This window comes from Prionailurus bengalensis, chromosome E4, assembly GCF_016509475.1.
Source record: "Prionailurus bengalensis isolate Pbe53 chromosome E4, Fcat_Pben_1.1_paternal_pri, whole genome shotgun sequence".
NCBI classification, from domain to species: domain Eukaryota; kingdom Metazoa; phylum Chordata; class Mammalia; order Carnivora; family Felidae; genus Prionailurus; species Prionailurus bengalensis.
In genome coordinates this window covers 48,063,713-48,135,801 of record NC_057360.1, presented here as the reverse complement: position 1 = coordinate 48,135,801, position 72,089 = coordinate 48,063,713, and the positions used below count along the sequence as shown (strand labels likewise).

At 37.9% G+C, this 72,089-nt stretch overlaps 1 protein-coding gene across 2 annotated transcripts; it reads left to right on the top strand.

The window, feature by feature from the left end:
* The first annotated feature begins 18,651 nt into the window (after positions 1-18,651).
* On the top strand, positions 18,652-46,039 carry RGS13 (regulator of G protein signaling 13). 2 transcript variants are annotated; one of them, XM_043569412.1, is made up of 6 exons: positions 18,652-18,862; positions 20,156-20,226; positions 25,895-25,963; positions 29,909-29,970; positions 43,763-43,929; positions 45,077-46,039. In XM_043569412.1, exons 3-6 carry the CDS (start codon positions 25,899-25,901, stop codon positions 45,257-45,259), a joined length of 477 nt encoding a protein of 158 aa, XP_043425347.1. In that variant the 5' UTR covers positions 18,652-18,862; positions 20,156-20,226; positions 25,895-25,898; the 3' UTR covers positions 45,260-46,039. The 2 variants fall into 2 exon arrangements, with proteins under 2 accessions (XP_043425347.1, XP_043425346.1); XM_043569411.1 differs by lacking the exons at positions 18,652-18,862; positions 20,156-20,226 and adding an exon at positions 23,489-23,630.
* Positions 46,040-72,089: the final 26,050 nt, after the last annotated feature.

Sequence of the window (72,089 nt, the reverse complement as noted above, 5' to 3'; positions counted from 1 at the left end):
TGAGTGGAAGCAGGACACTTAACTGACTGAGCCACCAAGGTGCTCTGATAATTAATTAAAGTTTATATATTGAGTAGGCATTATTATGGAAAAATAATAACAACAAAATTAAAATAAATATTAATAAAGTTTATCAATCATTAAGCACTTAGGATGTGTCAGTTATTACCAATCCTTATAATAACTCTCAATTTCCTTCAGGAAATTAGCACTTGTTAAGTGTTTATCATCATGCAGCCAATTTGATGACTCAGCTAGGAATAAGGATCCATCAGTTTCTGACACCAGAGTTGGTCACCCTTCTACATTAAGGACTTCCATATGTCATTCATGGATCTTAATTCATAAAGCACTATTATTTTCTTTGGATTTTTATTTGTGAGCTCTTTAACTCAAGGTTGCTAGAGCAAAACCTAGGTTACTTTTCTCTTTATTCACTATATTCACCTCCATCAGGTTGTATGTATATCTAGAGCTTATCTTTTTATATGTAAACTTGTTTAAGTTGTTACAAATGGAGATTAAAGTCATAAAAAATATACAAAATGCAACTAAGTATGGAGACTGTGTCATATTTATATAATCCCACTTCCTCACATAGTACCTAATTTTTTTTACATAAATAAAATCAAAATGATCTGAAAATATTTTATCTAAGTACTTCATAAGTTACCTTATAATTCATGAATTAAATATATTATAAATATAGTTCCTCCTCAAAATTAATAAAAGCCCAGACCGGGGCGCCTGGGTGGCGCAGTCGGTTAGGGGTCCGACTTCAGCCAGGTCACGATCTCACGGTCCATGAGTTCGAGCCCCGCGTCAGGCTCTGGGCTGATGCTCAGAGCCTGGAGCCTGTTTCCGATTCTGTGTCTCCCTCTCTCTCTGCCCCTCCCCCATTCATGCTCTGTCTCTCTCTGTCCCAAAAATAAATAAACGTTGAAAAAAAAAATTTAAAAAAAAAATGCCCAGACCTTAGCAACTATGTCTATAAAGAAATATTTCAGTGTAAAAATAAAGAGAAAACTAAATTCAAGATCTAAAAGTTTAAAATCATAATTTTCTCATGTAGCAATTATAAGTACCAGTCAACAAACTCAAGTGTGCAAAAAACTTTATTTTTCTAAAGTAAACATATTGTCTATATCAGTAACTTTAGACTTAACTATGAAATAAACCAATGAGCCTTATTACCACAACAGAACTTAAACCATGTGGTTCCAGAACTATCTTGCTCTCGTCTATGGTACTAACCAAACTATAGGACATATTTCTATCATCCTGTTAACACTTTCCAGGACTGGCCCTGGGCAGAAAGGCATAGCTTCTGCCCAGTAACTGACTCTCTTCAGAACAGATGTTTCTTGCTGTTACTCAGACTTTTCTTTCCTTCTACAGTAGAATCTTAATTTAATCCAGAGACATAGGTAGCAGAATTTCTATTGTCTTCAAAATCTATATTTTATATTCTGATTTAAGTGTATATACTTCAAAAGGCAACAGTAGTAATTTTTTGTTGCTGGGTTTTTCTCTCTGCATGTTGCGTAACATTCTTCCCTGAAGCAAAGAAAGCCACCAGCCTGACTTCCTGAATGTCTGAGATAGGTTGGGGTGGAAGGAATTTCCAAAGAAACGAGGTGATCTTTCTGCTTTATCAACAAAGAGATAAGTTGTTGAAACCAACAAAAGTTGACTTTAAACATGAGTAGAGATATTAGCTTGAATCATATAAAATTACTAATTTGCTACCATTTTTACCTTATAAAAAGACAGCTTCGTATGATTCAACCTAATATTAGTGGATACATGTTATAATGAGTCAGTTCATGAGTTTAACATATTCTCTTAACAGGGAAATCAAGCACCATTCTGAATCTATATTATTATCTAATCTATAATCTATATTATTCTGTAGAGGAGAGATAGAATTCCTTTCATAAATGCTATCCTAAGAGATGAGGGTGATAAATTCTCCATCTATGAATTTTTATATGTAAAAACCATTTGGACAGATTACAAATACCAAGACAGTGGCACAGTGCACTTTTCTGTATAAGAGTATGTACATTGGAGCCAGTTGGCCTAGGTTCCAACCCAAGATCCACACTTGCTAGCTGACTGACCTTTCTGTGCTTCATTTCTTTTTCAATCTATAAATAGTCATACCCATCTCGTGGGGTTTTTATGAGAATTCAGTGAGTTCATGCTTTTATGTGCTTGTCAGAACAATGCTAAATGCATTGTGTTATGTGCATATTTACCATCATTATTAGATGCTATGGGTTGAACTGTGTCCTCCAAAGATTCATATGCTAAAGCCTCCAGAGTACCTCAGAATATGATCTTATTTGGAAATAGGATTGTTGCAGATGCAGTTAATATAAAATATTGCTGGGGCGCCTGGGTGGCGCAGTCGGTTAAGCGTCCGACTTCAGCCAGGTCACGATCTCGCGGTCTGTGAGTTCGAGCCCCGCTTCAGGCTCTGGGCTGATGGCTCGGAGCCTGGAGCCTGCTTCCGATTCTGTGTCTCCCTCTCTCTCTGCCCCTCCCCCGTTCATGCTCTGTCTCTCTCTGTCCCAAAAATAAATAAACTTTGAAAAAAAAATTTTTTTTAATAAAAAAAAAAAGATAAAATATTGCTGCACTAGGGTAGGACAGAGAGAGTAAATGTGGACACAGTGACACATGTGCATTCAGGAAGTACATTTTGTGAGGATCAAGACAGAGATGTGGTGATGCTTTCATGAGTCAAAGAATGGCAAAGGTAGCCAGCAAACCACCAGAAACAGAGGGAAGAAGCATGGAACAGATTCTTCCTCACCCCCTCAGAAGGAGCCATGTCTGCTGACAACTTGATCTTGGACTTCTAGCCTCCAGAATGTGAGACAATGTATTTCTCTTGTATAAGCCACCCAGTGGTATTTTGTTTTAATATCCCTAACACTTTAATACATTATTTAAAACTCATTTGTCTAGAAATATGGTCAAGAAGTCTGAAAATATATCTACTTTCTCTTTTAAAAGACACCCTCTTTCCTTAAACATACTACCGTTTGACAGAGAGTTGTGTCCCCAAGTAGTGATGACAGTAAGGGAGAACACTGGCCTTGAACTTCATGGACAACATTCTTGTAGAGTGTAATATGATACTGGCAGCCTATGAGCTCTCCATCTTGCTAAGCAGGCTTTCTGTACTCACATGTATGGGCAGAATAGGTTTCACTGTGATGTGTGTTATGTGACCTTCCAACTCAGAAAATAGCTGGGCCGACATGTCCAATATTTAAGTTCAAGATTAACTACAATTTAGTTAGTCTTCAGGATTGTAGTTTATCCTAAATATAAATTATCCTAATATAAATTTCTTTCCTCATTGAAAAACAAAGAAGTGGAAGGATTATCGCATCATTCAATCAAACACTTTTATCCAAATGAATAAGACATTTCAGCTGAAATATCTTGGTCTCTAATTTATTTGTTTCATTTCTTCATCTTTCTACATGTATAGCTCTTGCCCCTTTTTAGTTCTGTATCTGTGGCCCCAATATAGAATTTTTTTTCCAACATATGAAGTTTATTGTCAAATTGGTTTCCATACAACACCCAGTGCTCATCCCAAAAAGTGCCCTCCTCAATACCCATCACCCACCCCCCCTCCCTCCCACCCCCCATCAACCCTCAGTTTGTTCTCAGTTTTTAAGAGTCTCTTTTTTTTTTAATTTTTTTTAACGTTTATTTATTTTTGAGACAGAGAGAGACACAGCATGAACGGGGGAGGGGCAGAGAGAGAGGGAGACACAGAATCGGAAGTAGGTTCCAGGCTCTGAGCCATCAGCCCAGAGCTCGACGCGGGGCTCGAACTCACGGACCGCGAGATCGTGACCTGAGCTGAAGTCGGACGCTTAACCGACTGAGCCACCAGGCGCCCCAGTTTTTAAGAGTCTCTTATGCTTTGGCTCTCTTCCACTCTAACCTCTTTTTTTTCCTTCCCCTCCCCCATGGGTTTCTGTTAAGTTTCTCAGGATCCACATAAGAGTGAAACCATATGGTATCTGTCTTTCTCTGTATGGCTTATTTCACTTAGCATAACACTCTCCAGTTCCATCCATGTTGCTACAAAGGGCCATATTTCGTTCTTTCTCATTGCCATGTAGTACTCCATTGTGTATATAAACCACAATTTCCTTATCCATTCATCAGTTGATGGACATTTAGGCTCTTTCCATAATTTGGCTATTGTTGAGAGTGCTGCTATAAACATTGGGGTACAAGTGCCCCTATGCATCAGTACTCCTGTCCCAATATAGAATTTAACCCTTAACTTTATCATTCACTTCTGGAAGTACAATGTTAACCTCACCTTTCCTAGTTGTTTATCAGGTTTTTGAAAACAGAAAATATGCTTTACTTAAAAAAAATAATAATACTCCCCGTAGTCACCAATTCATAGAAATTCCTCAAGAATAATTATTGTGAAATGTTCAAAAAAGACAAATCTATAGAGACATAAAGCAGACTACTGTTGGGGGCTGGGGAGAGATGGCAAATGGGCACAGGGATCTTTTGGGAGTGATGGATATGTTCTAAAATTAGGTTATAGTGATGATTGTACAACTGTACATACTTACTAAAATCATTGAATTTTACAATCAAAATGAGTGAATTTAATGGCATGTAAATTATTCCTCAACAAAGTTATTAAAATAAATTATTGATCGTTTTGAATAAAATATTTCTCCACACTAGTTGTATACTCATTCTCAGCAACATGGAGCTGTACACATGGGAGATGAATAGAGATGCTGAGTGTTATAGAAAAAGCTGTTGCCATAGTGCAGTTAATTAACATGTTTAACATCCATCTCATTTTCCTTCTATTAGTAAAAGTATCTCTGGCCATCCTTGCAAGGAAACAGTTGTAGTGTTTGATTATGTGTGTTGCTTTATTATGGTTTACAATCTTCATCTAAGGAAAAGCTAGTTGACCCCAAAAGGAACGGATTGCCTAATATTTAGGCAGCACTTACTATATTTTACATTCTAGCTATTGCCATTTGAGAAAGATTATTTACCATGACAAATCTTAAATGGGAAAGGAAACAACATTTAACTAGAAAAACGTTTCTGTGCCAGAGTCATATGTTCATTGTAAGAGGGAAAAACAAACTTCCCTTTAACGTGGTTTTAATTATTCAGTCTTTGACGTGATTTCAGTATAATCCAACCCAAATGCTCCCTGACTTTTCTTTGCCAATTCTGATGAGTAGTACAACAACATACTCCACTGTTTAAATAGAATCCTTTCCCTTTCCCTTTCCAGACCTTGTGGATTCCCTACTCAAAGCAATCTGACTTCCCAAGAAAACTGAGTCACTGAACTGGAACTTACGTTAATTGAGTTTCGAACGTGTCTCTAAAAGCCCCCTTTCAATCTGTTTTTAGAACAAACTTTCAAGAGCCAGATCAACATAACCTAAAATCTCAGGTTCCCAGACTGCCAGCTACCCATATCAGAAGTCTTAACTATTCCCCTAAAAAGACACAAGTTCCACATTATTTTTTTCAATGTCATCTTGCATAATTATTTAATTGCATTCTCTAGTCCACAGTTGTCTGACCCACTGATACTCACTCACTACTCATTTCTGCCAAGGGGTCTTGGTTGTTCTTAAAGGCAAAGGCCATATTCTTATTCATCTTCAAATGTCAAACACATAGAACTGTTCAGTTCTACCCATTTTTCAAAAGCCATCCCAATGCTATCCCTTTCATAATATATTTCTATCAACATCCAGATATAATTACCTAACTCCTTTTATATCCTCTCTATATAGTACCACTTTTACTACACGTATTATGTTCTGTCTTTTTTTTTTTTTAATTTTAGAGAAAGAGAGCGAGCACACAAGTAGCAGAGAGGGGCAGCGGGGGGGGAGAGAATCTCAAGCAGGCTCCACGCTCAGCACGGAGCTCAACACAGGGCTCAATCCCATGAACCCGGATCAAGACCTGAGCCAAAATCAAGAGTATGATGCTCAACTGACTAAGCCAGCCAGGCACCCCAGCTCTCTTTTGTTGCATAATAATCTGATTATCCTTCTTATTCCCCATCATACTGTAAGCTTATGAAAATAAAAAGTATATTTACTAACTTGCATTTTCCCTTCTACCCCCAAGCCCTAATCTTACCCAGTGTCATTCTCAGAATAGAAAATGTTCAGTAATACCAATGAAATCAAATAGTATTGGTGTGTATCCTCACTTAAAATTACAACATCCATGAATATCAATTCAAGTGGCAACAACAATGAACAAACATGCTTTATCTAGTGTATTTGTCTAAGAAGCAAGAAATATTTTATTCAATGAAAAGAATTTCTCTGTGAAAATTTTGAAGGGGATACATCTCTACCAATGTCCCTTTGCCAGATTATCTTACAAAACTCTCCATCTCTTATTTTTTGCAAGTTTCTATCCACATCTGAGGTGATCTCTATATCACTCAACCTTCTGATACAGAGAGCAGTGTGGTGTAGCAGTTATGGTGTGTTCTTCACAATCACACAGACCCAGTTCCAAGCTAGGTAGCTCAGCAGGACTGTGAGCTCAGCTCTGTGTAGGTAAGCACACTGCTTACTCTGAATTTCAGATTCCTTATCTGCAATATAAAAACCAAAATAATAGTCTCATGTGGTTATTTTGAGGATTATATAGGAAAATGTGTTTATGGCACTCTTTACCATGCCTGGAATATTAAAAGTACTAAAAAATATTGAATTAAGGTACCAACTCAATTTAACAAATATGTATTGAGTGCCTGCTGAGGACCATGCGTTAATTTGTTCTGAGGACCTAATAATGAATAAGACTGGCATAGGCCCTACTCTTACAGAGTGTAGAGTCCAGTAAAGGAGACAGACACCTGAACATGCAAATGTAGTACTTGTGACAACCAAGCAATGCAGAAGCAAGTACAGAGTAGTTTTAGGGCTTAAATGAAGGACACCCATAGAATCATAACAGACTTTTTTCACTCTTCTGATATCTTCAAATCTCAGTGGAAACTCAGCACCTACAAAGTGTAGTCATTATTAACAATAAAATCTATTTGATAGACCAATGCTGGAGCTCAGTGTAAGGTGTCAGGGACTGTAGAACCACATCAAAGAACCATCATGCCTTTAGGGCATGCCACATTCTAGGATCCACAAGCACAGTCTCATGGAGAAACAGGAATCAAATCTACACACAAATAGCCATCCTTTTAGATTTGTATAAAATCCTCAAGACAAAAGCATAATCAATACATATGTCTTCTATTTGCATATTTTCCTATCTTGGGTAATAACTTAAAACTCAATGTGAAGAGAAAGGGCCCCTGCAAAGCAGATGCCTTTGCTATGCTTCTAAAACCTGCTTTCCTTATTTTCTAAAATAGCATGTTAATTTTAAAAGGCAAAGTAATAAAAGACATACAGGGTGGTGAATGGAAATGTTTCAGAGCTCACAAGACCAATTTCTCATTATTAGTGGTCCCTGGGGAGTGATGAGAAACTCGCACTCCACTTGTCAAACAGGAACCTGGGTGGCTATTTTACACTTCACTGTACTTACAGCAATCCTACCCGACCAAGAATGTTCTGAGGAAGAAACAACACGAGTTTAGGTAAATGAAGTCTAGCAGCTTCGCTGTTGAACACAAATGACAGCTGTGATGGAAGGGCCTTGAGTTCATTTCCAAAGGTCATGTCTTCTGCCTCTGAACGGGGTTGACCAAGGGCTGCATGAGGGAGGGCGCACCATGCCTACAACCCTTTCCCAAGGCTGGCATCTACCACACTCTTCTTAACTCTACCCACTCTTCCCTGCACCCAACAGAGGGGCCAATGTGTATGTTCTGACCTGTAGCCTAATTCTAAATGTCTTGAGGAAGCACAGCCCAGAAAAGCCTTTTGTGGTCATTAGGTTCCTTTGATTTCAAATATTGCTCTTTCTTATAATCAAATGCTTTGCTTGACTATGTTTTCCAGGGAGTTGACAAATACCTACAAGTCCCCATTATATTTCCATAAAGTGGCACACTCAGAGCTTTTATTCACCCCCGTTTCTCTCCCCTGGGTTCTTTATAAAAGTGGGTATGCTCTCCAAATGGGAGATTGGATCAGAAAAAGTAACCTAAGCTTCTACATCATCAACTGGAAAAAAAAACAGTGAAATGAAATATCATGAATTACTACATGTAACAAAAGACTCAATACTGTAAGATAAACAAACATCCTTGTAATCAGTGCTCTGGTTCTTGCTCAGCAGCGAGGACTAGAATGGAAGGTCCCCCACTAACTGCACTGGAGTCTCCTCAGAGACAAATAGCTGCCAAAAACTGCTGGAAGGTTGGTGAAGTCCTAAAATCGATATAATTAAGAGCCTTGAGATACTGAGTCTCAACTTCCTCTTCTGATAAATGAAGATAGTAAAATCTATCTCTTAAGGTTGTTAAAAGGATTGAGTGAAGTCTGAGGTCACTATGCCCATTGCAGGACCTATAAAAATGGTAGTAGGAGTAGTAGTATTACCCAGATTAATAAACACTCCATAATAACCTTGGAACATCCATAAACATAGAATGTAACAGAACTCCTCAAATATACCGATAATGGACCTGACTGCTACAAGACATATGTGGTATAAGGGAAAAGCCCTGAACCAGAAGCTACTGGATCTTGTCAGAAGCGATGTCTCTACACACTTAGCTGTGAGATCTGAGCCATTCACACCCCACCTCTTTCAAATTAGTCATCTGAAAATTCAAGGAGTTGACCTAAATTGTTTGTAATGCCCCTGGAAGCTCACAGACTGTCGTTTTAATGGATTTTCTAGATTAAGTAAGGTCCGTCTACAATATCTGAGAGGCATAATGTCACTAGATAATATACTGGAGGTTTTTGTGGAGGGGAGGGTGATTATTACTTATAAGATATCTCCCTAGAGAACTCCTAACTAGAACACTTGAACTCCTAAATTTCTTTAAACCACATCCTCCTAGTCAACTCTACTAGACCCCACATTTATTTATTTCTGTTAAAAGGAACAAGCTGCTGTGCCAAATGATAAAGAGCCTATCTCTTAGGAGCTGGGAGCATTTGACAGATACTATCACATTAAAACTGTTAGTTGTTGGAGGACAGCTAATATGAAAAATCATCCTACTGATAAGGAATCTGAAACAGAAAGTCAAGTGACTTTCTCTTGAGCACCAAGTGAGTTAAGGCAATTTAACTCTCCGAATTCTATGGACTCATCTGGCCTCCTAATTAGGTAAATGCAACTGCTCGGGCTACTGTGATGTCCCCTGTTATGGACCTCTTACCTGTCACTCACTCCTGTGCTTCTCCCCCCAAAACCCGACCCTGGCTCTGACCCTCCCTCCACCTCACCACCAGGAGCATGACTATGGGCTCCACTATGATCACCTCTCCATTCTCAGCAACTCCATGGTCAAATGCCCTCCTGATGCTGATCCAGTCATAATGTTAGGAGGATTATCTAAATGCCTTCCCTCCAAACCCCATTATAGAGAATAGTATTGTCCACAGCCCAAATTGAAATTGACACAAAATCTGCCTTTGGTATCTATCAGCCATCTATGGGCCCTTATAGCAAGACCCGTTAAATAATTTGTGGGTCTCAGTGCAAAGTGAAAATGAAAGACACTTTGTTAAAAAAAAAATTATGAAGAATTAACACCAGAGCATTTAAGCAAACCCTGGGCCCCAGGTAACTGTGGGCCATGTCACATGCACATGGAGCTGGACCCGCTTCCCAGTGTCTCCTCTTGAGTTCTAAACATATACCAGATGTAGAGTCTGGCATCTTCATCAACCCGGAGCTATTTCCCCTCTCCTCACAGCAACCTCAGGCGATTTGTTTGCCAATCCCTTGTCTCCACAGGTTTATTTTATGTGCCACTGACATTTGCTATTCTCCTGTGGAGGTCGTCAGATAGTGAATCCACTGGATCAACAGTGTTATCTGGAATATCATCCTCGCACTCCCATTTCAAATATGGCCTCCAGAATCCTGGCTGCATTTTTATTGACTAACCTATCACTAATTGGACCAGGGAAACCCTGTGTGTGGACAGTGTGAATCTCAATATCTGTCCAGGAACCTGGTATGTGGTCCACCTGGGAGTAGGGCTTGACCCTGGAGAAAGTCTCCTCAGCAGAGTAATGGTGTCTTTTCTTCAGGATGACAGACAAAACATTTAATTTCTCATTATCTAAAGCCAGTAAAACATCTGTAGGCTCAAAGCAGCTCTGCCAATTAGCAGAGGCCACAGCCTGAATCAATAAACTGCAGGCTAAAAATAAAGCCACAAGGTCCCTTTGGAATGCTACTTGACTTAAAACAGACCTAAGTGGAATATTCCTTAATTACCAGTGTTTCATAATACGTTTTTTGACCCTTTTTTTCTCAGGCATGTTTGATTCTCCAGGGTATTTCGAGGCATTGCAAGTTAGCATCTTAAATCTGTTTCTAATCTGCAGATAGGATTATTCTTCCTACCGAACAACCATGGGCCTTGGCAGAAAACAAAAATAAAATAATAAGGAACACATTATTAAGCATATTGTTGTCTGCATTATCAGATATAACTAGCGTCTTGAACTGCTAGAATTATTTAGAAAAGCTTGGGTGCTTTTCATTTATCATCAAAATTCAAATACACATTTCTTTCTGTTATGTTCTTGAAATACTGGGCATCAACTAAATTTCAGAAATTCAAACAAGAGGAATTCACTAAAGGAATCCTTATGGAATTCTTTTGTAAAATAAGTCATTATTCTCAATATGAATAATCATTCCTCTATCTGTGTTTTTCTTCAGATATTTTATCATATTTTGGTGGCAGGCGGCATACAATCTGTTTCTTTAGAGAATGATCCCCAGACTGCATCATTTGAGACATATAAGTTAGATCCATTCAACACAATAGAAGCCATGTTAATAACAACCAAGTGGTGAGACCAGCTTCTCAATATGAAATTAATTCATTACAATGAATATAAAGTACCGAGAATGGGGTAGAGTTAAATACAGCATCTTTCTGCTAAAGAAAGAAAAAAGGCATAGATAAAACAAAACAAAACAAAACAAAACACACATGTGCCTAAAAACTCTTGGCTGTTACATAATTTGAAATGAGACTATCAGATATATATCATTCCTTGAGTTTCTGAAATAAATCAGAAAGGGAATCAGAGAGCTCACTGTAAAAAAAAGCGCAAAATTTATGCACCAGGGTTTTAGCCTAGGCTACATCACAACTAGCTGTGTGATTTGGGGCAATGCACAAGAGACCAGTGTTTTTGTCAATAAAATGAAAATTTTAAACTAGATTATCTCTAAAGTTCCTTTAAACTTTAAGTTTCTCTGACAGAAGTTCTATTTTAAAATGGGGTTGGAGAAGCATGTCTCTGATACAAGCTTTTCAACTTCCTACAGAGACAACCAAGACTTAAATATAGAAATACTTCTCTTATTGTAAAAGTCTCACAAAGCTGTTCAACCAAGTTATTAAAAAACAACCAACTGATGTATATTTTACACTTCTATTTATCTTCTGCCTACTCACTTATAAAAACAGTAAGACGGGATAAATGTCCACCAACCTGGAAAAAAAAAACCCTCAAAATGTAATTTTCCCTTAATTACTATATTTGAAATTTTTCACTAGAGTTCAACAAGTTTCATGGTTTACTAAATATTATTTTCCATAGTTTTTGAAAATGTGTTGGGGAAAAAATGAGTGTTTGTCATTACTGCCCAGAAATTTTTCTTTTTCAAAATAAGATCATACTTCTTGTCTTTCGATCTCCCCTGTCTCCTTCCCATTCTGCCCCTTTCCTCAGTTTCATCTACAAAAACCACACAGGTAATTTCTCTTGGCCTGATGTCCAGCATTCAGGATGCCATACATGATTCTAGGCCCCCCAAATTATACCTTTCATAATGGCAATTACTTTCATTTTCTTTTATAATTTTCTTTGAGCCAAATTACTTTTCTTTTATGTAAAAATGTTGTAAAGCTACATTTTCTATATCTGAATAAAAATGTGATGGACTAGTTTTATAGTTATTAAGGCAACCCCCAAATATTCAAACTTGACGGGGGAAACGTTTTTTGGGTTGTTTTTTGGGGGGGGATTGTTTGTTTTTTATGATAAAAAGCATGTTATTGTAGATTTCTAAAGCTCTGAGATTGCTTTTTTTTTAATTCTTCAAGTTTCCTAAAATTTAACGTGTGTTAACTAACTTGTTTGCATATCATGTCCTTCCAAAGGTTCTCAGGTGTAGTTTTATTATGCTATTCTAAGATCCTAAAGACACATGTTTGCTTTGTTTTATTCTAGTTCCTTATTTGATAGAAACACAAGGACTCCATTGTTCAAATTTGCATGTTGCACAAAAATACGTATTTGAGCAAATTATACTTACAAAGCTTGGCATTTCCAGATATATCTCATTAACTACTACACTAATTGTAGATTATAAACAGGTTACAGCAGAGACACAGGACTATCTCTAAGGAAGATTTGCAATGTGAGACAATTTATACGATAAACTCCTTCCCAACTCCACTCCATAATTTTTATATTAATGAAAATTAGTTAAAGGAACATTAAAGGTAGGTTTTATTTTGGATGAATCTTATTAGAAAGGGGATATATTCATTAATTGTTTAAATATTTCTTGAGCACCTACTGTACCAGTCGCAGCGCGATGCCCACAAAAGCAGTTGAAGCATGGATGAGAAAACTGGGAGATTCCTTTAGTAAAGGAGGGAGAGACCTCGCAGGCCAGTCCCCCGTTCTCCACCTTTTTTGTACCACCTACCAGCTAATGGACGGAACTATTCTTCTTAAATTGCCTTGCCCCTCGGTACTACCTAGCCATCTGCTTCCCTGAGTCCCTGGACATCACATAGACCTCCATAGATAGGTCACATGGGGCTCGGCATTACCATTACCCTGGAGATAAATTAGTTTCAAGATTGTAAAGTTTTTATTTTTAAATTTTTAAAAATGTTTTATTTATTTTTAAGACAGAGAGTGACAGAGAATGAGTGGGGATGGGGCAGAGAGAGAGGGAGACACAGAATCTGAAGCAGGCTCCAGGCTCTGAGCTGTCAGCACAGAACTCTAGGCAGGGCTGGAACTCAGGAACTGTGAGATCATGACCTGAGCCGAAGTCAGACGCTCAACTGACTGAGCCACCCAGATGCCCCAAGATTGTCAAGTTTTTTAAATAGAAATCTGCATCAGAGCCATTTTACTCTCTATGATTAAAAAAAATAAATAAATTGCCATGTCCTGCCCTTCCATAGCAGGAAATTCAGATACCTTGCAGAAAGTAACAGGCTCATATTAAAGAATAAGGGCAGTGAGATATTTAGGGGATGACAAACCAGACAGGGGTGCCTGGGTGGCTCTGTCAGTTAAGCGTCCAACTTTGGCTCAGGTCATGATCTCACAGCTCCTGAGTTTCTCTGTGCTGACAGCTCAGAGCCTGGAGCCTACTTCAGATTCCCTCTCTCTCTCTCTCTCTCTGTCAAAAATAAATAAACATTAAAAAAAATTTTTTAAATGAAAGAAACCAGACAGACCCTTGCTTTGCAACCACATACTGGTAAGCCCAGTATGTTTAACACATATATGGTGACTTAAAGAAGCAAATAGTCGTGATTTCCATCTGTGATAACAAAGAAATACAAAGAAACAAGAACTGCAAAGATAAAGATAATAAAGAAAAGTTCCAGTTTCCTTGATACTTTATTACATTAAAAATGAATACATCACATTATTTCAGATAAAAGAAAATATGGATAATGGTAGATAAGACATATCTTGAAATATCGCCTCACTATCAGACACCTAGAAATGTTAGAAAAATACATGTAACAAAATACCTCTCCCCTCCCATTTAAACATATATTTAAGCTTACAAAAAGAAAGAAAGAAAGAAAGAAAGAAAGAAAGAAAGAAAGAAAGAAAGAAAGAAAGAAAGAAAGAAAATCCCCACAGAAAAACAGAGGGAATCCTAAACCAGAGTAGTAAACTAGCATTTAACATATGGTTGAGCTCAGCATTTGCTATTTTCAGATATCTGAAAGGTTGGCTTTTAGGAGCCTTTGCATGTCAGAAAAAGAGATTCCAGGCAGCTCCAGGTAGGAAGATGAGCCAAGGACTTCAAAGTGCTACATCTTCAGTGAAAGAGTGGAGAGGAAAACACAGTTACCTGCAAAGACTAATGACAAGGAAACCTGGATTCAGCATAATACCAGGGTATTCTGTGCTCTCCTGGATTTATAATTTAAATTTGCCCTATGTATATGGTCCTGGAACCTCCTCTTTCCTCATGACAACAAGCCAAGAAAATAGGAAAGAAGTCCTAGGTTAGAAGTGTCTGGGCTGCCTGACAAAGCCAATGCACATTGTCTTCAAGGAATGTATCCTCAACCTTGTTCTCAGCGGGTTCCACAGATAAACATCATGAATGTACAATAAAGCTAAAGAACACAACCCAGTCCAAATTAAACAACTGTAAGCTGTCTTCTTTTTTTCCAGGAGAAGAACTTCGCTTTTCTACTTGCTAATGTTGCCTTAAATAGACTGGAGGGTGGAGGTGGCGGGGGTGGGGGGGGTGGGGGGGGCAGACACTGAGATTCTAACTGATCTCTGTAATCCAGTTGGCTAAGACACAAAAAGACCAACCACTAAGTGCTCAGGAGAAAATGGAAACCAAGCAGGGCTGCTGTTCCTTTTCCATTACAAACTAAAGATCAGAAACCTGAAAGCATTACTAATTTCCTGGGAAAGTCAAGAGAATGGATGTAGAGCCACCATCAAATGGAAGCTGTAATGATTGGGAGTTAATGACTGGACTTTATAGACTGACAGAACCACAATTGTCATAAAGGCATCTTTAGAGTAAGTAATTTGAATAAATGCAGACAAGTTGGTAGCTAGTTTTAACTGTTTTTAAGTGCATTTTTTGTGCTGGCAATAGTGTGGGGTGTTCAGTAATCCATTTTTAATTTACATTGTCACCATGTTTCTGGTTTACACAAGGCAGAAGCCAAAGTTAGGTTGTTTCTAGTTAGCAGCAAGCAGAGAAGCCAAGAAAAGGAGGTGAGTCAAGTCTGGGTTACAGAATATTCCACCATGCTCTAAGATCTGGGCATTGATGCGCCTGGGTGGTTCAGTCAGTTGAGCGTCCGGCTTCAGCTCAGGTCATGATCTCATGGTTTTTGAGTTCGAGCCCCGCGTCAGGCTCTGTGCTGACAGCTCAGAGCCTGGAGCCTGTTTTGGATTCTGTGTCTCCCTCTCTCTCTGCTCCTCCCCCTCTCATGCGCTCTCTCTCTCTCTCTCTCTCAAAAATAAATAAACATTAAAAAAATTTAAGATATGGGCATTGAGTCTATTATGACAGAGGTTGCTCTACAAAAATACAACATGGGAAGGAATTGCAGGCTGAAGGGACAGAGTAGAAAGGCTAAGGGGATCAGATCCAGAATTCAAGAAAAGCAGGAGCAGACTCTCAGGATCCTGACACAAAAGGTGGCCGTGGAACACGGGGAAAATCCACATAGATGGATATCTCAGGATCTGTAAAAGGCAATTGGGCCCTCACAGAGGACAGATCACACATATCTGCTCACTCTAGGAGAAGGGCTATACTTCTTGGTGACAAAATGAAGTTTCTGGTTAAAAAAAAAATCAGTACTTTGAGAGGTTTCTTAAGCAAGGTGCTACCTACAAAGCACACAGAACTCACATGTTTCTAAACTTTTTAGTAAAAACTATGATGTTGTAAACAAAAACTTGAATACAGTATTTTTAAAAATTCTTTAAGGAATATAGAGCTAAAATAATTGTGTTGTTAAAAACCTGTTAAAGACTAAGGAGGCAATAGCTGACATATTCACATCACATACTGTCTTTCACAGACTGTTTCAGTACATCTTTCTTTTCATTTTCTCTACTGAAATTAGTAAGCAGGAACAAGCATTTTCATATAGTACTTAAGTGTTAAGCACCATAGTAAAGGTTTTCATAATTTATTATCTGACTAATTTGTGGTTTATTTAAAGTATACAAAAATATATTCTAAGTTAGTTCATTTAAGTATCAGAGGTACATAGTCAGAAATAGCTGCTGAATATCATTACAAAATCTGGTTTGAAAAGAAATACACTTTTGCCAGGGGATAGAAAATAAAACTATAGAGTTTGTGTTTCCATCTAAATAGAAAACTCTCCGTAGCAGTTAAGGTAGTAACTACTCCACACGGTCTCAACGCAGGTGGTTATATTTACAGACACATCAGAAAATCTCTCCTTTGTGAGAATGAAAACATTGGCCCAAACTGCTGCCAATTGGATACATTTCACTGAAGAACTCCCCAGTATCTATGAGTGAATTCACCAGTTGTTTATCATGCTTCTAGAATATACTTAAAAGTATTATGTATTAACTATATATATTAAGTATATATCATATACATTAAAGTGTTATATCTTAATTATGTATTTTAAAGACCATATATTAAAATATATAGAATATATTTACTGTGAACAAATGGCAACAATCATACAAAAGAAGAGGATGCGCTGTAAATAGCTTATTTCTTAAACCACCACCACCACCAGTAACCCATTTCTAACATTTCATTATTCTATTCATGTAAAGAAGTTGAATTTTAACCATGCGAAAACAGTAAATATTCTGTAACTATGCACATTTGAACTTGTGTTACTTCAGTCTTAGCTGGGCTGAAATAGAATTGGAATGAATGTGCTCAGGAGTGAATAGATCACAATTAATCAAAGACAGCCTTTTAAAGAAAAGAGCTTTTGCAGACTGCACCAATGAAAAGGCTCAATGCTCCTGTCACCTGCCCCTACCTGACACCTCTGAATCTGTTGGGTCTACCTTTAATTCCTAGACTACCTTTTTCCAGAAAAATTAAAAATGCTTAGGTACCTGCCACAAATATCTACACTTTGTCCTGGAATTTTTCCGGGGCCATCTCATACATAGCTATTCTGTTACTCTTCACTCCGTGGCTTTTTGCTTCTCAGCCCTGTTGATACACAATTTTCACTCCATAAGAAGACGTTCATGTTGTATTCTGTTCACCAGGCTTTCCACTGGCATTCTTCCAGGGTGCTACTTTCAGAATTGTCCTGTCCGCTCCTTGCACCCAAACCAGGAGAAAAAGAAATCTCAGGCACAGTGCCCAGAGAGACTCCCAAATGTCCCGAGGTAGGGAAAGAATTGGAGAACTAGAAACCAATGAAAATGAGTGCTATCAGCAAACAACCTGGATCCTTCACAACTGATCCAAACCTCATCCTGGCTTCTAACCTTCAAGTTTGTCTGCCTTTTCTAGTCCCAAACTTATCCTCTACATTTGATAGATTCAATTTCTCTGGGTTTGTACCTCAAAATCATGAAATACAAGTAAAAATAATCTTCTGCCTTGTTAGGCTCCTAAATACCTTTTTTAAGTTTATTTATTTATCTTGAGAGAGACAGAGACAGCATGGGTGGGAGAGGGGCAGAGACAGAGGAGACAGAATCCGAAGCAGGATGTGTGTTGCCAATGCAGAGCCCAACAGAGGGCTTGAACTCCCAACACTGCGAGATCATGACCTGAGCCAAAACCAGAGTCCAACGGTTAACTGACTGAACCACGCAGGCACCCCTAAATAATTTTTTAATGTTTATTTATTTATTTTGAGACAGAAAGAGATAGAGTGCATGCAGGGGAAAGGCAGGGAGAGGGAGACAGAGAATCCCAAGTAGGCTCCATGCTCTCAGTCCAGAGCCTGATGCTGGACTCAAACTCACGAACAGTGAGATCATTACCTCAGCTGAAACCAAGAGTCAGAGACCTAACCAACTGAGCCACCCAGGCACCCCTAGTCTCCTAAATACTTTAGGAAATACTCCATCAATCATATTCTGATCTCCTTTCCTGCTATTTTGTTCTAGCATTCCTCAAATCCCACCATTCTCTTTCTCTCTCTCTGTCTCTGTCTGTCTCTCTCACACACATAAGTTTAGATTAGACATAGGATAAGGGTATTAACAATCTCACCATACTATGCGTTCATTAATCCTCATCTGGAGCTCTGTGTTCAGTTCAGATTTTAACAGGTATACTAACTGAAGAATAATGGTGAGTCCAGAAGTGACCCTATGAGGACCAGCTGAGGGAACTAGAAAGGCTTAACTAGAAAGGAGACCTCTCTAGACCCTTCGGTTATTAAGTCCTTAGTAATTTGACTATTCTAAACAGATTGATTTTAATAGTTTTCAATAATTTAATAGCAAGTGCTTTCAGGCTCAGCCTATTTATTGGTATTCAGTTCTCTGATTTTTAAAGGGAGGTTTCACTTTAAGCTAAACAAGAAAAAAATTTCTAAAAGCCATTTTGGAAAAAAGTTTGAATATTACATTGAAGCTACATAGAGCTACTGCTTCCAATCATCTGATCGCTTCCGATGGGTTGATAATGTTAGATACAACCTCTTTATCAGCAATGCACTAGCGTCCCACAGCACTATTTTCCATATTCAGCCAAACCTCTTTTTGCATAGATACATGTGTAAAAACAGAACATTCATAGAGAGGGCAGAGTGCCATCAAAGGTAATTATAGAGACAGTAAAGTTATTTTATGCCAGGAAAAATATAATGGTGGCTGTCTCATGGACCTTCAGCACCTGATTTCAAAAGGATCATACCGATAGAAAATAAAATTTAGCATGGTGGACCGTTCTACAGGATATATTTGTAAGTATACGATTCCATAAAATAGTTGATGACTACAATAATGTTGGCTTGATGTAAATGACTAGTGGATGTTTACTTTAACAGCAGGACCACTGGAAGTGTTAGCTTTCTTCTAAGGAAAACAAACAAACTCCCAAACACATGTTTGCCTGGCCTAGGCTTTCTATAATTAAAAAATACTTATAGTCACACATGTATAAATGAAGGTTCTAAATTGGGCAGTAAAAGAAATATTACTGGCTAAGAGTAAGGGATACTCTCATTTTATGTGTTTTTTGGGTGGGATGTACATGTTTAGATGAAGATATTTAACAAAATCAGTTATCTCAGAATTGTTTGCTTCAAACATCATACGTTATCAAACAATTAGTTCCAACACTGGATTAGCTGTGCTGACTCCATGTATGGATTGTTGTAAGGTTTACATGAGATATCGTTAATTTTGATTTTACAGAATTTCTTCATTCCTTAATGTTATGCCTAACCACAACTACGCACAAATTACTTGCTTTTTGACAAGCAAGAATTCTATGTACTGTGTCAAACAAAACCTCACTAAAATGTAAATTGCTCCAGGTTTTTCTAAATTCTATGGGATATTCTATATCATAAAATAAACACATTTAAATGCAGAGATTATATTGAACAGAATGAATTTATCACCCGTCAGGATAATAAAAACATTTAAATATGTGAAAAGGTGAAAATGAAGACAATTAATTTATTTTCGTATTGCTTTGAGAAAGATTTCATTTAAATGCTAGCTAAAGCTTGGATTGTTCTGGCATAATATATATCCAACTCAATTCATCACTAAAGCATTTATAAACCACTCTAAATATTAGATTATATAGATGAAATATATACTTTCTTTAAAATAATCAAGAGAAAACATTGGAGGCAAAATCATTTTGAAAACCTAACTAAATATTATGCTTAGAGTGTAAAAGACCATACTAGTTTTACCAAGAGGATATTGAAAATTTTTTAAAGATAAGAAAATTAATGTATATTGTTAACATGAGATAAACAAAAAAAAATATTTAAAGAAAACCTAATGGAAAATACAAATGAAAAGTATAGGAATTTTTACAATATCAATGTATGAAATTAATAAAGTTCTAGATAAGGAGTTAAATCAAAAATAAGGATAACCATAATCTAGCACTTACATAGTGAAAAAATTATTTACTTAAAATATAAGCAAGGTATTTATAGAAATATTTTGCGAAATATGCATTCTCCAGGAAGCACACAATAATTTTTTGCTTTTGTTATTTATCTTATTTTTAGGTCAATGGAATTTTTCCACATACCATACTACTAACATGAGAAAAAAATGATTGTTGTTGATTTGAAGCTTGGTGAGTTTCTCCAATTTAAATCAATTCTATTTCATATCCATTTAGGTCATTCTTTCACAGAAACTCTCTTTTTGCCAAAATAGAATTTTAGTTCTATGGGATATTTGAAGATAATTTTTATTTTTACCAGTAAATGACAAGGTATTCTCTAATTCCAAGTAAGTTTATTAATTTACATTTTTTTTGGAATTACCAAAATTATTTCTTCAAAGTTCTCAATTATAAATATGAAAAGGTTTCACCCTGTCACTCTAAATTTTGGTAGTAACAAACTGTAGATGCAGGTGTATTACTTAATGGTACATACTGTCGAAAGCAGGATTGCAGATATTTCTTTTTAAACCACTAGCTGTTCTTGGAAATTCTTTGTCTTCAGACTGAATTTTATTTTCTTCATTTTGTCAGACAAAATTCTTTTCTAACTTTAGAGGTATGAGAATTTTAATTTCTATTTCTTCATCCACTTTCCATCTTCCAAAATTAGTTTAAAAGATTTCATTGTTTTTTGTCTCCCTGTTTAATCTCTATTCTTCTTCATGTTAAGTTAAAATTAACTATAATTTTAGCAGTGTTTTGGCTAAAAGAACCAATAAGCTCAAGGCGGCCAATCTGTTCTATTATCAGAAGCTGGGTAACCTGTTTGTGAATTTATCTCTTGGTTTCAAAGTAGAAGGCATTATGAGGATATGGAGAATGTTCTGTGGTATTTCAGCAAAGGAGTAGTGCACAGTGATAGCAAATCCACTAGTAATCAAAAGAGGGAGGTGCAGTGGACATTTGGTTTCTGAGATCTTAGAAGATGAGCAGTAAGTCTCCAGCAGGTGAGCAGGGACATGGTGCGCAGGGACTCCTATACTGGGACAGCCCCCAACAAACTCCAGCTCTTAATGGACTAGAAAACCAAAGAACTTTGTAAAACAAAACTGCTTTGTGATCTATTTATTTTATGCATAATACATCTCTTACATAATTCTGTCACCAAATATTTTATTTACTTTGGATGTTTTTATATCATTATATTCTATTGGTATTCTATAAGTTAATCAATTTGTGAATGACCTAGAATACTAAACAACATATAAACAACTACTTACACAGGATTATCAAATAGTATTTGAACATAACACTTCAGCGAATTTATAGTCTGTTAGGAGTAGAAAAGTCAGAAATATAAATAACATTATTTTCATACATTTATATCACACTCTTTTTCCAAAGGTCACCCAACTAATGAGCGCCTGGGGCCAGAGAACCTCTGAATCAGACACGTAGCTGAATGCAGGGCTGCTACTGGTCTATTCAGAGCCTTTGTTGGAATTTTAAAAGATAGCCTTTCCACCACATGGATGAATGGATGAAGCCCCACATGGAGGCCCATAGCTTGACCTCTCCTCTCCGCCAGACCAGGCATCTCCATAGAGGAGAAATCTGCCTAATTGTAAGGGTTAGCTCTGCTGGTCTGTCCTCTCTGAGCTCCTCTGGCCAAATAAATCCTTCCCAGCCACCCCGTCGCTTCAACAGGACACACTTGCCCCAAAGTGTCTGCCCTGATGTAGCAGACCAGCTAGTTCTAAAGCTGGAACCCAGCTGCTAATATAATGTGCGAAAATTGAAATCTAGGAACACAGCAGCAAACAAATGAAAAGAAGGAAGAGTTGCAGGAAGTATGCTAACACATTGAAGAATGGATAAGGTTAATTGGAAAACTTACAAGGTCTGAGCTGAAATTCAAAAAGAGGAAGGAATGCAGTCCGATAGATGTGTGTTTCCTGCGCATACAAAAGAGCTTAGGAAATATTTCCTGAGTGACAGAGTGCAAGAAGCTGAAAGAAGGTCAGATTAACTGGAACAGAAAGTTTTTGCATATAAGCATTTTTCTAATCTTTACAATTCCATTTTAGGGAAAACGAAATTAAAAATCTAAAAGTTTACTTACTGTGTGCAAGTTCATACAGCTAATAAGACCCCGAACTCATGCACTTATTTGCCTCCAGAACCTAGAATTATTTTAATATACCCAGTCACCTGTCAGGAGCTGTGGGAACCCCCTAAACTCTAATGCATCTGGAAATCACTTTACCTTTGCCATGCTTCTGACCCCAGTGAGTGTTGAATACTAAGACAGTTCTATCTTTACCAAACAGTTCCATTAAAGCTCTTTAAAAATACATACTAACTTGTAAATAGACATGAATTGTACCTTTTCTTAATTTGTTTAAGTTTATTTATTTATTTTTGAGTGAGAGACAGACAAGGAGTACACACAAACAGGATAGGGGCAGAGAGAAAGAGAGAGAGAGAGAATCCCAAGCAGGCTCCACACCATCAGCACAGAGCCCAGTGCAGGGCTTGAACTCACAAACTTGAGAGTCGGTTGCTTAACTGACTGCGCCACACAGGCACCCCTAGACATGAATTTAGTTACAGAAATCACTAATGTGCACACATAGCTCTAATACACCAAATGAAGAGACAAAGAGATATAAAAAATTGTTAAATGTAGTAGATAGGGAGAGGTCAATGCCGAGCAGAAGACAGTGATGACTAATTACCCTGACACAGGATGGAAGGAACTTCTTTACCATCCTCCTACTTAGAAGAAGAGAAGCAAAGAGTCACTGGGTAACCTACATCATAGAAGTGATTACAGAGATGAAGAATCTTAATTTTCATTCAGGGCCCAATTATGAAAAAGATCAGTTATTAACAGCCAATGTAAGAGATTTCTTAGCCTCAATGATTTCAGTATTAATCATCTTCAGTCAGATTTATCTTTCTATAAAAAAAACCTCTTGTTTTCAACACAGCTATTATTTACAGACCTCAGTGAATTATTACTACAACAAAATAGAGCTCAACATTTAAGGCTATCCAGAATCTAACAGCACACACAGATATATCCTTATAATCAACTCTCTTTTTTGCTTGAACTAGTTTGAATCTATATTTGCAATCAAAAGAGTCCCAACTTTGTTTTTGTTTTTTTCCTGTAGATCTACTTAGCTACCTTGTCCCTTGTTCCTCCTTACGGTAGAGAGACCCATACAGAAAATGAAGTCCATCAACCCACAACACCCATAAATACCTATCCCCAAAACTGCAAATATACTTAGATCTATGCCCACTCTAATGACAAGAAGACAGTAATTTCTTCCTCTAGTTCTTTAATGTCCTGTTGCCCACAATCTGAATTCTGGTTCCTTTTTTTTTCCTTTTTCAGAAACCTGAAAATCTATTGGTTTTCCTCCTTTCGGCTGTCTGCAACTTTTTTCCACAGACACCATTTGCCAATCTCAGGGCATGTCAGCCACATTGGAGACTTTATAAACTATACTCCTAGAGATGTGCAGGCCAGAATGGCCAAACAGCATAGTCCTGCTTCTCTGTCTCTGTTATAACACTCGGTCAGTGGCTTTCATCAGAAGGAAAGGAAGAAAGGGAGAGAGGGAGGGAAAAAGGAAGGGATGGAGGGAGGGAGAAGGAGAGAGAGGAAGTATAAGTAGCCCTATATTTGTCCAGGTCTCCATTTCCTCTTGCTTTTTCTCCCCTCTTGCTGCTGCCCTCCCTGTTCTGCCAAAAGCCTTCTCACCAAGGTTCTCGATAACCTTCTTGTTAGCAAATCGATGGATAGTTTTCAGTCCTTTGTTCTCTTCATCTCTTCCCAGCTCTTAACACTAAATTGGCCAGTCTTTGCTTTTTGATAACTCATTCTTTGGTGTCTTGGTACCACATTACCCTGATTATCCTCCTACAGGCTCCCTTTTTCAGTCTGTCTCTGAGTCACTTGTCTTGGGAAATCTGTTTTTCTCAGTACATACTCTCTTCTTGGGCCACCTTGTTTTTTCTTTTGGCTTCTATGTGTTTTATAAAAACTACCACCTCTACCTTGAGGTCAAATCTTTCACCTGAACTTCTTTCCTTTCTTTCTCCCACCTTCCATATCCAGTACATCAAGTTCTGGTAGTTCTTCCTCTAGCCCATCTAAAATCTATCCCCTTCCCTCCATCTCTACTGCCACCTTCCTAATTTAAGCCTATAATATCCTCACCTGCACTCCTGCAGGCACCCCTTAACTAGTCTTCTGGATTCCGCCTCTGCACCATTACAATCAAGTCTACTCACAGAACCAATTTCAAATGTTAACTTGTCAAATATTTTAAAACCTTCAATGATTTTCCAGTGTCTTACTATGAAACTGATCATGTATATGACCTAACATGCCCAGCTTCTGCCTATCTTCCAACTTTATCTCTCATCACTTTCTTGTGGCAACAAGCATTTTTGAATGTGATTATTGGTCCAGTCTTAACTCTCTAGCCTTTTCCCTCCACTTTCTCCCTGCCAAATTCTATATTCAAGTAATGACTACATTCATTTCCTCAATTAGGACATAACCCATTGCCCAAGCTTCCCCATCCCCTCCACTCAGCACATTCCTGCACATCCCGTAGGTTCCAGCTCAGCTATTAGTTTACTGGAATGTCATCTCTAACCACCACCAAGGCTGGTTAGCTTCTCCTCCTGTGTGTACTCATGGGCTCCTGGACTTCCTGTCTCAAAGTCCCCATCACATGGATTTTAAGTGCTTGCTAGTGAGGACAGGAAGAGGAAAAGGCAGGATCTTTGCACATAATAAATGTTCAGCAGATGTTTCGAAGGAGTCAATAAAGATTGATATAAGAACTCACTGTTGGGGCGCCTGGGTGGCTCAGTTGGTTAAGCGGCCAACTTTGGCTCAGGTCATGATCTCGCGGTCCATGAGTTAGAGCCCCACGTTGGGCTCTGTGCTGACAGCTCAGAGCCTGGAGCCTGTTTCAGATTCTGTGTCTCCCTCTCTCTGACCCTCCCCTGTTCATGCTCTGTCTCTTCCTGTCTCAAAAATAAATAAAATGTTAAAAAAAAAAATTTTTAAAAAGAACTCACTGTTATCCTTAATAATTCATTGTATGTAAGTGTGCATATGTTTAGCAAAATATTTCCAGCTCTCATTATAAATTGTAGATTTAATTATTCTTAAATTTTTGAGTTGTTTTTCAAAGTCCCAAGTTGAAAACCTTCTATGACATACATTGTTATATAAAGCCTGGGCTGAGTACAGGCTGAGTATTGGGCTGAGTACCTGAATTTTAAAGCCAAGGTCACACTGCTGAGAGTGGGGAAAACCAGGTAAGCAACCCCCCTCTCAGAATTCACTCCTAAGGAGGCTTGTTGTTTTCTTTTTTAACCTTTTACACTATTTTATGTGGCTAATGACAAAAAAAAAAAAGCAAATTCTTATTTAATAGATTGAGAGCTCTTTCTAAAACTAAGAATTATCCAAAAAAGGGAAGATGTGGGAGTTGACTTTGTTGTTAGTGGGCCCTAAATGGGAAGCTCTTTCTCAGTGAGCTGCATTTTTTTTAAACACCATTATGATGAATAAGTGGCCCAGATGGGTTCTAAAGTCACAACTCTAAGAACCTATGTTCCTAAAAAATATTTATGAGATGAGTCTTTTTGTTCTCGTCTCTTCTCTCTGCCCCCGCCAGTGACTGTATTCCATTAATTTCAAAAACCCATGCTTATTTTTTCATGATTTATAATTTTGGGTATTCCTGAGACATTGACTCTAGCATATAATTATTTTAAATGACTAAATTATACTAAGTATATCTCTGTATTGCTTTAGAAAAATGAGCAGGCGGACTTGTTGGATTTGCAAGCCTTGCAGAGATGAATCTCAGAGGCTCCCGTCAAAGTAAGTAGCATTTAAATTCTATGGCCACCATAATGCATATTTACCACATGATAAATAGGTGTACATTTATTCAACTGCTAATTTAATATATTTTGTTCAGAATGTAGAATTTGCATTTACACATGAGTAATTCCACCAGAAGAGCAATCATGTATTACACTAAGGTTTCATTTTCATTAGTTATGGTTTACACTTGAGAATTAAGCAGGTTTAATGTCTCTACAGTGTCTATTATGAATAAATACTGAGACTTTTTCTAACATTTTATATTGTTTATGTTAAAATGAGATTCTTTATCCAAAATATTGTTTTCATGATTCAAACCCTCCATCTACAAAGTGCCAGAAACCTCATGTCCAGTTGGAAGAAGTGAGACTGGGGAGGTAACCAAATGCTTACCAAGCTCCTGAGGCTCTTGGATTTTTTGCCAAAAGAAAAAATGTAGCTATTTGGATGGGAACGGTGACTGTTGAAATAAAAAGCAGAATGCCTCAGGAGGGTAACAAACCATTTGATTGGAGTTTCCACCTCAGGGTTCCCAGGAGTTTAACCAGAGTGCCTAACTTTAGTCCACGTGGAATACTCTGGAATACTCAGTCGTAGCCACATCTCCCTTGCTAGGTTAGAGCTCCTGGCATGCATGCTCCACCCCCTGGTACCTAAATGTCCAAAAACACTTAAAAGCATTTGTGTGAGATGGGGAGGAGGCTGCAGTGGTAGGTGGAAGAGACAATAAGGCCCAAAGCTCAGCATTTTAAACAACCAGGTGAAGCTACTACACTGAACAGGCACGTGCAAAGAGGAAGATGAAACAGGTTAATTTGGGAATAGCTTCCTTCTCTTCTGCTGGTGACTCCCATCGAGTATCACCATCTGGGCTCACATGTCTTTCTACTTGCCTTGCAGACCCCCCACCCCCATCAGGGAAGGGAGAGACCAAGGAAAGAGAATTCACATTCCTGGCAAGCTGGTATATAACAGTCACTTGCTAGGTGCTTTACTTTCACGAAGTACTTTAATTTTCCAGATAGATAGCTTTGAGAAATAGATATTATCCCCATTTTATAGATAATAAAGCAGGGGCTCAAAGATTTGAGGTAAAACCAAAATTTATTAAATGCAGCACTGGAATTAGAATTTAGGACTGTCAGATTCCAAACACTCTCCATTCTTGTTTCCATAATGACATGAGGTCTCAGAATACTCCCCTGTTTTTTATTAGGAAATCCAGGTAGGTGAGGAGACAGAGGTGTTTAGAATTATTAGCATACAGACAGCTGGATAGCCATGGGACAGCATGAAGTTTGTGAGATACTCAGAAAAAATTACAAGCCAAATGGGATTAAGCCAAAACCAAATTTCATTTTCACAGTTTTTTAAGTTTATTTATTTTGACAGAGAGAGAGCACATGGGAGAAGCAGAGAGAGAGAGGGAGAGAGAGAGAGAGAGTGAGAGAGAGAATCCCAAGTAGCCTCCACACTAGGATAGTGCAGAGCCTGATGGAGGCTCGAACTCATGAACCATGAGATCATGACCTAAACCAAAATTAAGAGTTGGTCACTTAACCAACTGAGCCACCCAGGCACCCCTCATTGCATAATTTTAACACCAACCATAACCATTCCAATCATGGTCTATCTCCCTAAATCTCATGAATCTTAGAGGCAGAAGAATTCTCTAGCCAACAAAGTACCAACACTTTATTTTAAGCTAAGCCAAGACAATGATGGCCTCTTCACTCACGTTGTACATTTTATTTTTTCCTATATAATGAGAATGGGTGGGACAGAGAGGCGTGCCACATACCTTACCTAGCACTTACCATTTTACTGGATGGAAAAGGTTACCTGAGGTTACTGTTTTTAAAGTTCTTAATAACAGAAAAGAACAGTGAGTCAGATACCATTTCATGGAAATGTTTTTTTTTTTTTTAAGCAATCTTTACAGCAGTATACTGTTAAGCCTCAGTGCTGATGCACATAGTCCATCTAAAACTGGCAAGAGCCATCTGAATTTGCAGAAAACAAAAGATACTTGACCTTTTTAAGATCTTGATATTTTTCCATGTTCTAGGTCATTTTTTAACCTCTTTAACTAATCTTCCTTCATTGTGTTAAGTACCTACTAATGCTGATGGCTTTTCCCTCAAAACCAATTATTGAGCAAACTATACCAAAAGTAGCCAATGGACAGGGTTTGCTTGTATGTAGAGCTATCTGATTATATGATGTTATTGAAAACTGGAAAATTAAGAATGAACCATTGTAAACTGAAACAATCATAAACTGAATGGCAGTGAACACAATGATTATTTTAAAGGAGAGAAAATAAAATGATTTATATGTAAGAATACATAGTCACTTGCCAATTCACCTCACAAAGCCCAGAAAAAATGAACAGAAATGAAGCTTCAAACCCATATCTTTCACAGATATTTTTGAAATTGTAAATGGTTTCTTATACTGTTTATTTACATATTATTCACAGTACTAAAAATTCAAACCTTCAACACGTAAAAAATTTATAGCAAATAATAGAGAAAATACCTACATCAAGTAGATATAGAGTTAATAACTTTATTCTATGAATGCATGCAAAGAAGCTTTGTGGATGAATCCAAGATGTGAAGAGTCTAAATGGCAAACACATTGCTGGTGACAGCAGCACACAATACAAACCCAAATGCAATTTGGCAACTTACACCAAGAACCTTAAAAATGTGCATTTTTGACCCACTTTAATTCTACTTCTGTGAATTCCCTCAACAATTACCTTATTTGATCATAGCAAGCCTTAATCACAAGTTTTTATGCTAAAAAGTAAGAAATAATCAAAATGCTCATTGAGAATATGTAAACTATAGAATGCTCCCTTGTGGAATACTCAACACTCCTCGGTGACTAGCAGTGATTATAAATCTATAATTATAAGTTATAACATAATAAGTGGTTATTAAGACAATTGTGATGACATATAAAAACTTATTAAAAATAATATATACATATATATGTACACACTCACAAAGTATGCACACACACAAACACACACGCAGAGTAAGGCTACTTCTTGGTTAAAACACACTATGGAGCGCCTGAGTGGCTCAGTTGGTTAAGCATCTGACTCTTGGTTTCGGGGCGCCTGGGTGGCTCAGTCGGTTAAGCGGCCGACTTCGGCTCAGGTCATGATCTCGTGGTCCGTGAGTTCAAGCCCCGCATCGGGCTCTGTGCTGACAGCTCAGAGCCTGGAGCCTGTTTCAGATTCTGTGTCTCCCTCTCCTTGACCCTCCCCCGTTCATGCTTTGTCTCTCTCTGTCTCAAAAAATAAATAAACGTTAAAAAAAAAAAAATTAAAAAAAAAAAAATAAAACACACTAACACACACATAACAAAAACACTAAAAAGAAATCAAAAATATTAATAGTAGTAATTCAGGAATAGGTAAATTACAGGACTAAGGGTGCTACAGATCATTATCTTGTAAAAATTTATCATATTTTCAAATTTACATTACTTTCATAATTTTGTTTAATTTTAACAATTTAGAAAGTAAAAATAAAATGTAAAAGATCACAGAAAGATAAATCTCCTTTTAAAATCACATACAAATATGGGGCGCCTGGGTGGCTCAGTCGGTTAAGCATCTGACTTCAGCTCAGGTCACGATCTCAGAGTTCGTGGGTTAGAGCCCCACTTTGGGCTCTGTGCTGACAGCTCAGAGCCTGGAGCCTTCTTGGGATTCTGTGTCTCCCTCTCTCTCTCTACCCTTCCCCTACTCATGCTCTGTCTCTCAAAAATAAATAAACATTAAAAAATTAAAAAAAAAACACATACAAATACAGTATAGCTATATTGTGGCATTATTTTCAGGATCATATATTTCTATTTAATTCAGCAAAACCTTGAGAATATTTTGATGCAATGAGCACCTTTTGTTTCTTTTCAAAGCATTACTTTGGAGGAAGTGTTACAGTGGGCCCAGTCTTTTGAGAAGTTGATGGCTACGAAATGTGAGTATGAGGTATATGTTTGAATAACCAGTTTCATTCCTAAGAGAAAAAAGTGGCCCTAGGTGATGAACGTATGCAGCTCTTCTCACAGCCTTCAGAATGGCAGCTGCCCCAGTCACAAAAAGAAAACCTGAAAATAGTTTGTCGTGTCAACCACTATTATTTTCTTTGCTGTTAATTAAAACAAGATTAGTCACTGTGAATATTTAGTCTTCACAAGTGTATGTGTAAAATCCCTTGGAAAATATGTCTAAATCGTAACACATACTGAAATATACTGTCTTATCATAGCCTTCTAAAGTTAGAATTTTAGAAAACTCAAAAATTTGCTGCTCTTAGTGCCTTCAAAAGTAAGAATAAATTTTGAGTCTTGATGTTCTAAAACTCCTCAGAGTTAGTTTTCAACTTTATCAGTGTCTGATTTCAGTGGGACTTTATATAAGTCTACATATAGTTGTGTATAAGTATCAACATTCAGATGGTATAAATGAAAGCTAACAACAATGGATATTAGGGAGACAGAGTCATAGGCTCAATGCAAGAAATGAGAAGCATTTTTATTCATGGGAGCAGTCAACTGTATTTGGGTACAAAATTGGGAAGTTGTAGAAAATGATAAATATCAGAAGACAGGTACAGGAAAAAATATTGTAAGTACTCAAAGAAAATTCTTTTTTTTTTAAATGTTTATTTTTCTTTGAGAGAGAGACCGAATGCTAATGGGGATGGGGCAGAGAGAGAAGGAGACAAAGAATCCAAAGCAGGCTCCAGGCTCCAAGCTGTCAGCACAGAGCCCGATGTGGGGCTCGAACCCACAAACCGTGAGATCATGACCCGAACCGAAGTCAGACACTCAACTGACCGAGCCACCCAGGCGCCCCATCAAAGAAAATTCTCTTGTTTGCTGAATTTGATATTTTTTAATGGAGTTTGTTCCCATCAAATGGTTGCTAATTTTTGCCTATACATCTCTTTTTATTTGAGATTCCTTATTAGCCTCTGTGTGAATATTTCATCTGTTTATACCTATTGACTATGGAAGGGGACTTAGCTATGCTACTTGATGGTTCAATTGATGAGATATGCAGGTGGTAACTCTGGGTAAAGTACTTCCTGTTACTCCTGGGGGTGACCATGCTTCTGGGGCACTTCCTGCTCTCTCTGCACAAGGGCCCCTCTTGATATGGAGACAATTATCACTATCTGACCCAGAGGGCAATTAGGGGAGGTGTAGACCCCTGGCTCCTCCTACAGGAACACCTTCATCAGATATTCTGGCAATTACTTCATGGCCCCTCCATAGCACCTGCAGACTTGGATCACTACCTGAACTCCCACCTATCATAACAGGCCTTTCCAATAAGCATTTGAGACCATGATTTACTTGTGAACCCTGCCTTTTACTTTTCAAGTATTCCTCATAGTTTGTGATCCAAGTTGCCAACATGTGAATTTTTAAAAATATATATTTTTGCAGGGTGCCTGGATGGCTCAGTAGGTTAAGCTTTGGACTTTGAGTCAGGTCATGATCTAGCAGTTTGTGAGTTCGAGCCCTGCATTGGGCTCTGTGCTGACAGCTCAGAGCCTGGAGTCTGCTTCAGATTCTGTGCCTCCCTCTTTCTCTGCTCCTCCCCTGCGCTCTCTCTCTCTCTCTCTCTCTCTCTCTCTCTCTCTCTCAAAAATAAATAAACATTATATATATATATACATATACGTGTGTGTGTGTATATATATATGTCAATTTTAGAACAATGGGATGAGAGGAAGAGACAAAGGCATATGTTTAGTCAGCTATATTGATTGATCCACTGCTAAAGAATTTGGATTTCAGTCTCAACTCCCGGTAATTCCTGTTTTGTCATATCGCAGGTTAATCTCTCTCTTGAAGTAACAAATTCTCCATCTGTAACATGAGAGTAATATCACCCATGTTTTCAGCATTATTGTTCAGGTTAGACATAAAACATCTAGCTTAATGGCTGAGCAGGTTAGGCACACAATAATTGGTAGTTCTTTTTATTAGTAACAAGGTGCATGTCTCTGAATACCATTCCTTTTTCTCTGAGGCTTACCAAGAAGTTCAAAATCCCTAACTTGGCATTCAAGACTCTCTACACCCAAACTCAGTGCACTTTTCACGATTTAGCCAAAGCTCTGCCCCTTCACATAACACACCTGTCGGCCAGGGTGACCGTTGTTCCGTTGGCTACACCGGCAACACACCTGTTCCAGGCTTCCCCCGCTAAGTCCTGTCTACTCTGTTATCCACACATCTTGGGTAGTAAAATTCAACTTCCACTTTTTCCATGAAACTTCTTAGAAATACTTGCCTTCTCTCTTCCATTAGTATCATTATTTATTCTTCTTCTTAGTACAGCTATTTGGTGTATTGGGTTTTTTTCCGCACTTTCTCAGTAGATCTTAAATTCTCTGAGAGCACAGATCAAGACGCATTCACCTTTCATCCCCCGTCCCAGAGACTAAAAATAATGTGCTTTGTATCTAATGGGCATCCAATAAGTGTTCAATGAGTAAATACAAGACAAATACTAGTAAGAAAATATCAAAATGTATTAAGGCACATTATGTAAAAGTTTCTGTGCCAGTCCTGGAGCCCTCATAGACAAAGTAAATAAAGTTAATTGTTCGGTAATGATCTCAAAGGAGAGCCTACCTAGAACTAGCTACTTCGACATCTAGTGTCATGAAAATAAGCAAAGTTTACAGAAAAGATGAGGACAGGAAGATAGCATACTGCTTTTTATAAAAACCAGCAAAAGCAGGATAAGAATCTTAAGAGCAATCTAATTACTGTGAAATTCATGTAAAAATTTAATAATCACATAATAAAAAAGATGATAAAACAATTCATTCTATGGGCCATCCAATCAGAAAGATAAAACTAAAAAAACAGACATTAAATGCCAGAAAATAAAGTGTGTTTACATTAACCAAGGACACTGGTAAAATGTGTTCTCTAGCTAAGATATGTAGATGCCTCTTTCTACATAGATTAAAAGACTGTTTTTAAGAACATGTAGTCAGAAACCCACTAAGGAAGGAAATGTATTAAGTGTAGTCCCAATAGATGAACAGGAATTGGTTTAACCCATGTTTGCTGGACAGTCATTAAGTAATAGTCATCACAACACTGAATTAAATCAACTTCTTCATGGGGAGAGAGGATCCAAGAAAAGCATCAGTTTAGGGCAGAACCCTGGTAAAATTAAGACCTTAGTTAGAAATTAAGAACTCTAGGGGCGCCTGGGTGGCTCAGTCCGTTGGTTAAGTGGCTGACTTCGGCTCAGGCCATGATCTCGCGGTCCATGAGCCCGAGCCCCGCGTCGGGTTCTGTGCTGACAGCTCAGAGCCTGGAGCCTGTTTCAGATTCTGTGTCTCCCTCTCTCTGACCCTCCCCCCGTTCATGCTCTGTTTCTCTCTGTCTCAAAAATAAATAAACGTTAAAAAAAAGTTTAAAAAAAAGAAATTAAGAACTCTAGTAGTCTAGATATTGTTTAATGATACATTAATTGGCAAACAAGTTAATTTTTTAAAAACAGTTCATGTGCTCAATATCCATTTAGTGAATCTTAAGCACTTAGGTACCAGGCAATGTGCTTGAAAGAAACAAAATTCCCTGTGCCCATCTACCACATGAAATAACACAGAAAAAAAGGTAGATTTTTTTTTTTTAACGAAGACTGAAAATCTCCCAGAAGAGAACAGGGAAGCCTGCTATTTATAGCACATTGGGGTAAAGTAGAAAATGGTGATGGAAACAACTTCTAGGAACAGCCCGAATGGCATTTTAAAGGCAAGGCAAATACATATTTTTTTTAATTTTTTTAATTTTATTTTTTTAATTTACATCCAATTAGTTAGCATGTATACACACTTTTTAAAAATAATGGCCTTTGGCAAATTTTTCACTAAAGACTGAATGTCAGGGTTTGGTTTGGTTTTTGGTTTTTGGCTTTTGCTTCCAGAGTAAAAATGGTTTTATGAAGCTATATCTTTCCCTTGAAGAGTCTATTGTTACATTCAACAAGCAGAAGGAAGCTCTAAATCCAGAAAGAAAAACATACACCCACCTTTCTTTGACATAAAATTACTTGCAAGGTCCAGTTAGGACAGCCTCATAGAAGACCAGCATCTAAAATACGTACGACTTGTGATAGTAAAATGTGTGCTTATGAAGTGCCCTATGTAAAAGGCTGAGAATCTTGAGGGCTCAAAAAACTGCCAAGAGCAAACTGCTTTGAGTTTTAGCATACATTATGGAGTGTGATCTCTGAGCAATTAAGTATTTATTGAGTTCCTACTATGTATGACAGAAGGACAGTGGAAGTGCTTTCTTTTTTTTATTATTTAAATTTTTTTAAATGTTCATTTATTTTGAGTGAGAGAGAGAGAGAGAGAGAGAGACAGAGCATGAGTGGGGTAGGGGTAGAGAGAGAGGGGGAGACACAGAATCTGAAGCAGGCTCCAGGCCTTGAGCTATCAGCACAGAGCCCAATGTGGGGCTTGAACCCAAGAGCTTTAAGATCATGACCTGCACCAAAGTAGCCACTTAACCGATTGAGCCACCCAGGCACCCTGGAGAGTGCTTTCATGAAGGCACAGATAAGAATAGATAAAATACATGTGCACCATATATTTGTGAATCACTGTAACAAAGGGAGACTAGAAATACAGGTCGCCTAGCACAAACCTGCTATGTATGGGCTAAAAGGTGAAGATAGATGAGAAGGAATGGCAGGTCTTTGGGAAAAGCTTCTCACAAGAGGCAAATCTGAGCTGGAACTTGATTCAGACTGTTGTAAAATGATGAGGAGGTGTGACTGGCAGTATGTTAAAGATAGTCAACTATTTTAGAAGTAAGTCCAATATAGATAAAAGCTTCTTTGAAGGAAGAGATACAGTACGTAGGATTCCTCAGGATTTAGTGTAAAAAAAAATGGTCTTATTAAAAAAATCTCCATAATGGGGGCGCCTGGGTGGCACAGTCGGTTAAGCGTCCGACTTCAGCCAGGTCATGATCTCGCGGTCTGTGAGTTCGAGCCCCACGTCGGGCTCTGGGCTGATGGCTCGGAGCCTGGAGCCTGTTTCCGATTCTGTGTCTCCCTCTCTCTCTGCCCCTCCCCCGTTCATGCTCTGTCTCTCTCTGCCCCAAAAATAAATTTAAAAAAAATCTCCATAATGAATTAAGCAGAAATTTCCAAGTCTACAGATGATAAAAGTCTTCCAAGTTTCCAAACACCCAAGTTTTTAGGAAGGAGTTACATTATTTGCAAATGGACATAAAAGTAGTAAGTTATTTAATGGGTCAGAAAAAAAATTTGTCAGACCTGTTGACAAAAGTATCTGAGAATCACAAAATTTGTTTTCTTAAATTATATTGACCCAAAATAGACACTGTGCTTCAAACATCATCAGAATGTTGGGCATCACCAAGATGAAAAATAGAAAGAAAATTCTGTGACTATATCTGCTAACTAAACCTAGTAGAAATCTGTGGTTCTGATGGGTAAATCTGGTAGAAATAGAAAAGATACAGAAATATGCTTTTGCAATGACAAGGGGACCGACAATCACCTAAAACCCAAAGGCTCTACAAACTGGAAAGATTCAAGAGTGAAAAATAATCAAATCAAAATTTTGACTGATCAGTTTTCCTTTTAATTAAAATGACAAAAAATGGTACCAGAAAAAATAACACATATGCATATCTGCTAAACCTCAAAAGGTGAGGGTAGAGGTTGCTCATTGATATTTGAGTAAACTATGTTTAATATAAATTAAAAGAAATCACTAAAACTGCAACTAACTTCTTTGGATGATTCATTCAATGATTCCAAGTGTCTGGCAATCCTACCAAGCGCTGAGACAGAGGTGAAAAAGACCTGTAAGGTCATTGTGCTCAGCTCATGTGCTCCCTCTAGAGGGAGGAGATAGACAAACAAGCAAATAAATTAATGAAAACATTCATTCCAGTAAGTGTTAAATGCTTTGAACAAAATAAAAACCAAGTGGTATAACAAAGAAAGGCAAGTATGAGAGGGTAGTTCAATTGGATAATTAGAGGAGAACTGTCAGGAGGCACAAAATTTGAGCCAATTGCTGAATGATGAGAAGTATCATCAAGCTGATGAGCAATCAGGCTGGGATCTGGGGGGCACAGTGGCCCACACAAAGGAAAGCCATGTTCAAAAGACCCTGAGATGTGACTGAGGTTAGTGTCTTCAAATAACTAAAGAAGTTCAACATGACAAGAGTATAGAGCCTTATTGGCCACATGAGTGGTTTTAAACTGAAGAATAACAAGAGTCAATGTATCCTCCGGTTCTCTTCTGAAAAAAAGAGGCAGAAAGACCAGTTGGAAGGCTATTGAAATAAACCACATAAGACCAGAAGTCAGTGGGGAAGACAAAGCCAAGAGTACTTAATATATAAACTCTAATCAAAGCCATGGGACTATGAGATTACTTAGCAGGAGAGTTCAGAGAGAGGAGAGGAGAGATCCAGAGATGGAGCTTAGGTGGACACTAATATTTCTAAATCCAGAGAAGAGGAAGAGTCAGCAAAGGAAATGGAAAAAGATCATCAGGTGAGTTAAGGGTGACCAAACAGTACATCATCATGAAAGGCCAAAAAGAGCATGTTTCAGGAAGAGAGCTGTGAACTGTGGTCAGAGACTGCTGAGAAGTCAGGTAATATGATGAAAGAGCAGTGACCATTGGATATGGCAATATGAAAGCCAATGGTGCCTTGGGAGGAACAGTTGCAGAGGCATGGGGATGGATAGGACAAGAGGAAGCAAGGCCGAGGATATAGGGGATTATTTACATAAGTTTTGAGATGAAGGTCAACAGAGAAAAGAGTAGCAGCTAGAAAGAGTCATGAGGTCAATATTGGAAATATAGGCAACAGACCTTGTTGATTTTATTTGGGAAATACAGCAGCATCATTGTGGATGATGGCAACCATCAGAGAGGAAGAAAGTGATGACGGGGAAGACAGCAGAGACAATTTTAAGAGCAACAGAGAAATGCAAAGCCATGGGAAAGCATAATTAGGTAGAAGACAAAAAAGAACTGTTTGGACATTGTTTTCCTATCAGAAGGAAAGTTAGAAAGGACATGTACCAGTAGAGGTAGGTCGGTTGATTTGGTAGAGAGAAAATGAGGGAATCTCTGCATGAATAAATCAGTGTTCTCAGTGAAGACTGAGGCAAGGTCATCAGCAGAGAGCTGAGGAGAGATGTGCTGGGACCTTAAAAAGGAAGACGAGGGGCGCCTGGGTGGCTCAGTCGGTTGAGTGTCCGACTTCAGCTCAGGTCATGATCTCACAGTCTGTGAGATCGAGCCCTGCATCGGGCTCTGTGCTGACAGCTCAGAGCCTGAAGCCTGCTTCAGATTCTGTCTCCCTCTCTCTGCCCCTCCCCTGCTCATGCTCTGTCTCTCTCTGTCTCAAAAATAAATAAAAACATTTAAAAAAATTTAAAAAAAAGAAAGACGATATGAAATAGCTTCTGGAGAGTTAAAGAACCAATTTAAAAATTGTAGCTATATAAGTTGTCTCTCACATGAGTTTACTCTATAGATGGAGTGCTCAGAATAACTTTAATTAGCAGACAAACTTAGTATTCACAGTACAATCAATGGTATAGTACCATGAGCAACATAGATAGATGTGTTCTTGAGAGATATTTTATCTATAAACCAAGATACCATGGAAGGGTGGTAGGATGACTGGGTCATGTTGAGTGCCCACTTAAAATCTGCAGAGATGATTTCAAGTGCGAAAGCCCAGTTACATATTTTTCTATGGCCTCTTCAGTTTGCTCCAGACCGGACATAGAGTTCAGCCATTCTAAATAAGCAGGTGTTCTGAGTCACAGAGTTGGCATCACTATTAATTTTGGTCAAAATCAACCTTCAGTGTATGGTGTACTTTCCTCCCTTTCTCAGTTATCACAACCACCTGCCAACAGCCTCGGAAACGCCAGGTTGGATACTATGGGATTATTTTACTGCTAAAGGCAATGAAGACTGCTCTGATTTACACTGGCCGGTGCATCCTCATCCTGACACAAAGCAGGCATTAGAAGTTACTAATGGATATTGCTGTCCCATCACGTACATCCTGATCTCTAAGGCAGAGCCCCTCCTTCAGCTCACTTCCTCTGTGACAGATTCTGTACTGCTCACTGTGCATCGACAGCCTCCTACACTATCATTTATTCTACCCTCTGCTAACCACTGCTGTTGCCATGGCTCCCGTCAGCAGCCCTCACATTCCCTGCACGGCCAGGCCACAGCCCCTTCCCTCGGTACTGTTTCTCTTCTCTAACTTCTCATGCACTTGTTCACCTTGCAGGAAGAAAAACAAAACAACAAAACCTGGCCTTTTATAGACACCACTGTTGAATTAGTGCATGTTTGTCTCCCTGTCCAAAAAAAAAAAGTAACAACATGCCAGGTATAATCCTCTGGTCCTTGGTGCTTCCTGGATGCTAACAATTAGGGCACACTTCTTCACTTTTCAAAACGTATGGAGATTCACTTGAAAACATAGAAGCACGAGGAATCTGAAAGCCTGAACTGACAAACCTTTTTTAGTCAGTACCTGCTGTCCATCAGGCAGTGCATAGGCACTGGGCATAGGAAGGTGGAACTGGGGTCCTAGTTATCAAAGTGTTTGCCTGTGAGTAGGAGAGTAATTAAAGTAAATCAGTAGATACAACACACTGTGGTATAGGGTGAGAGGGAACTATCATTAAAATAATTGTAGACTAGGTGCTATTTGTCAGCTGACAGGAAGCACTTACCTAGATGGGGAGGAGGAGGTTGCTCCAGAGAAATTTTTCCAGAAACAGATATTTAACCTCAGTCTTAGATCCTAGTACAAAGCCTACCACACAGGAGGGAACTGCATATACAACAGCGTGGGGGTGGCACACTGCTTGGCCAGGAGCAAGGCTCAAACAAAGACTATTTCCAGAAGTGACAAGGGAAGAGGATAGAGAGGTAGGGAGCACTGTATCCTAATGGGCCCTGTAGCCACTGCCAACGTCCAGCCTTTTTTTTTTTTAATTAGGGCAATGGGAAAAGGTTGAAAGGTTATAAATAAAGGGTTGTGGCCAGATTTTTGCCTTAGAGATTTTTCTCTGATAAAAGTGCAAAACAGATTGAAAGCAGGTCAGGTAGATGAACTGAGGCTTTTTCAGATTAGGTGGCTTACAAATATTTCTCAAAAATCATTAAAAAATAATCTGTAAAAAGAGAACAGAAGATAACATAATAAATATAACAGATAGCTTCTTTAATATACAAAGAAGTCTGAAAAATTCCAAAAAGACTAACAATGCAAAAAAAAAAATTCCAAAAGATTTGAAATTCAGTAGGAAAGAAAAAATGTTTAGGCATTAATATTTTAAAAGTGCAAACTAAACAGTTACAAGTCACTGGTTTTACCCCATCAGATTGGAAAGGATGGAGTAAACAGACACTTTCACACTGCTGTTAGTAATGAGAACTAATGAAATCTTTCTAAAAGCAATTTTACAATAGATATCAAGAGTTTCCAAAAACATTACATCCAATAATCTAGGAATTCCACTCTTTTAAATTCATTATAATAAAATTATTACTGATGCAAAGATTTACACACCAAATATTCAATGTAAAATAATTTATAACAAAAAATGGGAAACAATATAAATATTCAACAATAGGAGGGTAGCCTAATATAATATAGAGTTGTCTTGCAATGGACTACTATGTGACCCTTGAAAATAAAAAGGAGAAAATGTTTCTGGGGCACATTTCTGGGCAGCTCAGTCGGTTAAGCATCCGACTTCGGCTCAGGTCATGATCTCACGGTTCATGGGTTCGAGCTCCGCGACTGGATCTGTGTTGACAGCTCAGAGCCTGGAGCCTGCTTCAGATTCTGTGTCTCCCCCTCTCTCTGCCCCTCCCCCACTCTCGCGCGCGCTCGGTCTCTCTCAAAAATAAATATTAAAAAAAATTTTATAAAAACTGTTTCTACATATTAAGTATGAATGAGTGACACAGAATTGCTTTCACATTATAATGCCAGTAATTTGTATGTGTATCTGTGTTTGTATAGACAAATGAATTCTAGTTAGATAGAAAGTTAAACATTAACAAAGGACTGAAAGAATAAAGAAAATATATCAAATCGTCAACAATTATTATTATCTTTTTTTAGAGGTTCTCTGTATTTCAAAATGACTTATAGTACTTTAATTTACATTTATAAGAGAGAAAAATCATAAAGGATTATTATCACAGAAGCGAAACTAGAGAAATTCAATAAAGCAGATTTACTTTCAAACTTCAGGAAGAAGCTAGTACAGTTATAGAATTTATTATCCCAAGTGGTACAGATTGAAAATAAACTAGATGTAAAATCGTTTTAGGCACATTTCTGATGAAAGACTGCTGCATAGCACGATTTTAGGATTTATTTCATGGTGTAAGCTTTTTCCCCTTGCAGAAAACAATCCTGGAACAGATGGGCCACTGCTCTGACTCAGCCAAGAGGAATGCCACGTTTCCCTTCCACATCAAGAAACTGACATGTGTCACCTTGTGTGTCATAGAAAATACTAATTTCCATGACTGGTTTAAAAAAAAAAAAGAAACAAGCTACAGAGTCCCAAAAGCATCACTCTCATTCTTAAGGGAAAAGCATACACTATGTATGACATAAACCTACTTTTTCCATCCTCTCAACTTAATGAGCAATTCTGTTGTTTATCTTTATTCACTCTGTGCCAACAGAGTCACCGTCTCTTTAATGCTCAGGAAGGAGAATCATTTACAACTTCAGAATGGGCTACTTTGGGCTACATGGCCTAATTTGGAAAAGGCTTTTCTACCTTTAAATTCACTTGTTGTATGAGTCATTAGAAGTTCTAAATTGAGCAATTCAGTTCCAACTTTAATAATTACTCAGATTCCTGGAACACCGTTATACAAATGTGCTTTCAGCTGCTTGCCTTGGTTAACTTATAAAAATTCTGTAAAACACACCAGCCATGTGAGTTTACTTATTCTACACACCAGAATGTTACGTGAAATATCAGATAAGTTCAAATGGTCCACGTCTGCTTTCAGGTCCAGGTCAGGTTATGATGCAGTAAAACACGACATTAAAATCCCACTAATTTATTTATAAGAAACATTCATTTCTTGTTTGTGCCACACAGTGACTGAGTTCAGCTCCACCTCCATTCTATGTCTTCATTCTGGCCTTCAGGCAAAAGAAGCAGGTCTTTTCCAGAATGTACTCTTTGCATGACCGTTTGAAAGCTCAACAGCAGGCCACCTGCTTGAAACTTCTGCTTAAAGCCTTTTGCTTACACCTGCATATGGCAATTTGCATGTATTTCATTGGGTAAAACAAATCCAATGGGCAAGGCCGATATAAATGGGACATAAAAGTATAATCCTCCTATAAGAATGGCAGGGAGTAACTAAGATCAATACTACAATCTACCATATTATCAAATATCTATATAAAATACAAATTGCAAACATGGATGGCCTCATTAGCAAAGGACTTGAGTATATGGAGAAGTGTTGAATCATTTGGCCAGCCCGAAAAGATCCTTCCTCCACTCGCAATCAGGAGAGAAATTAGAGAAGGCCATACAGATGCCGGCAGGTTCTGAAATGAGAATCTCTAAATATTTTACTATACATTTAAGCTAAACATAAACACAAATTCAGAATACTATAACACAGACTCTAATATTGGTTTCCAAGTCATCTCCCTAGTCCCCACTCACCCATGCACTCACCCATCCGAGTACCTGGCACCTATCATGCCAGGATCTACAGATTTTATCTGGTATCTCATTTTTCCCCTGTTCCATAGCTCATTTCTTTATTTTAGGACTTATTTTCTGTCCCTAATGAGGTACGCACTCAAAATTCTACTAAGTACAAAGTACTAAGTACAATATCCAGACTTTAAGCCAGCTTTAAGTCTGGCTTGTTAAGCCAGAAATACCTTTCTGTTTTGATTTGTTTTTTGTTGTCGTTGTTGTTGTTGTTTTGTTTTGTTTGTTTTTGGTTTGCCTTTCCATTCAGCTGTTTCTCCAACAGGAGCTCCAACTGCTACAGGTATTGGTTCTGACCTCAGCTTTCTGTGTCTGTGATGAGGCAAGGCACATCTTAAAGTTAGTTTGGTGTGAAAATAAACTTCTTGTTTGAAATCTAAGATAAAATATATTCCCCCATTGGGTAGAAGTATCTAATCCATATTACTTCCTATGTTACAGTTTTATACACGCTCTACCCCCATTTCATCTGTCCTCTCAACTCAAGTGATGTTCCTTTCAAACCCTTTCCCACCCAATGTCATGGAGGCTTCACTTACATGATAATAATGAGACATGCTCTAATTTTGTGTATTACTAAAATGGCACACTTCTTGCAGATTACCAGTTTTTCCCAACCCTAATCCTCCTTAGAAGGGATCTGCCTCTATTTGAGTTTATCTCTTGAATAAAAATATCTTAATTGTTATCTTTATTTTTGTATTACTGCCAACAGAGCCAAGTAGAAGCCAAGGAGTCAAGGCTTTCTACTGCTAGAAAATTCAATCCAATCTCTTACGTGAAGATCCAGGAAAATCTGATTTTACATTGCTATTCCATCTGATTACCATTATTTCTTATAACAGTTAATAATACTGATAAAATATTTTTAATCAAAATTCTATATTTGGTCACATATTCAATGTGCCTACACACACATTTCTCTTACTGTCAATTAAAAGCTATGTCATTTCATCATTTAGAAATTCAATTTCTCAGATATGCCAAGAGACTTCCTAGTCACCAATGAAGTTCTGAGAGTGTTCATCTTCGATACTGAGAGTACTTGGTTCTCCCAAAGATTCATATTAATGTGTCAGATTTGTGAGAGCTTGTCTAACCCTCTTCTTCAAACACTAGCTCCTACAAAATAGAGCCTCAATCAGAAAAGCTCCTTCCACATGCATGTCATTAGCCACTCAGTCCAGAAATGCAGTTTAAGACAAAAACTAAGAATAAACATCTCTGGCATCAAATGTCATTTGATGACTGTGCTGCACATACCCATTGTCCTGCTCTTGATTTTGAGATAGTTTCCAATGCCCCATCTAAATTCCATTCTTTGCCTGGTCCTTCATTTCTAGTTTGAAACATAATGTATGAATATAAAGTTGAACTTTTCATCCATCTGTGTTCTCCTGCTCAGATTGGATATTGAGAAACACCCCAGGATGTACAACTTGATCAGTTTATTACTCCTACATGACTTGGGTATTTTTCTTTCAACCTTGACCTGCCTGTTGAGATTCTAAACCTTGCTCTGACCCTCCAGTTTGGCTTTGAGGGCTTAGATTTTTTTGTTTCAGTTTCATGATCAGAGCTCTGTCCACTGATGCAACTTAAGTCTTCTTTCTGGGTCCTTGTGACCTCTTCTATCCTAGACCTACCCACATCAGTAGACATTCTCCTGAGTGACTCAGAATAAAAGAACGAAGGGGTAACCACACCACTGACTGGCATTGTCAAAACATGCTTCAGATTTATAGATCTAAGGTGTGATGTGTGTGTGTGTGTGCATTTGTGTGTGTCATTATATAATACTCACTTGTTAAATAATTTGGAACTTTGATTTAAACTTTAGTTTTAATCTGCATTAAATGTTGTTCAGATTTTTTGATGATTTGACCCCCCAAAATAAACTAATTTCTCCATTAATTTTAGATGGTCCAGTAGTCTATGCAGCATACTTAAAAATGGAGCACAGTGATGAGAATATTAAATTCTGGATGGCATGTGAAACCTATAAGAAAATTGCCTCACGATGGAGCAGAATTTCTAGGGCAAAAAAGCTTTATAAGATTTACATCCGGCCACAGTCCCCTAGAGAGGTAACTACATGACAATGATGGCTAATGGAAATCAGTACATCCCGGGGAAGGACGCTAATATCTGTCAAGCACACATATGCGCCAGGCACTTTATATCCAGTACCTCCTATTATGCTACAAAATCAGTATTGTTAACCTTATTTTACAGATAAGAAGCCTGAGAATCTGAGAAACTACCTTGTTCAGTGTCACATATCAGTTAAGTGAAAGTTAGGATTCAAAGTTAGGCCTGTCTGGCTCCAGAGCCTCTTGTCATTAAATTATCTTAATTCCTTGGAAAGTTTCTTTTTTAAAAAAAGAAGTCCTTGTAAGAAGAATTGACTTTGCTAGAAGGAACTACAGATACCATAAATGGGCGTGTTGACAAGCCCAGTAGTGTTGGGAAGAGTCTGCACCACAGCACCAAAGCTCACTGCTCACCTCAGTTCCAAACCGGCAAATCCAGCAAACATTCACACCGACGCCACCGCCGGTCACTTACAACTGCCTGAAGAAATAACACCATGAGCGAATGACGCGCTAAGACCCCTTCTGGTAGAGAGAGAATAAGGAATGAAAACTCTTGTCAAGGAGATAAGGGTAGGCTATGATATATGAGATTCCTATCACGCAGGACAGTCCTACATTATCATCTTGTTCCTCAAAACTCTTGTCTGGAAATCACTTGGTTTATTGAAATAACCACTTCTCTCCTTTATTTCTCCACTTCTCTTCACTCTCTTCCCATTTCACGGCATATTCAGTGAACAACATTCATGACTACTAAGATAAACTTTAAAATAGTACCGACTTCCCTTTTCCTTAAAAGAGATATTCATCTCATAAACTTCCTTGTTTGTAGACTCCACTAACAGACCACGTGCATCTGCTTAAGTAAGCAATGGTTACTGAGATTTCCCTGGTCTTGGGCTTTTTTGTTTTGTCTTGTTTTTTCAAACTGGGATATGGAGGTGGGTGTTTAGTTTTAAAAAAAAAGCAAAGTTTGTCTCTTATAAGTCGTTTTAGATACCTATGAAACTTGAGACAAAATTACCCTATTCCACTAAGGGAAAAAAAAAGGAGAGTGGGGAATAAATTAAACCTTTCCATTATAGTTTCTGTCTTCAATTATACCTACTTATGCTGTACGTGTAATTTCACTTTTCAGATTAACATTGACAGTTCAACAAGAGAGACTATCCTCAGGAATATTCAAGAACCCACTCAAACGTGTTTTGAAGAGGCTCAAAAGATAGTGTATATGCACATGGAAAGGGACTCGTATCCCAGGTTTCTAAAGTCAGAAATGTACCAGAACCTTTTGAAGACTATTCAGCCCAACAATTCCTAACTAATACTCAAAAGAGTAAATTGAAGATGGTGTATTGAAAGTACTGGCTTTGTTTTTTTAATTCACACACACACATACACACACACACACACACACACACACACAATCAGAAGTAGAATAGGAATGAAATAGAAAAAAAACTATAAATTAATTTCTTTTAATTCTCAAAAGAAAAAAGCAACACAGATCCCCAAATGGATGGGGTCCAGAACAGTTACAATATGAATAACATAATTTATGGCATGCCTATGTAGCTCAGTTAACATATGAGGAGAAGGAAGGTCTTCATTACACCAATATTAGAAAGTTTTTACTGTAGTAGTCAACAAATGGATGTTTTCTTATTAATAAAATTTTGCTCGCATAATGCATAGACCAGTTCTTTAGAAATTGTAGCTATATGAGTTGTCTCTGGCATGAGTGCACTCCATAGATGGAATGTTTGTATTAACTAATCAGTAGACAAACTTGGTATTTGAAGACAGTCAATGGTATAATATTATGAGCAATATAAAAAGATGTGTTCTTGAGAGATATTTTATCCGTAAAATTTTTCTACTATTATACTCAAACTAAATATAATATATAACAAATATCTTCTACATGTGAAAAAATCATGGTGATTGTAAGCTATTAAGAACGTATAAAATACTTCATTTTTCTTATATTGATATAAAAGTAGAAAATTTGGTTCCTGTATTTCAAGAATTGTCCTCACAATGTGAATTTATAATGGTCCTGGTAATCAATAAATCCAAGTATAATCTAAAAACTTTTAAATCTGTGCCTCTTTTAAAGACACGATGAAGTTATTTTTATAGCAAAAGACTGTTTCTTATCTATCCTGTCATAGCAACTTCTTAGAATTTGTCAGAAGATAACAGAGGAAAGAACTCATATCAATTTCACTTGTTTTGTTTAGCATATAGCATAGCATATAAATTTTCCATACAGATGGATAAATATTCTATGGTTTTTTTTAATGTTTATTTATTTTTGAGACAGAGACAGAGCATGAATGGGGGAGGGTGAGAGAGAGAGAGGGAGGCACAGAATCTGAAACAGGCTCCAGGCTCTGAGCTGTCAGCACAGAGCCCGACGCGGGGCTTGAACTCATGGACCGCGAGATCATGACCTGAGCCAAGTCGGACGTTTAACCGACTGAGCCACCCAGGAGCCCCATATATTCTATGTTTTTAATGAAGAACAAAATACATAAAATATTTACTATGAATTTTCCAAAAATTTAACCACATAAAATTGTTGTTCAGGATTTTTAGTTTTACTATGAAAAGTGTTTCTCATGTCTCAGATTTGACTGAAATAGCATTACTATTTTAAAATACCTATAAACTTATGCTGTATGGCATGAAAATGAATACTAACGATAATTCTTCTCAATCAGCAAAGGGTTATTATAACACAATAAATATTTGGGGGTTATCTCTGAGAAAGAAACTGTTTAAAAGATATTTCCATGAAAAACTATATCATTCATTAATATGGATCCTAGTTAAAGTAAAAAGTGTTACCATAGTAGTCTAATTTTACATAGTTCACTGAGTTTTATTTTCTGTTAAAAATACCATTATAAGAATATGGATTGACATCTTAGATATCTGAAGTTGATGATGATGCCTAGCCATAAAAAAAAAGTTTACACATGTTTCAAACAGTTTTATCCCACTCTGTCAGCAAATTAATCTATTTATGGACATATATTTAAGAAGTGTTATACATGCATAGTCATAATACATACAGTTTGAGCAGTTTCAGAAGACCTGGAGCCCTTATCATTCAAATTGTACCAAGTCAGACACTGACACAACCAATAAATGGAATTGGAATAATCAGCCTTCTTTACTACTTATCTGTCCCCTCTAGGGGGTATTTATACTCCAATACAGGATAAGTCTAGAGCTTTCAGTATTGCTTACGCGCTGATTTTTCCTCCCGAATAGGGTCTCCCTGTTTAGCTATCCCAAGACCTTCATCTCACGTTGGGTCAACAAGGTGCCACGTGGTAACATGAAACGAAAACCTTTGGGCTGAGGAACAAAGCCATGGATTGGTGCCCGACCACTCAGCTGATGTTGTACCATTAGTAACAGGAGCTCTCATTTGTCTCATCCATCAAACAAAGGGAAGGGACTACTTGGTTTGACTGGGCCACACACAGTGAGCGCTTTATTACATCCCATTACTAATGTATTCATTCTTTTTCTCTGTAACAAGTTTGGGCTCATTTTGGGAAGAAATTCTTCCAAAAATCAATGTTTTCATGAGGAAGTAGATAATAAACTATTTTGCATTCAACACTGGTTAAGGGAGTTCTGAAATTTTTTACTTAGTAACAGAATTTAAACTGTTTTCCTTTCAAGAATTCCTCATGGAAGTATGTGTTTTATGTTAATAACAATTAAAATATTTTTCAGATCATTTTAAACTAATAACTTACTAAATCTTGTTCATTTTCCTTAGGATATTTATTAAAATAGTTCAAAACTTGATGATATTTATCAAATGGCTATAAGGATAAGCCCATATAAACATATTTTTTACATTGTATTTGTTTTATCGTAAGTACTCTGAGATTAATAAGTTAAAAACGTACTGTTAAATTTCTGATATCAGAACATGGATATATTTATGACTTTCTTCTATTTTTAAATATACATTTTCAAACTCTGGAGATATATGAGATAAGCCTTCATTGTATCTGCATAAAAATAAAATCTTATCTTCTCCAAAGAAGATAGTGACAGAGATTTGTACAATTCAGATTCAAACATGTTGGCAGAGATGAACACTTTCCTATTTATAATTCATCAGTCACACCATAGTTTCATCAACTGCTAAGGACTTTTTACCAATTTTGGAAGAACGATTATAGAAAAGAGATATGTAAAGCTTTCTCCAAAGACATAATAGGGTATGATTTGAAGAAATCATAAGATACCACTGCCCAAAAATATCTTCCCTATATCTAGGACATGAAATCCATCATTGGTCATAGAAGATGAAAACGGGTTTGAAATTCAAGCTGTAAGTGAAGAATGAAACACTAGTGTTGACACATTACCTGTTGCCTAGCAGAAAGTAAAGCTTGAGAAATAGAATGTAGGCCTATAGGGTGGTATAGGAAAATAGGCTGAGAGAAGAAAGATATCAGGGTAACTAGAAGTCACCAGATACCGAACAGGACATGGAAATTGGGGACACAAATGGAAAGGGATTGCTTACTAAAATCTTCCTATGTTGTTAGTAGAAAACCAAAGGAGAACAGACTTAGCTTAAAAAGCAAGTATTCTGGGGTGCCTGAGTGGCTCAGTCGGTTAAATGTCCGACTTGGCTCAGGTCATGATCTCATAGTCTGTGAGTTCGAGCCCCACATCGGGCTCCGTGCTGACAGCTCAGAGCCTGGAGCCTGTTTCGGATTCTGTGTCTCCCTCTCTCTTTGACCCTCCCCCATTCATGCTCTGTCTCTCTCTGTCTCAAAAAATAAATAAACATTAATTTAAAAATTTTTTTTTAAAAAGCAAGTATTCTAGGAGTACCTTGGTGGCCCCGTTGGTTGAGCTTCAGACTTCAGCTCAGATTGTGATCTTGTGGTTCATGAGTTCAAGCCCCACATTGGGCTCACTACTGTCAGCACAGAGTCTGCTTGGGATCGTCTGTCCCCCTCTCTCTCTTCCCCTCTCCTGACTATGCTCTCTTTCCCTCCCAAAAAGAAATAAAATATTTTTTTAAAAAATAAGTATTTTAAATGCTAATTATACATTTTTGTATAAAAAATTAATAGCATTCTCATAGAAATAAAGAGCAAGTATTAAATTCCTCATTAAATATTTATAGAAATATTCTTTTAACAAAACTTTATCTAGCTCCTGCTGAGTACAGATATTGTATGTACAAACATTAATTAGGTGAGGCTTCTGCTGTCAAGGATGTAAGCTGATAACTGAAATACAAAATAATAACCCAAAATAATAATGGCCGAGGTTGACCTGTTTACAGAGTGCTGTGCAGTCCCAGCAGAAGCATCTACTTCTGCCTCGCAGAATTTAGAAAAAAAAGAAGAGGTGATGTTTAAGATGACTCTTGAAGAATAAGAGATCACTCAGAGGAAAGGAGAAAACAGAGTGGATTGGAACAAGGGCTGGAAAAGGGAAATCTTGTGGCAATTAGGAAGATTTAACAGATGGTTGGAGGCTCTTGAATCAGACCAATTTAAGTCCAAATCCTGGCTCTAACACATAGCAACTGTGAGAATTTAAGGAAACTGTTTAATCTCTCTGAGCCTTGTTTTTTCTTTATCTGTTAGATGATAATAGCAATAACATTTATAACAGCTACCTTGTAGGCTTTTACATGTGCATATAAAGTCCTGAGAGTGTGCTTAATAAAATGTAACCATTTTATTAGTTACTGTAAAAGTTCAAATGAGAGACAATGATGTTCTAAGCTAGGCAAGCGAGGAAAAGCAAGGGAGAAATAGTGAACTGATCAGATACAGGGAATGATCAAGGTTGATCCAAAGTTTCTAATCTGAGTATCAAGGTGAGTACAGATGCCATTAGCCAAAAAAAAAAAAAAAAAAAAAAAAAAAAAAAGCATCTCAGAAGGATGAGCAGGATTGGGAAACAGGTTGAGTGTGAGGTGCCCGTGTGTTGTAAGCGGGATTCCAGAGCAGAAATGTAGAAAGGGAACTGTTAGCATGGCTGACTCAATGACCAGAAGAGATCTTATAGTGAAATGATGCAGGACACAGAGTAGAAACCCAAAGGAACCTTAAGGAGCAAGATAACATTAATAACTCTTCATTAATTCTCATGGAAGCTCATCACAACATTTATAGTACTACTAATGATTATTTACTGAGTTGTAATATGTAGTGGATACTGTGCTAAGTATTTGCATATGTTATTCACACATCCAATAAATAGTTATTGAGCATTTGCCATACATCAGTACAGTTGTCAGAGATAAGAACTCACCAACAAACCAAGCAGAAAATGTGTCTGCCCTCAAGGGGCTTACATTGTCTTTATGTAATAAGATAGTAATTCTAGAAAACCGTATCAGGTTTGAGAAATGCTAGGAAAAAAAAAAACACAAGATACTAGCATAGAGAGTAGCAAGGTGAAAGGGGTGGGGATGCTCTAGAGAAAGTCAAGGGATCCTCCCTACATAACTGTTATGCTCCTCCCTCCTGACAAGGCTAACCAAAGGTGACAAATCTGAGGTTTTGAGAAGTTAAATAATTTTTTCAGTACCTCTCACTAGAACCAAGATTTTTCTAACTCTAATACTTTCATCATTATAAGTACAGCCTCCCACAAATAAGCCACATGGAAAGTAAGTGTACAGTGACCTAATATACAAAAATATGCATTCAAATTTAAAATGCCATTATTATACAGACCATTTTAATATGGAGGATCACTATTAAAACTATCTCTAGTTACTGCTAATACACTCACGAGAATTGGTTTAAAATACCATTGATGCTTGGGTCTCTGCTAGAAAGACTTACAAGGGAGCTGATAAAATTATGCTCAGGTTCCAGTAATAGGATGGAACATCTTCCGTTTAATTGGCAAATATGTTGCTAAAACCAGATATTTAAATACACATATACATTTATGGATGACAGGGAAGGCAATTGTAAAGGAGCCAAGCTATGAGCCTACCAAGAGGTTGGAGGTCACGGTCCTCACCATGCAGCAACCCACAGCTGTCCCCGTTATCCTGGGAGAAAAAAGAGCAGGGCTATGGCCATAGTCAGTACCAACTGGCTGCATCTTCAGTTTGAGGTCCTGGGGAAAGAGATGTGGGCAAATAGTGGAAAATATCATTGGAAGCCCCAAAGCCAAAGAAACAAAGTGCTAAAAGAATCTAGAGGGTATGGCCAAAGAATCTGGAGAAAATAAAATAAGAAATCAGGAGAGCATTTTATTTAATTTTAATAAGCAGCATCTTTCTCATCGGAGGCGGTTCTTATCTGTTAACCATACACCCAGCATTTGTCCCTTTTAAAGACACCATCCAACATCTAGTCCCTGCCATTGTTGCCTTGCCCTACAGTTTTGCTTAAAATGAGGAACCAATTCACTTAGGGCTTAGATCATCTATCCAAGTACAACCTAGTATGTTTATAAAAAAGATTTGATCAAGGGCATTTTTGAATTTTAGCAGTTTATGGGCCTTAGAAAGAATAGTTCGCTATTTTACTTGAACCTCCAAATAATCCTACCAGGATGCATTTTCACCCTCAGTGCACAGAGCCGGAGAGTGGCAGGGCCCCAAGAGCAGGGTGTTTGCTGCTCTATAGGCCAGTGCTTGAGGGGCGAGATTCAAGCATGCAAATAAAAATCCAGTAGCAGGGCGGTAATGGAAACTTCCCTGCCGGAGAGCTACAGGAACAAGTGAATTGATGGACTCAGATGTGCAGACGGTGGTACCTGGTGGATTGTTGTGATCCTTAAAAGGTAGTTATGAAGAGAGAGATTGTGTTTTCAGAAAGGAATGGCTTAAGAGAATTAAAAAGGAAGAAAGAAGAGTTCGCACGCGAGAGAAAAACAAAAGGCAGTATGTAAGAGGAAGCAGAGGCAGTAGGAGTGTAAACCGAGAGACCAGCAGCGTCAGGTATCAAAGGCTAGAAGAGAGGGAAGAGAAAGGAAGAAATAAGAGCCCTGCAGAAGTGTTATGACAGTACAGAAGCGGCTCTTGTAAAGGTAAACCCCCTTACCTAGAGAGCTTAATAAGGAAAGGAAACGTTTCAATGCAAGAAAGGAATATGCCATATCTATAAACATACCTAGTTTGAAACTTATACTTTAAAAGGAATGGCACCCGCAACGAGGTGGGAAAATCTACTGGATAATTTGACTTCTAGACAGGACTACAGCTCATGTTACTGCTTCTAATTAATAATGCACATTTAGCTCTATCAGACACTTTGATGTGTTTCTCTGACAGCACTTGCAACTGAGTTCTTTCTCACAGACCTCAACTAGCGAGAATAATAAAAGACAGTTAAGGTAAATACAGCCTGTTTGTGTGCCTAACACTATCTCCCAGCATCCCGGACTCTAGGGGACTCATATGCAAGTTACATCCCCAGGAACTAAATCTAAAATTGGAGTGTATGTGCTCGCCCAGTTTTTATGTTTCAGTTTGGCAGTTTGTTTCTAAGGTTGCCACAAAGGAATGATTATTATTAGCTTCAAGCTTTGGGGAAGAGTGCCATCAGTGCGTATTCTTTGAGAGGAAAAAAACCAAACAGGATTCTGAGGTTCTGTTTTCAGGAATAAAACTTGGAAGCTTCTAGGTGCCAGACACTGTGATAGTCATTTTGCATTTCTTATCTCATTCAGGACTCACAATACATGTGCAAGGAAGTTATTATTAACTACATTTTAACCTTGAGAAAACAGGTTCAGAGAGATTTAAAACAAGTCTAAGTTCACTCAAGGAATCAAGAAACCAAGCCAGCAGTAAAATTAAGCACTTTCTGACTCACATCCACGCTCTTCCCATAAATCAAATGAAGTTTTGCTTATTAAAGACCAAAACTGCAACTTTTTTTTTCAGTCATATGCTTGCAAATCAGCCTGACATTGAGGGGACTGTCACGTGACTAAGTGATAATTGCTCTTCTTGACAGATCTCAAATGAGCTATTGTCATCATTTCAATAATGATGGGTGCAGGCATCATCTTAGAGAAATATAGGTTAGAAAATTCTTTCGACGAAATACGCAACAGTTCCTGCTATGTGCGCTCTTATGTGCACCCTAAGAAAAAACATCATAAACACCTAATTTTAAGAGATTACTGTCTTCAGTAATTCTCTGTCTTCCCAAAGGCAGGGAAATCATTCAAACTGAACTGAATAATCTGAGTATGTGAACTGAACAATCATTCAGATAACAGACGCTCAGAAATCACCAAGGCCCCTCTTGCTAAGCTAGATATGTCCAAAACAGTCTCCTCTCTCCTCCTGAAGCATCATCGATCATGTAAGTTCCCCAGCCTAGATAGATCTCTTACCTGAACTCCAGACCCATTTTGGAACCATTTAAGGCGCACCCTTTTATCATCACTCAACCTTAATAACTCAGAAAGGTGGGTGATCTGAATCCCATTTTTCAGATGAAGAAACTGTTACTTCCCTGAAATCATAAACCTAACAAGTGATGGAGCCAGGCAACAATTCAAGCCCAGGTCCTTCTGATTCCAGTTGCTTGTTCATTCTTGTTTCTCCAGCCCTCACTGCCTTTCAGTATAACCTCCAGTGCTCACTTTGGGGTTCCAGAGCTCTCTCAGTTTTTGCATCTAGAAATGAATGCATAGTTTTTCCTTGTAATTCGTCTCTGCTTTCTGTACTTCCTGTATTCTTTATCAGAACAAATGGCATCACCCGTAATATAATTGTTATGTTCACTTGCCTACCCTTCCACTAAACTCTCAGTTACCTTTATGTGCTGAGAAGCTGTCAGCCCAGCAAAGAGTTTAAAAACACTTAATATGTAAATATTTGCTGACTAAATGACGCTACCCAGTCACTTTAGTCAGAACCCAGAGAGTCATCTGAGACTCCTTCCTCTCCTTCGGCCCCAAAGCCCAGTTTGTAACCAAGTTTTGTCTGCTCTGCTTTAAATGTCTCACTGTCTTCATTTTTCCACTTAGTGGCTACCTTAGTTCTTATTCCCACCATTCTTGCATGGATTACGACAGTTTTCTTCTGAAAGATGGGAACACTCTTCTCCCTGAGGTGGCTCCCAACCACAACCCTGTCAAACAGTAACTCCGCATTGCATCCACCATGATTGATTACCATTCCAATCTCATTTGCTTGCTCTCTCATGCTTTCTTGTGCTGGCTCTCTCTGACTGTCTGTCTGTCTCTGTTGGTCTGGCAGTCATCTCTCTAGTCTCTCTCTTTCTCTCTCTCTCTCTCTGTCTGTCACACACACACACACACACACACACACACACACACACACACACAGTGTGTGCTCTAGCTATTAGAAACTGCTCACAAGCCCCTCAAACCCACATGACTTCTCTCCACTGTGTCATTTCCTGTACATGAAATGTACTTTTCTCATTTACTTGCCTCATAATTCCAAATTACACGACCAAAAGTTAATCATTTGTCATCCCTTTAAAGTCACAGTCTTTTTTTTTTTTTGAAAATAACCAACTTTAATATGCATTCAACTATTAGTGAGTCCATGATATTTTCAAGTGTCCACATGTGACTTAGAGCAATTGATCATTTTTTAGGCCATAAAATATATCTTATAATCTGCAAATACAGATGTTACATTAACTAATCTTTCCAGCAATTATGTAAGGAATGCAATATCTTTTTATTTATTTTTTTTATATATGAAATTTATTGACAAATTGGTTTCCATACAACACCCAGTGCTCATCCCAAAAGGTGCCCTCCTCAATACCCATCACCCACCCTCCCCTCCCTCCCACCCCCCCATCAACCCTCAGTTCTCAGTTTTTAACAGTCTCTTATGCTTTGGCTGTCTCCCACTCTAACCTCTTTTTTTTTTTTCCCTCCCCTCCTCCATGGGTTTCTGTTGAGTTTCTCAGGATCCACATAAGAGTGAAACCATATGGTGTCTGTCTTTCTCTGTATGGCTTATTTCACTTAGCATCACACTCTCCAGTTCCATCCACGTTGCTACAAAAGGCCATATTTCATTTTTTCTCATTGCCACGTATTACTCCATTGTGTATATAAACCACAATTTCTTTATCCATTCATCAGTTGATGGACATTTAGGCTCTTTCCATAATTTGGCTATTGTTGAGAGTGCTGCTATGAACATTGGGGTACAAGTGGCCCTATGCATCAGTACTCCTGTATCCCTTGGATAAATTCCTAGCAGTGCTATTGCTGGGTCATAGGGTAGGTCTATTTTTAATTTTCTGAGGAACCTCCACACTGTTTTCCAGAGTGGCTGCACCAATTTGCATTCCCACCAACAGTGCAAGAGGGTTCCCGTTTCTCCACATCCTCTCCAGCATCTATAGTCTCCTGATTTGTTCATTTTGGCCACCCTGACTGGCGTGAGGTGATACCTGAGTGTGGTTTTGATTTGTATTTCCCTGATAAGGAGCGACGCTGAACATCTTTTCATGTGCCTGTTGGCCATCCGGATGTCTTCTTTAGAGAAGTGTCTATTCATGTTTTCTGCCCATTTCTTCACTGGGTTATTTGTTTTTCGGGTGTGGAGTTTGGTGAGCTCTTTATAGATTTTGGATACTAGCCCTTTGTCCGATATGTCATTTGCGAATATCTTTTCCCATTCCGTTGGTTGCCTTTTAGTTTTGTTGGTTGTTTCCTTTGCTGTGCAGAAGCTTTTTATCTTCATAAGGTCCCAGTAATTCACTTTTGCTTTTAATTCCCTTGCCTTTGGGGATGTGTCGAGTAAGAGATTGCTACGGCTGAGGTCAGAGAGGTCTTTTCCTGCTTTCTCCTCTAAGGTTTTGATGGTTTCCTGTCTCACATTCAGGTCCTTTATCCATTTTGAGTTTATTTTTGTGAATGGTGTGAGAAAGTGGTCTAGTTTCAACCTTCTGCATGTTGCTGTCCAGTTCTCCCAGCACCATTTGTTAAAGAGACTGTCTTTTTTCCATTGGATGTTCTTTCCTGCTTTGTCAAAGATGAGTTGGCCATACGTTTGTGGGTCTAGTTCTGGGGTTTCTATTCTATTCCATTGGTCTATGTGTCTGTTTTTGTGCCATAAAGTCACAGTCTTCTGACAAGTGTACTCTCACGTAGAACTTCTCATCGTCAAACTATGTGTGTCTAATTTTACATGTGCAAAATATGGAAATTTATTGCTTTCATTAAAATATCACCAAGCATTTTATCTTATCTGTCATTGTTTTTATATTTCAATCTGACCCTCATTATTAGGTAGCATTTGTAGCAGGAAAAAAATGTGAAATAATAACCAAGATGTTTTACTTGCATTTCTCTGGCGTTCCCCTGCTTCATGAGTAACAAGAAGTGGCCCAAGGGAGCACTTAGAGCACAGAAAGCAAATGGTCAGCCTTGGCAGTTGAATTCGAAAATAAAGACCTGAAACTTGTAGTAATAACAAAGATCTTAAAAGTTTTTTATTTGCCGGGTGCCTGGCTGAATCAGTCAGTTAAGTGCTGACTTTGGCTCAGGTCGTGATCTCCCAATTGATGAGTTCAAGCCCCACATCAGGCTCTGTGCTGACAGCTCAGAGCCTGGAGCCTGCTTTGAATTCTGTCTCTCCCTCTCTCTCTGCCCCTCCCCAACTTGTTCTCTCTCTCTCTCTCTCTCTCAAGAAGGCAAATAAACATTTGTTTAAAAAGGTTTTTATTTGCAAGCACAGACAGACTTTTCTCTACTTTCAAGTGGTTGTCTTGAAAACCCAGGCATAATGGTTATGCCGTTAGAAAAATAAATTTTAAAATTTTGAATAAGGAGTGCTTGGAATCCCACTGAAGTTTTCCAAACTTTTTGTCTTTAGTATGGAAATTTTTAATTTCAGTTTATTTCCTGTGAGTTATATTTATTCATTTACCTTTCTAGTTTTCATACTTTTTTATTATTTTTTTAATATACATCCAAGTTTGTTAGCATATAGTGCAATAATGATTTCAGGAGTAGAATCCAGTGATTCATCCCCTACATATAACACCCATGCTCATCCCAACAAGTGTCCTCTGTAATGCCCCTAGCCCACTTAACCCATTTCCCCTCCCACAACCCCTCCAGCAACCCTCAGTTTGTTCTCTGTATTTAAGTCTCTTATGTTTTGTCCCCCCTTCCTGTTTTTATACTATTTTTGCTTCCCTTTCCTAATTTACACCTGTTTTGTATCTTAAATCCCACACCTAAGCATACTTTATTTTGCCAATAGAACTTTAGAAAGATGTCTCATCAAAAAAGCCTGCTGTACTTTAATAGAAATCATAGCACTCTAGCACCTGGGTGGCTCAGGTGGTTGAGCGTCCAACTTTGTCTCAGGTCATGATATCACGGTTTGTGAGTTTGAGCCCCACATTGGGCTCACTGCTGTCAGCACAGAGCCCACTTTGGATCCTCAGTCCCCCTCTCTCTCTGACCCTCCCCTGCTCACACTCTGTCTCTCAAAAATATATAAACACTAAAAAAATTTTTTTAAAGAAATCATAACACTCTTGTATTGTTTCTATAAACACACTTGCCTCTTCCCTGTTTTGCCTTTTTCCCTGTTAAATTTCACCTGCCTGAGATTTCTGCCCCCTTTCTCTTGGCTTTAAACAACTCCTGTTCCTCTTCAACATACAGTTTGAATCCCACTATATTTTCCCAAAGTTTCCATGATTACTTCCGTGTAGAAAACCATCTCTCTCTCCAGATGCTCACCATAATAATTATCAGTGAAATTCGTGGTTCATAAATCTCATGCTATTTCATCATAACTTTTCTCTTGAACTACTTGAACTACTTCTCAATATTTTACCATTATGTTCTTTTCAAGAATAGTACTCTATTTCTGCAAGTAGGTTATAAAATTTGGAAAGAACAGATTCCATCTTCACATCCACCAAAAACCACATCAACACTTCATAAGGAGTAAAGGCAACAAAACACACTTGATATGGTATTCTGCCCTTTTGTGATGATGACAACCATAATAATAATAATAATAATAATAATAATAATAATATAATTTAGTAAGCATTTACTATGTACCAGGTGCTGTGCCAATCACTGCATGCAGATGATCTCCTCCAATTCTCACAACAAACTTATGAATTTGGTTCCACTGTTACCTTTGTTGTATAGCAGGTAAAACTGAGACTGTAGAGGCATTAAGCAATTTATTCTAGCCACACAGCTAGAAGTGGAAAAACCAGAACTTACTTTTATCCTTTAAGCTAAATTTCTGCTTGGAGAAATCCACATCTAGTGCCAGGTGGACAAAATGTTATTAAATACTTCTTTTTTTTTTTTAATTTTTTTTTTCAACGTTTATTTATTTTTGGGACAGAGAGAGACAGAGCATGAACGGGGGAGGGGCAGAGAGAGAGGGAGACACAGAATCGGAAACAGGCTCCAGGCTCTGAGCCATCAGCCCAGAGCCTGACGCAGGGCTCGAACTCCCGGACCGCGAGATCGTGACCTGGCTAAAGTCGGACGCTTAACCGACTGTGCCACCCAGGCGCCCCTAAATACTTCTTGAGGTCATTGTTTTAGGAAAAGCATTCATTATCAATAACAAATCTCCATTCAAGTATCTGTATCTCCCAAAAGCAATGAAAAAGCACTCTGAAACGGGCTTTATAAGTAAGAACTCAATGGTGTTAAAGTTGCTTCATGGCTTTAACGAAGTAATATAAATTTTCAGGGAAAAACTAAATCATATTAATAGAAAACATAATGAACCATTCCTCTACAATAAATAATGATAATAGTAGACAAGGATTTCTAAATATCAGAGCTAGGGATAATTCTGAAAAATAACTAAGTGGTTTAAAAGGACAACATGGAGTATCATTGTCAACTAAATCACTGTGAGAGAGAAAAGTGTTTTTTAAACAATCTCCTAATAGGATCTGGAATTGCTAAAATCATTTACATGTGAATCATAACTAAAGAAAATAAAGACAAAGAGATTATAAAGTACTTTGAGCACAGTACTATTTGTTCTTGGTTTACTGCTTCTGACAAACAACTCTCACAAATAAAAGGAGTGTGAAATGTTTGAGGATCCATAAATAGTTTGGGTATCTAATAAGAACTTTCAAAACTAATATATCCAAAATCTTGCTCTTCCTCCAAAGTCTATTCCTTCTCAACTTTCCTCATTTCGGGAAACATCATTGCCTCTTCCAAGTTCTGCACTTCTTCTTTTTTGTGATGTTTTATTTATTTTTGAGAGACAGAGAGAGAGAAACAAAGTGCGAGCAGAGGAGGGGCAGAAAAAGAGGGAGACACAGAATTGGAAGCAGGTTCCAGGCTCTGAGCTGTCAGCACAGAGCACAATGCGGGGCTTGAACCCACAAACCGTGAGATCGTGACCTGAACTGAGGTTGGATGCTTTACAGACTGAGCTACCCAGGCACCCCAAGTTCTGCTCTTTTCTCTGTTACATTTCACCACACCAAAATTTCTGCCCCCTTTCTTCTTAGCTTAAATGTATCCTGTTCCTCAATATCCAGTTTAAATCCCACCATGTTTTCCCAAAGTCCTCCCTGATCACCCCAGGTTAGAACATCACCTCTCTCTCACTTCTGAATGTTCACAGCAACCCCTGGCAATGCAATGCATGAAACACAAAGATTTAGTCCAAACCCTAGACTCCTCCTGAGCTTGCTCTTTCTGTCACATGCCACATGCAATGCATCAGGCAATCCCATCATCTTTCCTTTGAAATGTATGCTGAAGTCTATCACTACTTATCATCTTCACTACATTGACTACTCCAAGCCACTGCCATATTGTAACTGGATTACTGCAGTAGTCTCCTAATTGGCCTTCCAGCTTCTACCCCTCCACTCTCACCACTTTCCAAAGTGCGTGCCCGCACGCGCGCGCGCGCACACACACACACACACAACAGAGTGTTCACTTGAAAATGTGCAGGATTATATCACCCTTCAAAGTTCTCCAGTGACATCAATTGCACTCAAGGAAAAATTCCAAAATCTTTGACACGGACTACAAGGCCCATCAGCACCTACCACCACACCTGTCTAATCTTCCTCTATATTTTGCTATGAACCTAAAACTTCCCAAAAAAATAAAGTCTTTTTTTTTTAAGTAGTATCAGTGGATAAAAGCTACTTCACAGAGTTGCTGTGAAGATTATATTATTCTCAATAACACATGTAAAGTATCTAATAAACTGACCAGCTTATGATAGGACTTCAATAAATGTTCATAAATAAGCTTCTTTTTCTATTGCTGTATCTTTTTTACTTTATGCAAACGGGAAAATATAGCTGCCTAGAATATGATCATTTAAAACTGCAGTCTGAGAGGTATGAAACACAATAATTGTTAGTTTACAAATTGAAAGTGTAGGTCTATTAGTTTGCATTGTTTAAAATAATAATCTGTATCTGGGGTTCTGCAGAAAAAGAAAATAACCTCACAAAAACTCATATTATTATGGTCTTCATTACATTATAAACTAAGCCTTATCTCCCGTATCATACCTACACAATATCAAGGTAGTTGAAGGACCACTTTTCAGGATAATTTACTTCAGTAAAATATGTTTACGTAGATGGTATCTATTTTAGCACCTCATATTTCCTGGAAATTAATTATTTAGAAAGAAATTAGTTGACCATATGTCAATAAATTCAGACTAGCATCTTTCGCCATTTCATGTTTTAAGAATATTTGAGCATTTTCTGACTACAATCCAAATTAAATGCAAACAGTCAAGTGGCACACAGAGACCCCATTATCAAGTTCTTCTGCTAGCTGAGAGGATGAATAATATAATGAGACATATTAATTATTTGCTCTCCAGCAGCTGTGATTGATTAGTGTTGCCTGGTACATCTTGCTAATGTGATAGAGTACAGTAAATATTGGGGCTTGTTATTTTTTCCAGAACAAGGAAACCATGGTCTCTAATGATTTACTTCATTTATAGCCTTTTCCACAGTCTGCTAAAGTGTTGGTGTACTCAGGTTAATCTCTTTACCAATAAATTTGTGTGAATTTTGTTTTACCAGACCCATCATCAAGGTCAGGTGAGTCTGCTAAGTTTTCAGAGACTTCTGTCTTAGAAAAATTGACATCTCTCTCTCTCTCTCTCTCTCTCTCTCTCTCTCTCTCTCTCTCTCTCTCTCACACACACACACACACACACACACACACACTGCAGTTTCTGACTTAACAACATATATAACCAAGCTTATGGAAGTACTAAGAAATCCCAGCTACCTTTCTTTATACTTAAGAATATCTCTTTTTTTTTTATGGGGCGCCTGGGTGGCGCAGTCGGTTAAGCGTCCGACTTCAGCCAGGTCACAATCTCGCGGTTCGTGAGTTCGAGCCCCGCGTCAGGCTCTGGGCTGATGGCTCAGAGCCTGGAGCCTGTTTCCGATTCTGTGTCTCCCTCTCTCTCTGCCCCTGCCCCGTTCATGCTCTGTCTCACTCTGTCCCAAAAATAAATAAACGTTGAAAAAAAAAATTTAAAAAAAAAAAAAAAAAAAAGAATAACTTTTTTTTAAATGTGCAGGTTTTTTTAACAACTAAATGCCTTTTGTGGGCCCATGCATGATTGCACCCAATCCAGTATTAGATCTAAAATCTTTGAGCTGAACGTGAAGAGTGTTTAATCATGGCCATCTAGAAGAAATTGTCACTGGAGCAGCACTTCTCAACCTTTTCTTTCATTGTCATCTGCCTAAGAAGACCTCTTAGACATTTTTTTTTTTCCTAATTGCCCCCTCCCCATGAAATTTCGATATGTTAGATACATATCTGGTATATCTGATTATGTACTATAGCCCTTTATAAGGCTACCAACCATTGTAATAGCTGAGATTTTTTGATCCTCCAGAAACCAATTTTTACCCCTTGGGGGCAATATCATCCCCTGGTGAGAATGCATTCATTAGAGTCTTCAGTGTATTTCCTCTTCACCATATTCTCATATTCTATATTTCATCATGAACTCCTCTGTATATTTTTTTAAAAAATTTTAATGTTTATTTATTTTTTGAGAGAGAGAGTGTGTTAGCAGGGGAGGGGCAGAGAGAGGGATACACGGAATTTGAAGCAGGCTCCAGGTTCTGAGCTGTCAGCACAGAGCCCGATGTGGAGCTCGAATTCACAGACCATAACATTATGACCTGAATCGAAGTCAGATGTTTAATCGACTGAGCCACCCAGGTGCCCCTGAACTCCTCTATATCTTATGTTTCCCATGTCAACTGGTGAAAGAGTAATAGTAATAGGCATACGCCCCAAGTCTAGTTTCACTCCCTAAATGAGGTAGTCAAGACAATTCACGTGGTACAAACATACTTTATCCCCTTTTTCCACCCTCCCAAATAACACATGCTGACCCAGGCTTAAGCAACCTTAAGGCAATCTTGAAAGAAGAAAGAAATCTCAGAAGAGCCACATGCAAATTGTGCTTTGCAGAAAGGCTGAATGAGCTTGAATCTATAGGCTACTTACTTTAATGAAGCATTAGTGTTCGCATCTATTAAATGGAAATACCAGTAGTTATCTCTCTCCCATTCATTCATTTAACAAATATTTGTTAGCTTGCTCAATAGCCCCTATGAAGACAATCAAAATACCTAATCATCAAAAAAAGATAACTTTCCTGGAGCACCTGGGTGGCTCGGTCGGTTGTATTCAATTCTTGATGTCAGCTCAGGTTATGATCCCAGGGTCATGTGGTCATGTAATCAAGCCCTGCATCAGGCTTGGCGCTGAGTATGGAGCCTGCTTGGGATTCTCTCTCTCCCTCCCTCCGTCCCTCTCCCCAATTCACATGCTCTCTCTCCCTCTCTAAAATAAGAGAATTTCTTTATTTAAAAAAAAGATAAGTTTCCTGAAGTTACTGCAGCAAGCAAGAACACCACCTTTATGTCTTAAAATCTCCAAAAGTAAAATTAGGGAAAAGAAGGATATTTATAGGATTATAGGTTATATAGGTTACAGGGTTAGAAGATGCAAGCTGAATGATTTTAAGGTGGGTTTCAAAAATCAGAGAACCATGTGAGAATGGGTAGAGTTAATGACATAACTTTGGATTGTTGGTCACAGTGAAGTTGAGGTCTTAAAATGAACACTGGTAAGCAGGCTGTTCTTCAAAGCAGTCCTGAGGAGCAACCTATTCGTTTTTATACATAAAGTGTTTTAGTTAGTTTGTGGTCTTAGTTTCCTGGAACAAAACAAAAATAATAATAATAATTTTTGCTTGGTCCCAGTGTCCTTTAACATAGGAATTGGGATTTGTTTCATTTCTCACCTCATGCAATTTCAGATATTAATTTAGGCATTAAGATATAGCTGTGAACAAGACAAGTTCCCTGCCTTCAAGAAGCTTCTACTCAAGCAATAAAAACAACTTTGAATATGATATTACATGGAACAAGTCTTTTCAAGAAGTGTAAGTTGCTAGGGAAATAAATACCAGAGCGAATTCATTAATGAGGACATTATAAGAAAATATCATTTTGTAAATTGTCTGGGAGAGTCTCTAAGACATGATAAGAAGGATCCTTGAGAATACCCACTGGCTTTTCAGTGTCTGGGCTTGAAGGCGAAAGACAGGATAGAATAGTTTACCTGATTTTTCATTGTGAGCTTGGAATGATCTGTAGATTAAATGCTTCCATCTATAATTATATATAATATATAAATACACACAATCCAATTAATTGTGCCCCAGATACTTTTAAGCCCCAGCTAGGAACTATGACAGTCTTTCAGAAAATTCTAAGCAAGACCCTGCCTAACCCTCGGAGTTTGGGAGGGCATGCATAAAGGAAGGAATAGAAGCTTCAGTAACACTATAATCTAAAAACTATTAGTTCTGGGCACCTGGGTGGCTCCATCAAACATCCAACTTTGGTTCAGGTCATGATCTTGCGAGATCATGTTTGTGAGATGGAGCTGCATGTCAGGCTCTGTGCTGAAGAGCCTGGAGCCTGCTTTGGATTCTGTGTGTGTGTGTGTGTGTGTGTGTGTGTCTCTCTCTCTCTCTTTCTCTCTCTCTCTCTTTCATATATTGACAAGTCGCCTCTGCAGTGCATATTTCTAAGATACCTCAAATGTTCACTAATAGACCTTAGGGTAAAGTTAAATTTACACTTTCTATGCTGAAGTATTTAACCATAAACTGCAGAATATAACATCTAATATACCTTCCCCTATTCCCCAACACACTCATCTAGAGCAGGGTTTCTTAACCTTGGTTGGCACTACTGACATTTGGGCTAGATAATTCTCTGTTGTGGGGGACAACTTGTACATTGTAGGGTATTTGGTACACACCTGGTGTCTACGCATGAAATGCCAGTAGCACCCGCCTCCAGCTCTGATAAGCAAAAATGTCTACAAACATTACCAAACATCCCAGGGAGGAAAAGCCACTCCTAGTCAAGCACTACGGCTTTAAGCTAGGCTTACTCCTTAAGGCCATCCCCAGCCACTAGGATATTTTTCTTTCTTTTGCTTGCATGAACCTCCAGTCTTAGAAGTTGTCTCTTCCACTCTCTTACTCGAATATGACCCATCCTCTAAGACAAGGTAGCTACAGACAACTCAAAAAACCACAGGAAGCTGTCAGAAGTGCTTTGTTTGGTCTGGTGAATGCAGTTTCCAGATCACTATCGTCCCCACAGCTCTGGTTATCTTATAGTTCCCTACTCATCCTATGTGCCTCATGTATGTTACTTGGCTGACCCTTTAAGAATTTGCTGTGACATCTATACATTAATGTGAAGTATAAATCATTCTTCCAGGAAATTTCCCACTCATTATGTCCTTACCTAACCTCTCCCTTTCCTGGAGGAGTTTTGTACTCTGAAGAAAAGAAATGAACACATTCTGGTACCAAAATCTCCTGCAACTTAATTGGCTTCTGTTAACAGAAGTTAACTATTAAACCACAATATACAAAAATCATTTATTCTTTAAAACAGTCCCAGAAATCACCAGTTGTTAGGTTAGCTAAGAAAAAAAAATTGTTCATCTAGATTAATATATAGAGTATGAACAGTCCTGCAATTTTTAGAGGATCAACACCCATGGAAGACAGAGTTCTTAATAAAAATTCAGGTGGGAGGGTCCACTTATATAGCAATCTATGAAGCCATTTATATTAGGTGAAGGGTATAGGTAATAATTTTATGCACTACTAGCTAAAAATTATTTTTTAACTTTCTTGTTTCTAAAAATAAATCCTATCATATTACATCAAGAACATCATAAAAGCAAATGTTGGCAAAATATAGTTAGGTGAACCATAGCTGTTCTCAGCAAGGTTTAATAAACATAGCAGGAGTTGCAACAAATTAATGATTAATAAAAGCACTGTGAAGATGCAATGATATACCTATGCACATATTATAAATGCAGGTTAAATTGATCAAAGTAGCCCTATCTGAATCCAGTTTATAATATGTGCAGGTTTTATAGTTTTCCCTAAAATGCAAATGAGATAAAAATTTGACAACATTTTATGGTAATATCTTATTATCTTCATATCTGTTCTATATCAAAAGTTTTTAACAATACAAAAAATATTCCCAAACTGAAGTAATGTGCTATGATCTTTGTGAATTATCTACTTTTTGTAAATATACGTGATGATCAATGGTGATTACCTCACCCCTCTCCTTTTCCAATTGAAGTCATTCTACACCTCTTTTTTTATTCTTGCATCAAACATTTTATAATGTTACAGTACAGCCAGACACTCCTCCTCCAAGAAGACCTCTTCTTAGATAATGTGGCATTTGCTAATTCTCACAACCACCCTTGGAGATAGTTATATTGAGCTTATAGATGGGAAGATGAAATCTCAGAGAATTTAAGAATTTTGTCTGTTTAAATTTTTTGAAATTTTTTATTAAAAATTTTTCACGTTTATTTTTGAGAGAGAGAGAGAGAGAGAATGGATGCGGGAGGGACAGAGAAAGAGGGAGACAGAAAATCCCAAGAAGGCTCTGAACTGTCAGCTCAAAGCCCAGTGTGGGGCTTGAACCCATCAACCATGAGATCATGACATGAGCAGAAGTTGGACGCTCAACCAACTGAACCAGCCAGGCACCCAAGAATATTGCCTGACTTTTTAGGTAGAAAATGCAGAACCCAAACTTTGGCCTACCTGACTTCAAATGAATAGTCTTGGAGCTACTCATGCCACCATCAGTTTTCTCACTCTTAGCAAAGGAATCTTGACTATCGTGGTCAGTAGGGTCTGCCTAGTTCAGTACCTCTATAAAGTTATCCTAGAGTGTTCTTTGTGTGAATTTTTTGGCATTATATAAGATTAGCAGAACTTTAATTGAGAATGGGAATAAAAAGTATTCCCTAGTATGAGTAAAATATATATGGATATGTATAGAGATATTACTATACATGTTAGAATGCATTAAATAAATGAATAGCATCCATCATATACATAATATTTATAAGCATTCAATGGATGAAAATGAGGATCTGAGTAAATTTCCATGCGCTTCTCACAGTGGAACTGGTAAAACACTTTAATTGATGTGATTAGGAGAATAGTCTCCATTCTGGTCTGGATTTCTCTTTTTATTCATGTTCTTCTTTAATGAATATCTCGCTGTTTTTGTGCCATCCTGGTCTATTATGGAATGTTGGTTTATTAAACATGAGGATCTTTATTTTTTCACATGCTGATAGTTCAATTATGAGCTCTATCATTACAATCTAACAATATTTACTCATAATGACTACTCGATATTTGCCAATCACTGCCAATATATTTCATTTACTATCCCATATCATATTAATATTTGCCAATCACTGCACTAAATATATTTCATTTACTATCTCATATCATTTACTATCTCATATTGTATTATAAATCTTTTTACTATCATTTTGTAATTGAGGAAATTGAGGCTTACAGGTATTGTATGAATTTGAACGTCACACAGCTGGGAAATGGTAGGTTGGAAATCAGATGCGGAACTAATTCCAAGCTGTATACTCAGCTCGTGGTACAGCTGAGGAGGGAATGTTTCTCTACAAAGAACCTTTGTGAAATGTCAGCTGCATGCTTCACATGCTAACCTAGACCTACTCCATTCCTCTGTTTACGTAGCATTCTGTGTCCTGAGTGAGGCAACTACTCTTTGTACCAAAGTAAAGAGTCAGTTCCCTTTAAAGGAAGGAGGGCTAATGTTTTTCTATGGAGAAGAATATACCTTCCAGATTTTTTTTAATGCTTATTTATTTATTTTCAGGGAGAGAGAGAGCAGAGGAGGGACAGAAAGAAAGGGAGACAGAGAATCGCACGCAGGTTCTGTGCTGTCAGCACAGAGCCTGGCGGGGCTTGAACTCACGAACTAAGACACCATGACCTGAGCCAAATCAAGAGTTGGATGCTTAACCAACTGAGCCACCCAGGCACCCCTTAAATGTTGCATTAAAGTTTATACCGAGAAATTTATTTCTGCAGTGGATATTTACCCCCTGGATATTTAGTCAAGTTTTTTTTCCCTAAATATTTAAAAAGCAGTATGCTGAAAGGTACATATCAGAGATCTATTACAAGTGAATGTATTTTAGCCAAATTCCACATATTTGGCAAGGATGACTACATCTATTATTTACAGTTAAATACTTCCTGTACATGGGGAGATTCCTGTCCTGGAAGGCATTTTAAGACATGAAGTGCTCATATCTTTTTTTTTTAAAATAGAGTGCGTGAGTGGCAATCTTCCAAAATCTTTGCCAGGAGGAAGAGAAATGCTAAATATAGATTGAGAAAACCCATCTTTGGAAGATTAAATGGCACCTGTATAAACACCTAAAGTCATAGCAACATTCCACCACAAACCAGTCAATTGTTATGTTTTCAAACTCTGTATTTCTTGTATGTTGTTTCCTCACACGCTTTTGTAATCATTGTGTCCTTTTCCAACCATTCCCCAGGCCCCCAGATTATTGCTTTTTACATAAATTGATAAAGCTCAAAAAAAAAAAAAAAACTGGTTCACTAGCTAAAGGGATAATCATGGAGTACACACAAAACAGGATTTGAAAAAAAGATTGCCATGTTGTAGTGAAAAAGAAAATAACAAGTATTCTTAAGTTTCAAAACACTAACTAAATTCCAGGATCATATGTCATTAATTCTAAAAGTGATAGAATCAGTGTTCCTCGGCAACATTACATCATCTTTCTCATGCACAAACATATCTGATCTTTATAGTCACTCCTTGAAGAGACTGTTATTATTATAATCTCCATTTTATAAGTGAGTAAACAATAACTCAGGAAGCTCAAGGGTCTCCTGGAAATTAAACTCAGGTCTCAGATTAGACCTGTGTTTTCTAAGGCAGGCAAGCCCTTTAAAAATGAGGATAAATCAAGGCACTCGGGAGGCTCAGTCAGCTGAGCATCCGACTCTTGGTTTCACGTCAGGTCATGGTCCCAGGGACGTGAGATCAAACCCTGTATCAGGCTCTGTGCTGATCATGGAGCCTGCTTAAGATTTTGTCCCTCTCTCTTTCTCTCTCTCTCTCTCCCTCTGTCCCTCTCCCTCACTCATGCACTCTATTTCGCTAAAAATAAATAAATAAATAAATAAATAAATAAATAAATAAATAAATAAATAAAATGAGGCTAAATCATTACCAAAGAATGAGGATTAAGGTCATATTGCACTTTGGGAAACTCAGCTGCTGTACTGTATGTAGAGACCCTTCTGTGGTTCTGTAACACAAGATCATTTCCATAGTCCTTATATGCCAGTATAATAGTTTTTTTTAAATGCTTAGCTTGTCTGATTATAATGAATTTTATTAAACAACACACTCACAAACTTCTATCTCAATAGTACAGAAGTTACCCTCATATTTGGAAGTTTCTAGTTTCAGGAGAATAATCATTGCCCAAGGAGGAAACAAAAAGGGTAAGACTTAAGTTTCTTAGCAAAAGTGTTTCTTTTATATATGCAATGTTTTTTTGCATTTATAAACAATTCTGCTTCCCCCATCACCAGGTATATTTTAGCAATAATAACTGAAGTCTGAATCCATCAATAAATTTAAGACAGGATTCTATCTGCATTTTTTATTTTATCAATATGACATAATGGAATTTAGGCCTTACATAGAGATTTCTAGAGACTTTTGGACAAAAAAAATTTCCATTTTGATTAGTACTAACTGTGTAGACTTGCAGTAGAATGCAGCATGACTGACTACTTGTTTTATATTGAAAATGGGTCTGAAGGGGGCACCTGGGTGGCTCAGTCGGTTAGGCGTCCTACATCTCCTCAAGTCATGATCTCATGGTTCACAGGTTTGAGCTCCACGTCAGACTCTGTGCTGACAGCTCAGAGCCTGGAGCCTACTTGGGATTCTGTCTGTCTGTCTCTCTCTCCCTCTCTCTCTCCCTCTCTCTCAAAAATAAACATTAAAAAAATTTTAAAAAGAGGGGCGCCTGGGTGGCTCAGTCGGTTAAGTGTCTGATTCCGGCTCAAGTCATGATCTCGTGGTTCGTGAGTTCGATCCCCAGGTCGGGCTCTGTGCTGACAGCTCAGAGCCTGGAGTCTGCTTCAGATTCTGTGTCTCCCTCTCTCTCTCTCTCTGCCCCACCCCTGCTTGCACTCTGTCTCTCTGACCCTCAAAAATAAATATTTAGAAAAGTTTTTTAAAAACGGGGGGGGGGGGGGGGCACCTGGGTGGCTCAGTAGGTTGAGCATCCGACTTCAGCTCAGGTCATGATGTCACACTCCATGAGTTTGAGCCCCATGTTGGGCTCTGTGCTGACAGCTCAGAGCCTGGAGCCTGCTTCAGATTCTGTGTCTCTGTCTCTCTCTGCCCCTCCCCTGCTCATGCTCTGTCTCTGTCTCAAAAATAAATAAAAACATTTAAAAAATATTTTTAAAAATAAAAAATTTAAAAAGAAAAATAAAATGAATCTGATGGATCTACTGTCTTTCATATTTTCAGCCATGGGTTTGACTTAGCCACAAATTGGTACTTTGAAAGTAGTCATTGATTGCTCCCTTTTAACCTTTTCTTCATTAATTTCCTGATATATATTCCTATGTACTCATATACATGAACACACACACATACACACACACACACAGCACAGAGTTTTACTAATTGCCTAATTTAACTATTTTAAATATTTTTAGTTCAATGCTTTTCTCTTTAACTCTCTGAACAATTTCATCTCCAATTATCCACCTTCACAGTCAACTTCTAAATCTACACCTCTCATTTTGTGTATTCTCCTTAACTCCAAGCCCACAAATCCAGTTTTCAGGTGGACCTCTAAAATATGAATTCTCCCAGAAGCAGATCAATTGCCTCACAACTTCAAACTTCTCCTTTTCTTCCTAAATTCAGTCTTCCTCTTGCATCCGGGTCTCCTGATAGGGTCTGGTAGCATTCCCAGTTGCCCTTGTCAAAAATATCAGAATTCCAATCATCTCCACGCCCCCTTCATCCTCCTCATCTAATCAGTGTCTTCTAAGCATCCTAGGCACTCCCTGAATTCATTGCCACAGCGTTGCCACCCTCCCTTCCTGGGTCTAGCCACCAACATCTCTGGCTTTGCTTCAACAAGTTCCCTACTATTCATCCTTCCAGGAACCCAGGCCTCTTCTCCATCCCTTTATCCCTTACAGCGTTACAGTTATCTTCCCAAAATTAAGATCTGACCACTTCATGCCTCCCCAAATTTGTATATCTCCCAACATCCAAAAAATAAGATTCAAATATCTGGCTTGGGTATTCAAGAACTTTCTCTATGCGGCCCCAACACAACTTTTCAGTTGTATCTCCCAGCCTACTGCTTTTTCCTGGTCTCTACAGTGAACTAATCATTATGCCGATTCCAATTCCAATTACACACTTTCTGTTACCTAAGACTACTCCATTTATCTTTTCAGCTACCACCATTGATCACTCTGGTCCTTACTTCCATCTTGAAATCTTAGCTACTGTCATGTTCTCTAATTGGAAACTCTTCTCAGCTCCCTGAGTTAGAATAATTGCCTTCCTCCTCTTGTCTTCGTTACACTTGGTTTGCATCTCTGCCCTGATACCCACCACATAGCACTTTAAGTTATATTAGGTCTTATTCAATCCAATAAATATTTTTGAGAGTCTCCCCTGTATCAAGTCAGTCATAGGAAAAATTAAATGAGTCAGACGACATCTCTCCTCAAAAATGTATAATGTAAACCATCAACTCAGCAGGCAAATTTTATATCCTAAAAAAGATACAAACAGGTACTGGGAAGACTTAAATCTTTGTCTCTCTTTCCCAGAAAAGGGCAAGAACTACCTCTTCTCTCTCTCTTTTTCTTCCTCTCTCTCTCCTCTCACGCTTTCTTACACACACAATAACAAACAACATACACACATATCATGGTTTATGTCAGACAGTAAATATTTATTGAACAGAATTTTTTAAACTAATTTGAAGGTCGATCAAAATACATTGACTGCATGTTACGGACTGAATTATGTCTCCTCAAAATTCATATGTTGAAGTCATGACCCCTAAAACCTCGGAATGTGACTGTATTTAGAGATGGGGCCTTTAAGAGATTATTAAATTAAAATGAGGTTGTTAAGGTGGTCCTTAATCCCTAATCTAATCTAGCTGATGTCCTTATAAGAGGAAATTTGGATGCACAAAGAGACACCAGGGATGTGTGCTTATGGAGGAAAGAAGACTACATAAGGACATGGCGGCCATCTGCAAGACAAGGAGAGGAGCCTTAAAAGAAACCAAATTTGCTGACACCTTGCTCTTGGACTTCTAGCCTCCAGAATCATGAGAATTAAATTTCTGTTGTTTAAGTCACCCACTCTGTGGTATTTGGTTATGAAAGCCCTGGGAAATTAATACACTACATATCCAAAAAAAAGCAGGGAAAAGAGGGAAGTTAACACACAGAAAACAGAACATTAGAAAATAAGCACATCATTGAAAAATAAACTATGTAATTTGTATGGTCTACACATTATAAAAGCAAAATAGTAAGATTGGGTAAGGTTTACATAACCAAAGGGAATTATGACACCATGTATATAGAAACATGAGCTTAATTAAGGATTCCAGTC

Excerpts from the sequence above, each read along its gene's own strand:
- RGS13 (XM_043569411.1), top strand. The coding sequence starts at position 23,569 with ATGTGCAGGCCAGAATGGCCAAACAGCATAGTCCTGCTTCTCTGTCTC. Across the intron at positions 29,971-43,762 it reads GAAGTTGATGGCTACGAAAT|ATGGTCCAGTAGTCTATGCA; the intron begins GTGAGTATGAGG and ends CATTAATTTTAG. Across the intron at positions 43,930-45,076 it reads GGCCACAGTCCCCTAGAGAG|ATTAACATTGACAGTTCAAC; the intron begins GTAACTACATGA and ends TTCACTTTTCAG.